This window comes from Thermobia domestica, chromosome 18, assembly GCF_964235325.1.
Source record: "Thermobia domestica chromosome 18, izTheDome1.hap1.1, whole genome shotgun sequence".
Lineage (NCBI taxonomy): Eukaryota > Metazoa > Arthropoda > Insecta > Zygentoma > Lepismatidae > Thermobia > Thermobia domestica.
This window is the reverse complement of record NC_137471.1, coordinates 144,960,897-145,032,985: the sequence shown is the minus strand read 5'-3', so window position 1 is coordinate 145,032,985 and position 72,089 is coordinate 144,960,897. Positions and strand designations below refer to the sequence as shown.

The 72,089-nt window shown below is 37.3% G+C and overlaps 1 protein-coding gene across 1 annotated transcript; it reads right to left on the bottom strand.

Moving 5' to 3' along the window:
* Window positions 1–20,160: 20,160 nt before the first annotated feature.
* Window positions 20,161–43,096, bottom strand: LOC145675979 (uncharacterized). Its single transcript, XM_081746806.1, has 2 exons — window positions 42,274–43,096; window positions 20,161–32,948 (listed from the first exon to the last, which is right to left on the bottom strand). The coding sequence occupies exons 1-2, from the start codon at window positions 42,636–42,638 to the stop codon at window positions 31,781–31,783; spliced, it is 1,533 nt and encodes a 510-aa protein (XP_081602932.1). The 5' UTR covers window positions 42,639–43,096; the 3' UTR covers window positions 20,161–31,780.
* Between the last annotated feature and the right edge of the window lie 28,993 nt (window positions 43,097–72,089).

Below are 72,089 nucleotides of genomic sequence, written 5' to 3'. Positions count from 1 at the left end.
GTACATAATTAAGGGCGCCGCCAGAACAGAAAAAAATGGGGGCTGTCTAAGTGGTAGCCCCCCACCATGTCCAATTCAATCACAAGTTGTCGCATTCGTTTGTGCATCGTTTGTACAGAAATGTGCAGGCGAAATGTTTGTTTGAACAAACTTAGGGGCGCCGCCAGAACAAAAACAAAGTGGGGAGCTGTCTGAGTGGTAGCTCCCCACACGATGTCCAATTGAATCACAAAGTTTCGCAATCGTTTGTACATTGTTTGTACAGAAATGTGCAGGCCACATTTTCGTTTGTACACTATTAGGGGCGCCGCCAGGGCGAAAACAAAGTGGGGGGCTTTCTAAGTGATAGCCCAATCACCATGTTCAATTCAATTACAAATTGTCGCAATCGTTTGTACATCGTTTGTACAGAAATATGCAGGCAAAATTTTCGTTTGTATACAATTAGGGGCGAGCTCAGAACGAAAACAAAGGGGGGGCTGTCTAAGTGGTAGCCCCCCACCATGTCCAATTCAATCACAAATTGTCACAATCGTTTCTATATCGTTTGTACAGAAATGTGCAGGCTAAATTATTGTTTGTACATAATTAAGGGCGCCGCCAGAACGAAAACAAAGTGGGGGATGTTTAAGTGATAGCCCCCCACCATGTCCAATTCAGTCACAAATTGTCGCAATCGTTTCTACATCGTTTGTACAGAAATGTGCATGCAAAATTTTCGTTTGTACATAATTAGGGGCGCCGCCAGGGCGAAAACAAAGTGGGGGGCTTTCTAAGTGATAGCCCAATCACCATGTTCAATTCAATTACAAATTGTCGCAATCGTTTGTACATCGTTTGTACAGAAATATGCAGGCAAAATTTTCGTTTGTACACAATTAGGGGCGACCTCAGAACGAAAACAAAGGGGGGGGTCTGTCTAAATGGTAGCCTTCCCACAATGTGCAATTGAATCACAAATTGTCGCAATCGTTTGAATATAGTTATAAAGAAATGTGCAGGCGAGATTTTCGTTTGTACACAATTAGGGGCGCCGCCAGAACGAAAACAAAGTGGGGGGCTGTCTAAATGTTAGCCCTCCCACCGTGTTCAATTCAACCACAAACTGTCGCACTTGTTTGTACGCCTTTGTACATAAATGTGCAGCTGAAATTTTCGTTTGCACATAAATGTGGCCCCGCCAAAACGATAACAAACTATGGGCTCTCTAATTGATAGGCCTCCCACCATGTCGAATTCAACCACAAACTGTCGCACTTGTTTGTTACGGTTTTGTACAGAAATTTGCAGGCGAAATTTTCGTTTGTACACAATTGCGGGCGCGCCAAAACGATAACAAAGTATAGGCTACCTAATTGGTAGCACCCCCTACGTCCCATTCAAAAGAAAATCATCTCAATTGTTTGCACATCGTTTGAGCAGTAATGCGCAGGCGAAATTTTTTTCTAAGCTATCAGATGCGTGGACAGAACGAAAAAAAAGGGGAGTTGTCTAAGTGCTAGCCCCACCAGTTGTGTTCGATTGAACCACAAATTGTCGCGATCGTTTATACATCGTTTGTGCAGAAATGTGCAGGTAAAATTTTCGTTTGTATTAAATAATATACGGATGTGAGTATTTTTAATATCTGCGATCAACATTAACCGGTTTGGATAACGGTTGATGAGTTTGAAAATGGTTCCTATTGCACTAGTTGAAAAAAAAATTCTTTTTCTCTGGCACACGGAAGAAAATGCCTGATTCTAATAGAACGTTTCACGTAGAATTCGAATCTGCAATCAGTTTTTCTCCATCACCCTCAGTTTTCCCGTGACAGAGGTGTTTTCGGAAAATTTCCCCTCAAATTTCTGTTCTTTTTCTTTTTTTCTTTTTTTAAAACCATTTTCATACTTGTAGCTTGGGTACCTTAGGTATATAAACGCACAAATTATATTGTATGTTAGCCTGATTTATACTTAGTAAGCCCTCTAAGTTTCATAAGAATAGCATTATTCTATCTAGAGAAATAAACATATTTATATAAAAAATATGATATGTGTACTGTTCATTTTACAATATTCATTAGTGCAGATAAAATCACATATAACTTCCACGAAAATTACAATATAAGCACGGTTTATATCTTATTGGATTTGAAATAAAACATATTTTCAATGATGTATACACCGTGTCACCATTTTATATCTACTTAATAAATAATACAAAAGAAGTGAGTGGTATCTTCTTAATAAATGGACACTTACTTACCTCAACTAATATGTTTTAGTTGTCGACTTTCTTCTGTGTTTGGTTTCTGGAACATCTCTTAAGTGTCCAACAGTAATCAGCTAGCATTTTTGAACTACACTGTCACTGGTACCTCTTCTCCATGGAGGAAATGTCCTGATGAAAATGTTCCCCATACTCATCACTAACAGCACCAAGCTTTTCAGGAAAGAAATGCAGGTGGGAGTCTAGAAAGTGAACTTTAAGGGACATGTTGCAACCCATTTCATTGAATGGTCTACAAAAATCCCTAGCGTCACTAACCCGAGGAATTTTTTCCTTGAGGTAACAAGATCCTGCATTACTTTTGTCCATTGTCCTAACAAAGTTTTTGAAGAGCCCCAACTTTATGTGGAGAGGAGGTAGAATTATCTAATCAGGGCTCACCAGTGAGGAATAAACAGCATTCTTCTGTCCAGGAGTTAATACATGCGTTGGCCATTCCTTCTTGATGTAATGTTCCGCTTTGTTCCTGCTGTCCCATTCGCAGAGGAAACAACAATATTTTGTATAACCAAGCTGCAAACCCATTAACAAAGAAATGACTTGTAAATCACAGCAAACGGTCCACTTGTATTTCTCATACTGAATTTTTTCTAACACTATTTCGATGTTTTCATAGGTTTCCTTCATATTAGTTGCATAAGCCAAAGGCACTGAAGGAAATTTGTTGCTACTGTGCAAAAGGACAGCCTTAAAACTAGTTTTCAAAGAGTCAATAAGCAATCTCCACTCTGTACTTATATGTGCATGTCCAAGTCTATCCATCACGGCACAGACATTATTACAATACACTAAATCATTTTCTTGAGAATAGTAGTTTTGAAACTCTGTATGAAGGTTTCGAAAAATATACACTTTAGTGTCACGATGGAGCAGATTCCAGCCTTAAGTTTAGAATCAAGAAGTTCTGTCTGTGTATTGGAGAGTTTTAAATCCCGTATGAGGTCATTTAGTTCACCCGGAGTTATCAGATGGGAATCCAATGTAGATGTGCTTCCTACATAAGTAGGATCATCATCTTCATTTGGAACTTCAATAGTTGCCTCAAGTACGTAATCCTCATTTACCGTAAGATGAGGAGGAGGTACCGGTACAGGTAATTCTGCACTGTGTGGAACTGGCCTAATTGCTGATGCAAATTAGGGTACTGTACTGTGTGGTTAGATTTACTGCTTATTTCTTTTATCTGTGTCATACAAAAGTAGCAGTCTGAAGAATGATCTTTTGGTTCCCTCCAGATCATCGGTACTGCGAAGTACATGTTTCGTCCACCATTTGCCCACACAGTCAGACGTTTCACGCAAGTACAACAAATGTAGTGAGGAACCCAGTTCTTATCCTGGTCTCCTACACAGCAACCAAAATATAACTGATAACACTTCCTCACAAGTGGAGTAAAACATCGACGTTGTGATTTAAATATCAGCTCCCCACATACATAACAGAAATTGTCCGGTTTATTTACACACTTCCTCGACATCTTGTATCCTGTAAGGTATCACACACATACATACATACATACATACACACACACACACACACACACACACACACACACACACACACACACACACACACAGGAATCTACACTCCATCAAATTCCCACAAAATCCCTCTAGACATTCCCTCATACAAAAATGGTGACATGGTGTACACATCATTGAAAACGTTTTATTGGAAGTCCAATGAGGTATAAACCGTGGTATATTGTAATTTTCGTGGAAATTATGTGTTGAAGACCGACCCGACCCCACCCGTGACCCAAATTGACTGACCCGACCCGAGCTGACCCGATTGGCCCGACCCAAAGTGACCCGAGTGAACCAACCCGAGGTGACTTAACCCGACAACCGACCCGAGTGACTTGAACTTACAATCTAACCAGTTTGAGAGAGCTAGAACTTTACAAAACTGCCACCAGAAAAAAAATGCTGACCAATTCTTATGCATAAACCATTGTTTAGGCTTTTTTTACTTGTAGTATAATTATCCTCCTCCTCCTCCTCAGTGTTCTCCCATTAATAAACAGGCCAGTTTCCGTGAATTAGGTAAGAAGCTTCCATTTTTGCGATTTCCCGCTAATATCTGCCTCGCAACCCAACATAAAGTACCACCCTCCTTATTACAATCTATCAATTCCAACCTTCTTACACACTCTCGCTCTCCTGATATCACCCCCTTTACTACATCCCTCAGAATGCAATCCCTTAGCAAGATCAAAACTTCTGATCCGTCCATTTTTCGCTTCCTTATATCGTCTAATATTGCTCTCGTCTCTTGCATTTTTTCAGCATTTCCTTATTCGTTTTCCTCTCTACCCTGCTAACCTTCTTTATTTTACTCCACATCCAAATTTCCAAGGTTAAAATTTAGGCAATCAAGTTCAAAAGTCAAAATAGTATTTGACTGAGTTCTGAAGACAAGTTCTGAAGGCTAAAAGAATAAAAGTTCTGAAGACAACATTATTTTCTAGTAAGGAATGTATATAGAACTTCTTTTAATATTTTTTGCTGTGTAACAAACAACAATTTCATCACGTTAACATTCCGATTTTTCTATTTAAAAACAGCGTTGCTGTCTGATAGAATCATAAGGAACTAATTGCACTGAAATATCATTCTGTAGGGAATTACCTTTTATTTTTTCTTGATTAATTTATCTAGAAGATATTTGCAACGTTATATAAAATTAGCAAGTATTTTATTGCGGAGAAAGTCAAATCACTACTCCAGCAATAATAATAATAATAATCTGAAGGTGACCAAGAAAGTTCTGTCTCTTTGTGGAGGTCTGGGTTCAATTGGCCCTCACACCGTGAGTTGAATGCGAATGGATATAAGGTGAAGGTCAGTTGTTGGACGAGACGAGACGAGACAGAATTTTCATGAAAGGGTACGAGATGAGACAGAGCTCTTTCAATAGAAACATATGCACTTTTCCAGACGAGACTACCTTCACGACACATTTTCGAAACGAGAATGCCCCAAACCAGGTCTCGTGAGCAACACTAGTGAGTATATCCAACATACTACTTGGTTGTGGCTGTTCAGATGCACCGTGAACGTGCGTAAGGACTGAGTGAACATGGGGCCTTCACAGAGCGTCATAAGGGCTTGTTTGCTGTACGAGTTCAAATTGCTGCTCCGCGGAGCGGAAGATATGACAGGCCTTTGGTGAGGGTGTCGTGACTACGCGGAGAGTGCAGTGGTATGACGGTTTAAGGACGGTGACGAAACACTCGAAGACGCACCACGTGCCGGAAGACAAACAGATGTTCAAAATAAAGATCTTCGGGCAGCAATCGAGGCGAAGACAGACATGTGAGGAACTGGTACTACCTTTCAGTGTAAGTGGAGAAACCATTCTGCACCACCACCATCCACTTGGGAAGCACTGCAAGTTGGGTTGATAGGTCCTACATGATTTGACTTGGAGCCAGAAAGCAACGCGAGCAGACACCTGTGTTTCTTTGGTGTCTCGTCTGAGGAAGGAGCAATTTCTGAACAGGGTGTTGACATGTGATGGGAAGTGGGTCCTGTACGAAGCTCCACGGCGCCGTCATTGTTGGTTAGCATCCCATGAACCGGTTCAAAAACAGCCCAAGCCAGCACCACGCCAGAATAAGGTTCTCCTGTGCATTTTGTGGACTGCTCGAGGTATCGTCCATCGGGAACTGCTACCAGCTGGTCAGATCATCAATGCAACTGTGTACTGTCACTGTGTACTGTCTGGATCCAGCAGTTCTGAATCGCAAAGGGGTCCTCTTGTTACAAGGCAACGCTAAGCCCCACGTGGCTAAAATGACCCAGTACATCATTCTACGCCTTGGATGGAAAACACTATTGGATCCGCCATACTCCACGGACATTGTACCGTCCGATTACCACCTGTTCCATTCCTTGGACAATCACCTTAGAGAACGCCAATTCAAACAGCTAGTAGAGGTTCAATATGCACTTGATATCTTCTTCACTTCACGTCGATCTTGCATCGTTTGGCCTAATCCTCGTTTCGCCTAACCAATTATCTGACATTTTTATGGCAGATGAATGATAAGATTTGTGTCCGCCATTTTAGGCGAAATAAGTATCCTCGTTTGGCCTAATCCTCGTTTTGCCAAAAATGGCGGACTATAAAAAAAATTCGCGGAAGTAAGACTGGTGGTAAATTTTGAAAGATTATTCCCTACTATATGAAGAACTGAGAAATATTTTATTTCCCCAAAACTAATTTGTAGTACGAACATTTGCTTTAGGGAAAATGCTTCGACATTTGTATTACGGTTATTTTTCCTTTCCATTTTTAGAACATTAACATTCGATATACTATTCATTTAAACTTAACGCCCTCACAGCATCTATAGTGGCTATATTTCAGATGAGAAAAAAACAAGTTACGCATACTTTAATCCCTATTATTAATTTCGTTTAAAGGTGAGTGTTTTAGTTTGCAGTTTGTTTCCAAATATCTGATATTGTCAAATGGTACTGCTAATAAGCGTCTTAAAGGAAATATAGTTTGCATGAGTATTACGAAAATATGGATTTTATATTTCTGTTTCGTACTGTGGATGCAGAAGTTATATTATTGTAGCTTTTGCTGGTGTTTCAGGGGATTTCATTCCAATGTCAATGCTTTTCTAAACTGTTAATCCATTATAAGAGATCCTATTGTGATCCTATTTTATTTTAATTAATATCAAATTTGAAAACGTTACGAGCTAGATCTGACAAGAGATATCTAAATTAGCTCATAAAAATGGACAACTGTGATTGAAATGACTGATTTGGACAAATCGCTCTACTGGCAAGTTGATCTTTGCATAATTCCACAATCTAACCTGGTTCGATCCCATGGATTTTGTGGTGGACAAACACCGTGCTCGTGGGTTTTCTCGGGGTTCTCCCATTTCCTCCTACTTTCTTCATTCCACCATTTCACTCATCTCTGATCATCACCGTCTCCTTTAGCCTAACCGGCATAATCGTGGGACGTAAATCTTAAAGATTTCAATGTGTTACTAACAAAGAAAAAACAAAAATACATTTGAATTCTAAGTAACCATTAGCAAATAGCTTTTGAAAATCTGTTAAGGAAATAAAATTGTATAAACAAAAAAATATATTCCCTTCAAATATTGTGGACAGGCATTTGCACAATCACAGAAAAGGATTTGTTTACAGTTTCGAGTTTTGGCCAATCAGAAGCAAGTATTTGTTTACATCTTCCAGGCGTGTCTATCATGTATTCAAGTAACTGTCCTTTTACTTTTCTATAAATAATCCTTATATTTACGTTTAAATCTTAATTACTGTTCTTAGGATCAATGAGAAAGATTTGTTATATATTGTTATTGTATAAATTGTTATTTAAAATAATATTAAGTTTTAAAATCAATAGTATCAATTACCGATGACACTATTATTTATTTTCTTATTTGGATACGTGTTTAAATGAATCCCAAGGTGAAGTCCAGGTAGGAAAATTTTTGTCCACGAGCTTTCACGTCGAAAATGACCTGAAACAAGGAGATGCTTTTTCGCCATTATCATTCAACCTTGTTCTGGAATACGCTATAGGGAAAATCAAAGATAGCAGCCAGGGCCTAGAGTTGAACGGTATTCACCAGGTTATGGCATATGCTAATGATTTAAATTTAATAGGGGATGACAGGAGAACAATAGAAAGAAATGCAGAGATCTTATTAAAAGCTTACTGGAACATGGATTTAGAAGTAAATACAGATAAAACTACATGCATGGAAATGCGTCGGGACCGTAATACGGCAAATTATGGATGCCTTAAAATATTAAATAATACTTTTGATAAAGTGGATAATTTCAAATATATAGGATCAATATTAACAGAGGAAAATAATATTCACGGAGAAATTAAATGACGATTAAAAGTAGGGAATTCGTGTTATTATTCAGTTCAAAATTTCTTGTCGTCGTGAATTCTGTCGAGGAATTTGAAGTTTAAAATATATAAAACGACAATCATTCCTGCTGTTTTATATGTTTGCTAAACATGTCGCTTACTCTGAGTGAAGAACATAGGCTGAAAGTATTTGAGAACAAGATCCTGAGGCGAATATTCGGACCCAAGAGGAACGGAAATGGGGAATGGCGGAAACTTCATAACGAGGAACTACTTAATATATATGGTTTACCGAACATTCTTAGGGTCATCAAGTCTAAGAGGCTTAGGTGGGCAGGTCATGTAGCTAGGACGGAAGAAAGTAGAAACACTTTCAAAGTCTTGACTGGAAGACCCATCGGAAAACGACCATTAGGAAGACCTAGGTGCAGATGGAAGGGCAATATTAAGATGGATCTCGCAGAGATAGGAATACAAGGTAAAAACTGGATCCAGTTGGCTAAGGATAGAAGTAGGTGGAGAGCTTTTGTGAACGCGGCATTGAACATCCGGGTTCCATAAGCCATAGAGTTAGTTAGTTTCTTATTTGGTTGCTATGTTGTATTGCATTCATTTAGAATGTTAGATGACTGAAATGCTAAGTTGTGTTTTACTTGTTTACTTTTAATGCAAACTTTATTTTTTAGTTACTAATTTACATAAAATGTTGGGAAATACATTCTGAAAAAAAATAATAGGTTTCTCGTTTTCCTTTCAACATTGCTGAGAATTCACTGTTGAAAATAAAATAAGCGTAATATTTTATTTTTTTCTTTTGGTTTAAATCTCATTTTTATGCTCCAAGACTAAGAGAGGCGGTGATGATGATAATGAACGAAACTGGTGGGGTGAAGAAAGTGGAAGGAAACGCATGAAGCCCAAGATAACCCTTACACCACAAAATTTGTAACGTGCACTTGAACATTGTATTTCATTCGATTCAAACATATCTGCTATTTGTGTACTTGTTCAGTCATATGATGTTCCGTTATAGATTTTCCTTTGTAGCAAGTGAATTTCACATGATACTGGAATATTTCTCAGTACAGTATTTGCTCAAATCTTAGAAATTCGAATGCAGGAAATGACTACAAAGCTCTTCCAGTACTTTCAACATTTGTATTTTTTATTGCAAAATGTTCTGAAGTACATTAAGGTCAGATGTGCAGGAATACATCTGAAAGAAGCTCAAGATAAACAAGTATTCTTTATATTCTAGCAGTTTTTTATACGTCTCTGCTTCATTTATAGTTTTGTCATCCCAATACATTACAACTTGAATTTTCTCAAAGCACTTAATCAACTAGTTTTTTTTTTATTTGCATTGATGAAATAATAACTTTTGTACTCAAATTTCACTCGTTTGACATACTACCGGAACGTCCATAGCATAAGTCTCTGATTAAGATTGATACGTCTCGGAGATGAAGTAAAAATTGAACAAATTTTAATGATATTAGTTAAGGATAATCCGGAGTTGAAGACACGCATGATACAATCAAATTTAACTGGTGTGCATAATAGTGAATGTAACATCCTTATTGAATAGTAGTGACCTTTTTGTCTCCCGGGCGGACTCACTCTCTCTCTTATACAGATACACACACACACATTATATGTACGGACATGGTAAATACATAAAGGAGTTTTGCTAATCCTAACTGCTTGAAAATATTGACCGCGGGTTAATATGATATCAATATTAATAAAGAAAAAAATGCATTTCTTTGTAGGGAATTTTATTCTTCTGTATTTCCCTCTTCTTGAATTTCCGTGATTTTTTTATTGTCCGCCATTTTAGGCGTAACGAGGATTAGGCCAAACGAGGATCCTTTTTTCGCCTAAAATGGCGGACTGAAATCTTATCATTTATCTGTCATAAAAGTGTCAGATAATTGGTTAGGCGTAACGAGGATTAGGCAAAACGTGGCGACACGCTTCACGTCCCACCAAGTTCGACTGCGATGGAATCCATGGCCTTCCAGAACGTTTTCAGAAGGTCGTCGAGGCTGATGGAGACGATTTTTGATATTCCAGGTACGTCTTAGGTTACATACCAATGTTCGAAGGTGTTGGTGAAAAGGCGGCGGAACTTTCTTGGGCACTCTTAAAGTTATAATAATAATAATAATAATAATAATAATAATAATAATAATAATAATAATAATAATAATAAAAATAATAATAATAATAATAATAATAATAATAATAATAATAATAATAATAATAATAATAATAATAATAATAATAATCATGTGTCCTGCCCAAAGGCAGATGTTTGATCCGAAGGTCCATGGGTATTGATTCCAGCTCGTACCAAGTAAGTTTTCTGGTGGACAAACCCCATGTGCATGGGTTTTCTCGGTGTTCTCCCATTTCCTCCCACTTTCTTCATTCAACCACTTCAATTATTTCTCATCATCACTGTCTCTCTTAGCGTTGGTGCATAACGTGGGACGTTAACTAGATATTTCCTTTCAATTTCACTTAATGTGACATTTAACTTGACATAGAAACGCAGAAAGGAAAAAAGTCAGTGTAGTAATATTAATTACAATTACAATACCAATTAGTTAATATAGGGTAAAATTAAAATTTTATTACTATTTCACCTTCAATTAGTCACATTTATCATTCATTCACCAACTTCGAATTGAATTCCACAACAAAGCTCTTTATAGTATTCCGTATAGAAAATAAGTGAAGAATGTGACGACCCGACCCGAGTGACCCGACACGAGCTAACCCGACTGAGCCGACCCGACAACCCGACCCGTAACCCAACCCGTTTGAGAGCACTATCAGAGGGGTACTATTTACAGTACAATTTCTTTTGTATGGTTTAGCATACTTTAAGGCTACCATACTTTTTGAAAACAGAAAAAACGGGACATCTTACAAATTAGTAATAAATATTGCATTTTGTATTAATTTTATCTTTCGAATTTTACTACAGTATCGCACTAGTTATACAACTTAAAATAATGTATTAATATAGTCCATACTCAGTGGCGTATTTAGGGGGAGGGCTTCCGGGCTCAAGCCCCCCACCGAAATCTTACTTACTATAGTAAAGTATATGAAATATCTTGCAGAATTTTCATATTTTCAGGCAAAGCACCCCCGGAAGTTAGCAAAGCCCCTCCCGAAACAAAATCGTAAATACGCCACTGTCCATACTTAATCAACAGTGCTAAAAATTATTATAGAAGCTAGAAGCTGTTATACAATATAAACGCAATCAGTGAACATACAATATTTAGGCAAAAATTATATTTTCAATATTATTACGCATACCACCTTTACATGCTCTACATGTCTATAAAGAAAAATATCCAGATTTATGAAGTTGTTTCAAAATTTCAATAGGCTAATTTATTGTTGTTAACCTAAAATGCGAACTAAAAGAAAGCAATTTGCATAATTGTTTTTCTGAAGCAGAAAAAAAATGTGTTTTCGGGGCTGGTCTGCAACGTCACAAGAATTTGTTGCCACCTCGGGGTATACATTCTTACTTTTAGTGATAAGAGTGCTACTTAGGAGAATTTAAACATTGCATGTTATATCCGGGGAAGCAGCGATTGCAATAATAATAAAGATTAGAATGAAATTGTTCCTATAGTATTGTCGGAATTGAAAGCAAAAGGAATAAGTCGATTTTATTATCTTTTCAGAAATTTTGATATGTAATTAATAATAATAATAAAGAAAAAAACAGGACAAGAAGGAAAATTTCTGCACACCGGGACAAATTTTAAGAAACCGGGGCGTATGGTAGCCTTACATACTTATTTGCATGCGGAGTGTCAGTACGGAGCCACTACGTAGCAGAGTTGAAACAAAACCTCGTAAATAGGTTGCAAACTCAGGAAAACAAAATTACCGGCACACCCTCAAAATTCTCTGTACAAATGAGAAACTCAAGACTGTATTGATCGTTATTTTATTTACCAGCAATTGCCACTTGTTTAAAATTATCGAAACAGATGAATAATACTGGATATTAATCTTTATGTAACAATAGTTGATTCATAAAATGAAATTTATTCTATAAACTTCACTTCAAACAAAGGAAATTGCTTTAAAAAGTCATTTTCTACTCTCAATAAATGAATAAAATTCTTTTACAATAAAATATAAGTGTTATCAAATTTGTTATGTTAAATAAATAAAAAAAACTGCCATACGTTAAAAAAATATCGATAATGTATAATACAACGGAAATTTGTGTTTGTAAAGGCACTGTTGAAAAATTTCGATGTTCAATGTTATATTCTGGATTGCAGATTCCAAAATACCGGTCAGAAGGGGTCTAATAAGAAGTTTGTACCGGTCACCGGCCTTAATCAAAATTACAGCAAATACCGGCCAGTTAGCAACTCTACTCGTAAATCAGAATGCTGAATGCACCAAAATACTTCACCATGCATTCTATAGTTTCTGCAAAATGAGTTTAATGAAGATGATCATATAAAACAAAATACTGTGTTATAATTTTCTATTTAACAGTCTACTTTGTGGATTTGTTATATCTTCCACTTATCAATTTCCTGTACGAGATGAGAATAACGGTTTCTGCGCAAGATAGAAAGAAAAAAATACATTTTTCTCATAAGGATTCAGTTCACGTAAGAAATAATGAATAAGTTTAATAATAAGAGCCGAGGAGTGAAAAACTAACTCAGCAATAATGATTGTAAGTATAAATATAAATATAAAAAAACAAAAAAAAACATTTAATTCCATCATCGTTAGGATAAGATCAATATAGTGAATCACACGATAGTGTGAACAAAGTCCTGTTAGAAAAATACTCCATAAATGTGACACATTTTTTTAATGCTTCTACCATTTATACAAACCCTCACATTGTTTTCGTTCTGGCGGCGCCCCTAATAGAGTACAAACGAAAATTTCGCCTGCACATTTCTGTGCAAATGATGTACAAGCGATTGATATAATTTGTGATTGAATTGGATATGGTGGGGGCTACCATTTAGACAGCCCCACTTTGTTTTCGTTCTGGCGGCGCCATTAATTGTGTACAAACGAAAATTACGCATGCATATTTCTGTACAAACGATGTACAAACGATTACGAAAATTTGTGATTCAATTGGACATGTTGGTGGGAAGCTACCACTTAGAGAGCCCCCAGTTTGTTTTCGTTCTGGCGGCGCCCCTAATTGTGTACAAACGAAAATTTTGCCTGAACATTTCAGTAAAAACGACGTACAAACGATTGCGATAATTTGCGATTGAATTGGACATGGTGGGGAGGGGCTACCACTTAGACAGCCCCCTTTTTTCTGTTCTGTCGGCGCCCCTAATTGTGTACAAACGAAACTTTTGCCTGAACATTTCTGTACACACGAAGTAGAAACGATTGCGATAAAATGTGATAGAATAGAACATGTTGGTGGGGGGCTACAAGTTAGACAGTCCCCCACTTTGTTTTCGTTCTAGCGGCGCCCCTAATTGTGTACGAACATACATTTTGTCTGCACATTTCTGTACAAACGAAGTACAAACGATTGTGACAATTTGTGATTCAATTGGACATGGTGGGGGGGCTACCACTTAGACAGCCCCCATTTTTTTCTGTTCTGGCGGCGCCCTTAATTATGTACAAACGAAAATTTCGCATGCACATTTCTGTACAAACGAAGTACAAACGATTGCGACAATTTGTGATTGAATAGGACATGGTCGGGGGCTACCACTTAGACAGCCCCCAATTTTTTTCGTTCTGGCGGCGCCCCTAATTGTGTACAAACGAAACTTTTGCCTGCACATTTCTGTACACACGAAGTAGAAACGATTGCGATAAAATGTGATAGAATAGAACATGTTGGTGGGGGGCTACCAGTTAGACAGTCCCCCACTTTGTTTTCGTTCTAGCGGCGCCCCTAATTGTGTACGAACATACATTTTGCCTGCACATTTCTGTACAAACGAAGTACAAACGATTGTGACAATTTGTGATTCAATTGGACATGATGGGGGGGGGCTACCACTTAGACAGCCCCCACTTTTTTTCGTTCTGGCGGCGCCCCTAGGTTTATTCAAACAAACATTTCGCCTGCACATTTCTGTACAAACGATGCACAAACGAATGCGACAACTTGTGATTGAATTGGACATGGTGGGGGGCTACCACTTAGACAGCCCCCATTTTTTCTGTTCTGGCGGCGCCCTTAATTATGTACAAACGAAAATTTCGCGTGCACATTTCTGTACAAACGAAGTACAAACGATTGCGACAATTTGTGATTGAATAGGACATGGTCGGGGGCTACCACTTAGACAGCCCCCCATTTTTTTTGTTCTGGCGGCGCCCCTAATTGCGTGCGAACATACATTTCGCCTGCACATTTCTGTACAAATGAAGTACAAACAATTGCGACAATTTGTGATTCAATTGGACATGGTGGGGGGCTACCACTTAGACAGCCCCCATTTTTTTCTGTTCTGGCAGCGCCCCTAATTGTGTACAAACAAAAATTTCGCCTGCACGTTTCTGTACAAACGAAGTACAAACGATTGCTATAATTTGTGATTGAATAGGACATGTTGGTGGGGGGCTACCAGCTAGAGAGCCCCCAATTTGTTTTCGTTCTGGCGTCGCCCCTAATAGTGTACAAACGAAAATTTGGCCTGCACATTTCTGTACAAACAATGTACAAACGATTGCGATACTTTGTGATTCAATTGGACATCGTGGGGGGAGCTACCACTCAGACAGCTCCCCACTTTGTTTTCGTTCTGGCGACGCCCCTAAGTTTGTTCAAACAAACATTTCGCCTGCACATTTCTGTACAAACGATGCACAAACGAATGCGACAACTTGTGATTGAATTGGTTTTGGGGGAGGCTACAACTTAGACAGCCCCCATTTTTTCTGTTCTGGCGGCGCCCTTAATTATGTACAAACGAAAATTTCGGGTGCACATTTCTGTACAAACGAAGTACAAACGATTGCGATAATTAGTGATTGAATAGAACATGTTGGTGGGGGGGGTACCAGTTAAACAGACCCAATTTGTTTTCGTTCTGGCGGCGCCCCTAATAGTGTACAAACGAAAATTTGGCCTGTACATTTCTGTACAAACAATGTACAAACGATTGCGGCAATTTGTGATTTAATTGGACATGGTAGGGGCTACCATTTAGGGGAACTCCCTCGAGAGGAATCACTCTACTTATTTATTGCAAAAAGCAGAATTTAAAAATTCGCATTCGTCCAAAGTTATCGTGTGAAGTAACAGCCGTTTGTATGTACGTACTAATATTGATAAGTTCCACTACGCGATCCCAATTAATAGTTCATATACCCGCGCCACACACACACACACACACTAGCATTTGTACACACGAAAGTATACCTGGTAGTATCCACACGCTTACGCCGGAAACTAGAAACAAACACACACACACACACAGGGACAGAGAGAGAGAAAGAGAATATCTTGTTGTACCTTTATATTGAATGCACCATTACTCACAAAATCAGTTAAAAAAGAAAAAAGAAAAAAGTTGTAAATGAAACTTTCAAAGATTGGTACCACTGCTGGGTGTCACACATGAGATTGTTCCATAATGATTGATTCGTAATATGATGTATATGGGTTTCTTAATGGTAGTATAACAAAATGCCTTCAAATTGACCACTAAATAAAAAGTGAAATTTATTTCTCAAATTTTGTAAAATCGAAGTCGGTGGGCATTATGGGAACAGTCTACAATAACAATATATGCAAATAAATATTAATATACTTCACGTTTTCCAGTGGGTGCAAGAAAGCTTCGAATAGTATTTGTTGCCAGAAGCATTAGCTGATGTAATATATATATATATATATATATATATATATATATATATATATATATATATATATATATATGAGAGAGAGAGACTTAGAAAGAAAGTATGGCTGCTATTTTATATCAAAATCACCACCAAATTTGTTTTAGTATTAACGTAAATAGCTAACCTCGAATCGAAATCTTCTTTACTACAGAAAAACTTTTAGTTAGAAGCAAAATGTATCAACAACTTAATATAGCACGCCAATGGGCGCAGGAGGTTCATTGCCGTTTTTACTAAAGCTCTCCATTGATTTATGTCCTTAGCCAACTGAACCCAGTTTCCACTTTATATTTCAATCTCTGCGAGAACCATTTTAATATTGTCCTATCATCTGCGCCTCGGTCTTCCTATTTGGATTTCCAGTTACAACTTCGAAAGCGTTTCTAATTTCTTCCATTCTGGCTACATAACCTGACCATTTGAGCCTCCCAAACTTGATGACCGTAACAATGTCTGATAAGCGGTATAAAATTATGCAGTTCCTCCTTATGAAGTTTCCGCCTTTCCCCATTCTCGTTCCTTTTGGTGTTCGAATATTGGTTTAAGAATCTTGTTTTCAAATTCTTTCAGTCTGCGATCTTCCCTCAGAATCAGTGACCATGTTTCGCAACCATATAGCACAACAGGCATGATTATCGTTTTAAATTTTGAGCTACAAACTCCTCAACAGAATTAGCGACAACAAAAGATTTTTAACTGAATAATAACACGAAATCCCCACTTTCAGTTGACATCAATTTTTTTAGTGATTATGGTTTTGGTCTGTTAATAATGATCCTAGATATTTGAAAGTATCCACTTTGTCGCAAGAAAATGTAAGTTGGTATTTTAACGCATCCATAAAGTGAAGTATTACGATCCCGACAAACTTCCGTTAATTTAGTTTTCTCTGCATTAACTTTTAAGCCTATATCCCTGAGAGTGTTAATTAAGATTTCTGCATTCCTTTCTATTCCTTTCAGGATGTTGTATTCTCTCATTTCTTTTCAAGTATCAGTCGAATTGTAAATATCTGCTCGATAGTTAATCGATTACCTATACCGTTACCTATATCCGGGCTGGTAATCTCCAATAATTTCATCTGCGTATGGGGTCAGTCTTGCTAATAGAATATTTGAAAGGATTTTATAGGATGTTGACAGAAAAGAAATGCCTCGATAATTATTACAGTCAGTTTTTTCGCCTTTCTTGTGAATTGGAACAATGATTGAATCTTTCCACTCTTGTGGCAATTCTTCCTTGTTCTAAATAAGGAGAATGAGTTTGTGTATCTTGTTCCACAATTTTTCGCTTCCAGCTAACATTAACTCAGCCGGAATTTCATCTACATCCGGAGATTTGTGTTTCTTTAATTTCTTTATAGCGGTTTCTACTTCTATTCGGTTGGGTTCTGGAATATACAGTTCTGCGGTGTGCAGTGGCGTATTTACGATTTTATTTCGGGAGGGGCTTTGCTAACTTTCGGGGGGGACTTTGCCTGAAAATGTGAAAATTCTGCAAGATATTTCATATACTTTACTATAGTAAGTAAGATTTCGGGGGGGGCTTAAGCCCGGAAGCCCCCCCTAAATACGCCACTGGCGGTGTGTATCTCCTTTTCTCTACGCAAACTAGTTTTTGGTTGCGTGTTAAGCAAATCGTCAAAGAAATCTTTCCATCGATTTAAGATGCTATCCGTGTCAGTGAGAACACCGTGTCAGTGAGTCAGTTTTCTTTAATATATAAACACGAGGTTGATAGCCTTTCTTAAATTCGTTGATTCTCTTATAAATGTCCCGGATGTTTTTTCTATTTTTACTATTATCTTCAAGTTCCTTAATTTTAGCTTTCAGAACATTGCGTTTCTTTGTTCTAAAAGTTTTGGAAGTTTCCCGCCTGATATCTGCGAAATTTTGTGTAGTCAATTCATTCGGATTTTGTAGCCAGCGTAATTTTGCATGTTTTTTCTTCTCTGCTAGTTTTATGCATTCCTAGTAGAACCATGGTTTGTTCCTACGTATTTCCTAGCGTCCCAATTTTTCTTTTGCTGAAATTATAATGCTCTCTAATTTCAATTCAGGTATCCTCAACACTAGTGCACTCCGAATCTTCTAAAGCCGAGAATCTATTCGACACTTCCATCTGGTATTTCTCTCTTACCTGGCTCTCTTCTAATTTCTTTAAATTGAATCTCTCCGTTTTCGGACAATGAATATTCCTTTATTCAACGATAACCTCTCTCGTATTATCGCTGCTACCAGGTAGTGGTCAGTGTCACAATCAGCCCCTCTAAACGACCGGACATCAATTATGTTAGATTGCCTTCTTCTATCTACTAAAACGTGATCAATTTGATTATGTGTTTTCCCGTCTAATGATGTCCAAGTGTATTTATGAACGTCGCGATGTGGGAATTTTGTACTCTTCACGCATTACTTTCCTTATGCAGACTTTCGTTCCCTATAATCGGTTTGAAAATATCCTCTCGTCCTACCTTCGCATTGAAATCCCCTAATAGAATTTTCATATGGTTTCGCGGGAGTTGGTCAAATATCCGTTCCACTTCTTCGTAAAAACTGTCTTTTATGTCGCCATCCTTATCTTCAGTTGGGGCATGCACATTTAAAACAACAATATCGCACCACCGTTCCTTAAGAGTAATAAAAGAAAATCTGTCAGTAACAAACTCAACCTGCTTAATTGCTGGTACTATACGTTTATGAACGTAAAACCCTGTTCCTAACTGGTGATTTTTATTTCCTTTCCCGCAAAAGAACGTAAAATTTCCGGAATTCACAGATCCATTTCCTTCCCACCTAACTTCTTGAACTCTTACTACGTCCATCCTGTATTTCTCTAACTCTCTCGTTACGGATTTTAACACGCCTGCCCTATAAAGACTCCTAATATTCCATGTTCCAAATCTCATGTCCATTTTCTTTTGCTGAGGTCGTGCCAAGTTATCAGTCCTTGTCCGAGGCTTTTGTTAATATTTCTGAACAAGTGCTTTTTTTTTACAGGATGAGGTTGTTAGCCCTAAACAAACCCCCAAGCTGGAGGACCACTCCTAGTCGGCTGTCCGCGACTGCTTATTCAGTATATTCGCAGCTAACCTCTATATCTAGAGGCCTTCTCCTCGATCCGCAACCTGAGAACGCGCCATGCCGTGGTGACAGGAACCCACGTAACACGGTAAAATAAAAAATAATAATGTCATATTTCGCAGGGCATCTTATGTATAGGGCGCTTGTATTCTTCACAGGTTCTGTACTACCAGTCAGTATTTGAATTTATTATACAAAGCTCGTATACAGAATAACTAAAACCATTTATCTGTAATGTGATGTTTCGTAGGGCGCCTTATGTAAAGGGCGCACTGTACCTTTCACGGGTTCTTCGCAAACAGTAACTGTGTGTATTTATTGTACAGAACTGTACTATACAGAAGAGTAAATAAAATCGTTCATCTTTGATGTGGTCTCGGAAGGGCGCCTAATGTAAAGGGCGCGCTGCACCTTTCACGGGTCCTTTACCAATAAAACTGTAAGAATTTATTACTAAAAACTTGTACCTTTATTTATACTGTGATGTTTCGGAGGGCGCACCGGGACACGTCCCGGTGGGCCAGCACGAGCCTGCCTTAACGTGATGTGTTTTGTAGAACCAGAGATTCCAGGATCGTCATCATCTTCTGATTGAGTGTTCCGTGCAATCACTTTATTAATACAAGACATGTGTTTAGTTCTCAAGTGCGATAATAAAGCACTTGTCGATCCTCCTTTGCATCTAAGTACTTTTTTACACAAGAAGCATTTATCTTCTTCTCTAGTCTCGGCACGTTCAAAGTATTTCCACACTTCACTCCGTGACATATTGTGCTTTGCTTCACCTTAATTGCTTAACACTTAATTGCTACTTTCACCCTTATCTTGCAGTTCACTGAAATGAATATTAAATGCTTGCTCAGTGCGTTTGCGCAGTTGACCTTGACAATCGTTGCACCATATGCACCTGCAAATTTTTACTATCAAAAGCTCAAAACATTATAGGCTTAAGACTTTTAGGTTCCAAAACGTTCAAATTAGAATAAAGTACATTTAAGGACGTTATACGTTATCAAAAACGTTGTTTAGGATTTTGTTTTATATATTACAGAAAATGACATTTTCGTACATTTGATTAGCAGTATATTTTAACAATGTTAGCTATTGTGCACATCGAAACATCTTTTAATACAACAATATTTTAGTTTTAAGCTAACATCTCAAAATAAAATATTAATAGAACTTTCCTTACCTGGAGTTGTTATTCAAATCTGGTACAAGTAACATTGCCAAAGGGGGCCAAGAAGGCGGGCGCTACCCGTAGGCTATACCTGCACCCCAGACTGGTAGTATATATTAATATTGCGCAAATAATGTGAAATCAACCTTTTCAGTATAACCTCTCTCAAGTAAAATGTATCCACCCTTCGATTGTGTCCCCAAGAACTTAAATCTGATACTGTAACTGGTGGTATAGCATATCATAGCCAGTTTAGAACAACAATGAACCTAATATTTTTACTTTACTTATTTATTATTTTTAATTTTCCTATTTTTAAAATCAAATGCACTTCACTTTCCTAGAATCACACTAAGGGAGAAAATAATACCTATATGAGGAAGAACATACCGCGTAGAGGGAGCCTTGTTATTCCATAGTTCAAAACTGTTTGACGATGAGAGGCTAAATCAATATTTCGTGCGTTGATATATATACTACGGCAACTTAGGGTATAGATTCTAAACGCGGGGGAACTCCGTCCCGACTTCGAAAAAATATGTAGGCGTCGCCCAGTTCCTTACAAAAAATACAATGGAGAAAGATAGGAAGGGGGAACAAGCGTGACGTCATGCTGCTACCTACCGTCCTTAGTGATGGGCAGTGGGAATATTCCCGGTGGGAAGGAATTTAAAAATGGGAATATTCCCGGGTTTTTTCCCTGGCCTATAAATTCCCGGGAAGGAATTTATTTTCATTTCTTTACTTTATCTTCCAAATTATAAGAACAATATGACTAATAACTTTATTTTAATATATTATAATTTAATTCTAGGTTTTAAAAAATTTGGAGGTTAAAAAATTTAAAATTCTTTGACTGTACTTTATATAACTAATACAGTGAAACCTGTCTATGTTGGCCACCATCGGTTCCATCGAAAAGTGGCCAACTTAGACAGGTGGCCAACTTACAGAAAATAAGTGTGATTTATGTATTTTTAAAATAGGGTTTCTAGTATTACTTGATTGTAAAATTTTAATTAACAGTGTCACGACAGCTACATATAAATAATGTATATAGAGTAATCATAAAAATATACAGTACTAGAAAATATTACTATAGTATGTTTAATGTATGTGCATACCTTTTCCTGAAAACTAGTCTGTACTTTGCGTTATTTGGATTGAAAACACAATAACACAAACAACCATGAAATAGAAGCGTATGTACGCAGTTTATTGAAATTGATATTATAGCACACTGAGTTATTCAGATTGGAATGAAGAAAAGCTAAGTTATGAATTGAGAAATCCATATGCAATTTATATTACTTCTTTTCAGTTGTTACTGAATGGCGGTTCATTCTAGACGTATTCGTTTTATTCTTTTTGACAGATATGCACTAATATTGTAGTTAACTACCTCTTGCTAATAAGCTAGAAGTGTTTCCCTCGGAGCAAAAGATGTTTTGAGAAAATCTTGAGAGAATTAATATCTCAAAAACTCCGCTATCTTTTAACAAGCCGACAGTTACCAATAGTTGACAATTGAGATGGTTAGTTTTAACCTCGAGAATTTTCCGGCATTACTAAAGCTCCCCACTGTTAAGAGGAGCTGATATAGCTAATGGTTTTATCAAAACAGACAGGGTAAACAAATACATACAACCATTTCCTGAATTCCTGTACGTGCTTTTTCTTATTCACATCTTCCTTCACCATCCCTTTATCAGGGTAGTCTTCAGGCCATTGACCTCCAAGAGCAAATCGCGGGAATCCTTGCTTCTTTTCTCCAGTCACAAATACAGAACATCTGCCTCTAATATGAGAATTCGAAAGAGTTAAGAAAAATAACAAAACCGTATTTTGCGTGGCCAAGATACGCAGGTAAATTTATCATTATCATCATAGGATAAACATTGCTTCAGTGTGGCCAACTTCCAAGATAGACAGGTGGCCAACTTATAGAGTAGTAAATAACGAATGTCTTATGAGAAATTGCAGGTTCAAGACAAACTAGGCCAAGATAAGCAGGTGGCGAACTTAGAGAGGTGGCCAAGTTGACAGGTTTCACTGTAATATATTTTTTGTTCCATTTTCATTTGCACTAAAAAGTAACGTAATTGTTTAGAATTAGGGGGCCAAAACTAGCAAAAAGTAGGATGATTTACGAAAGAAATGAGTTGATAGTGATGTTCAAGTAGTCAAGAAAGTATCGAACACCTTTTTTTTTTTTAGGGTAGTAGGGGATTTATAGAAAACGGAAAGGTAAGAGAAAGTGATTTATGTGAGAAAAGAAAGTGAATTGTTGGTAACGAAGATAGAAAACAACGTGCCATGGGGGGCTCTAACCCGCCTTCATTCGCTAACGCTCGCTCTGCAATTCTGTTTGAATTTAAAGTTGGTAACGTAATTTAACGTATGAAACCATAAAACAACCTTATCGAAATAGAATATCGCAAAAAAGCAGGTGCAAAAGCTGGCCCCCAATGCTAAAGAACAGCCAAAATTAGCAAAGTACTAATTTACAAATGATGAAAAGGAACCATTTTGTAAAGTAATTTAGAATTATATAGAAATAGAGATGAAGTACTATTAATAAACACCGAACCACCATTAGTAATAGACGTCGGGCTGTCTCCTCTCTCTGACTCGAATTTCTGAAGAGGTACTCGGACTTCTTCTACATGTGAATTAACGTATGGAATTTCGAGTAATAGGTAGAATGATAGGTCGTGTATGGCAATGCTACGTGCTAAAATATAAAGATAAGTAAGTATCTTGCAAATTTTGTGAACATAAATATGTATGCGCAAATGTTGATAAAGTGGTGAGACTGGTATCTTCTATCATTAACCCAATCTAATTGGTTTATAACATTTATAAATTTAATGTGTTTATAATATCAGTAATAGAGTCAAGTTGAGCAAATCCACTTACATATAAATTTAAACTGTTACTATATAATTTACTATATAATTTTTCACACATATTTAATTGATAGAACATGTAAATAAATATACATTTATGCATACTCTCTAAATATAATAAAGTGTTAATAAAGTAACATAGTACCGTTCAGAATATATAGATTTTAAAGAATCCTCTGTGGACAACAGTAATAATATGCTGTGATATAAACATTAAATCAACTTTGAAATCATAATATAGTAATAGAATGCAATTTTCTTTCTGATTGAACATAAATTCCCAGATAAATTCTCATTTTGGGAATCTTCCCGGGAATATTCCCAGGGAATATTCCCGAAAAATATCTTCCCGGGAATTTACCCATCACTAACCGTCCTCCTACCTTTTCAGATCCACTTTTACCCCTTTTTATGACCCCCAAATTAGAACATTTTAGATGGTTTAAAATTCTTGTATTTTTGAACATAGCAACTTGATCTGTAAAGAAGACACAAAATTTCTCCATTAGACCTAACTGTACAGGAACGAAATAGGATCATCCTTAAGAATCTGAAGCTTCGACATAACACTCCATTTGTGATGTGTGTCACTGCATGAGAGCACTGCGTGGTAGCGATTTGTGTTCATGCAAAGCAAAATGTGCGTACATCAGCACAATACAAAACTGAAAAAAGCTATTTATTAATGCTTATTTTCATTACCCGAAACTAAACGCAAATATTACGTTGTGTCGAGCTCGAAATACCGCTAGTGAATGAGGGCTCAGAGCGCTTGAAAAAAATTGATTTGCACAATAATTTTGTACTCTGAGTCCAGGAAATGAACACCAATAGGCCTACATACATTTCAATTTCTTACTGGTAAATAGTTATCCGGACTTTCGGTATCCAGTTCTCAAACAAGCCAAAAAGTTCGCTATAGTAGATAAATTCAACGACGGTACTAAGAAAGAGCTGTTTCAAACAAACAATACACAGTAATTTTTTAAAAGGCGGTAGATGAGCCTCCATTGGAATGCCTCCGTCTGTCTTTATTCGTGAAGACAATAAATCAAGCAATTTTTGTACTAGTATTACCATTTCTTCTATCTACTACATAATATTACGCAAATCTATCATACAGGGCATAGTGTTTCTTTCAGTATTCTCCCCATTAAATTGATCACTTGTGACTATAAATATCTATATATTAAAATGCTAGGTTTATATGTTTGTGTGCAAAGAAAAGTTTATATGTTTGTCTCCAATCTTTTGTCAATGAGATCTCGAAAACCACAAGTGCTAGAATCGTGCCATTTTTGCTGGTCGATTCCAAATTTTGTGTAGATTGGCCCAGTTCCAACTGAATATTTAAAAAACGTTGACATTATTTCTTTAGTACATATTTTAGGGTACACTGGAAGTGTTGACATTTTAAAAAAAATAACACATTCTATAAGTTATACACTCCAACACAACATGTTTGTATACAGTGGTTGTATATTTCTCAGGCGTTTGTTTCATGATCAATTGATAATGAAAATCGAAGAAAACTATTTCTCGAGTGATGGAGAATCTTTAATGTTTAGAATGTTTTCCTAATGAACTCCATATATCAGTGGCATTGTAATAAATTGTGTATGTAATGTATTTACTTATTACATACTGCATGCAAGAAGAAAGAAAGCACTGATCGTACAAGAATTAGAAACTCCAACGAGAAGTAGGCTCACTCTTGCAAACGGTGCGAGATGTTGAAAAAATAATCGAAAAAATCTCTCCTTTGTGGTACCCCTTGCCGATTTTTATCAAGACGTCTTTCATTTGTGTCTATAAGGGGACATGTACAGATGTTGTGAGGAATGACAAGGAGATTCATACTCATATGTGAATGATGAGCTGTGTAGAGAGTGCAGGTTAAGCTAGTCTAATTAAAATAAATCCAGGTTCTGAAAATCTATTTATAATATGGAAGGTAATTGTATTCGAAACAACTAGAGAATTACAGAAGAGTGAATACTGAATCCAAGGAAAAACATGTTTTTAAGCGTAACTAATAATAATAATAATAAAAATAATAAAGTACCGTTATAACAAAAATCCCAACTGGGTGTTGATGAAATTTCAAACTGGATTTAAGTAAAAGCTCAAAGGTAGTTTCATGAAAACGGAAGCCATTTTTGATTGAAAACTAAGCCGATTTGAAGATCTAAAACATATGTAGATTCTTAAGGAACCAATACCGGATTCGGTAAACATCGCAATGGTTTTAGTAAAAACTAAAACTCAAAACTGTTCTGGAAAACACATAAAATTATCTGTGGAAAGGAAATGCGTTCCGGAGAGCAACGAAAATTATTCTGGTCAGAAATAGAACCAGTTTTGGAAAAACTGATACAGGTTTTGATAAAAAACAGAACCGTCTTTGAAGAAAACCGAAATCGGTTTCAGTAGAAAAACCGTGGCGGTTTTTGAAGAATACAAGAACCGGTTTTGGAGAAAACAGAAACCGGTTTCGATTAAAACCTAGCCGGAAATGAAAACCGAAACCGGTTTTTGAAGAAACCGAAACCGGGTTCTGAAGAAAACCGATACCGTTTTTTTTTAGAAAACCGAAACCGGTCTTTTGGAGAAAACCGGTTTCGGTGAAAACAGTTTTTTTTAATTTTGAAAAACCGGTTTCGTTTTTTCCTAAAAACCGGAAACCGAACAACCGGTTTCTGTGCCAACCACTTGTATATACTGTATGTGTGTGTCGTCTTTTTAAGCGTATGAGTAATTGTATGTTTATCTGTTTATTTATATATTTATTTATTTATGTGTATTTATATATATATTTATAAATGTGTACATTATATATATATTTATAAATGTGTACATTATATATATATTTATACATGTGTAAGGATAAAATAGTATTGTAACGCCGCTAGTGGTGCATCGAGCCGGAAGGTTCATATCGTGTGGAATGAGTTGATAGCCGGTAAATTTGCAATTAAATTTGGGAGTGAGATGCGTTTTACTGATAAGTGATGTGTCAAATTGTTCCTCGTGTAATAGTTGTTAAAATGTGAGTTTATGAGGTAAGTACAAGAGAATGTTGAGAAATAGAAATAAAAGTCATAGTCAAATAACTAGATACATGATCACTATGAAGTTAAATAGTCGTTTCGGGTGGAGATACATGAAAGTGCACGTACGAACCACTGTAAGCGGCATGAAAATCGAGGTGAAGAATGTTGCGAGCTGCGTGCTCAACGTGTTTTAATATTAATGGTTGTGCAAAAGATGAACGTTTTGAAGAGTGTGGGCGACAAATGCTAATAGTTTATGCATATAAAGAAATTGATTAGTCTTTCAAAGTCTCACCTTTTCGATTTTGAAAATAATGGGTCAATAGTGGTACTACAAGTTTCGGCTTGAATTCTTCTGGAGCAAGCAGAGACTTGCACTTGTTGCTGTATGTCGGAGGCGGGAATTGATACCAAGTGTTGCAGATTGGAACTTGTTGCAGATTCGGACAGTTTTCATAGGAAGAGGAAAAGTGTGAACCTCTTTGTAGGATAACAGGTTCATAGGTTGCACCTGTTAGTAGGATGTAGTTTATTTTCTTGACAGCGTTTACCTGGGAGAAGAATTGGTCGTAATGAGCAAGATTGTTCAAATCGGCGTCTCTTCTTGAAAATTAAGATTTGTTTATGCAAAAGGTCGTTGATAGTATCTTGTGATGTTCTCAGAATTCGAACTATGTACGTTGGTCCCTGATTGTTCCGAATATGGATGCATTTTTAAAGGTTTATCCAACTTCAGGAAGTTAAGCCTATATATCAAGTGTTATAGATAGAGGGACCCCTCGTACTACTACTATTGACACGGTATGTGGCTGAGGTTGCTAGTGTCGGATGTTGTTGAGAGAAGTTAAAGTTGCAGTTTTCCTGAACATTTCGAAACTGGATTGTCACGAATTATTTTGCAAAGTTAGCCGACTGTGATTTAATGATGAATCCTTATTTTTTTCGTTTCAACCATTTGCGAAATACCTTTGCGTTGCCCATACTGGAGAAGTTAGAGAAGTAAAACCTTCGAACTAAAGTACTTTGGATTGTAGTTTTGCCGTAGCAAGCTGTAGACAGGCTGCAGAGGAGGATAAGCTGGTTGGAGTCAGTGTCGGAGCTCGAGATGCTATGTGCATTTGTATGCTTCTTAAATGGTGGTGAACTAGTTGATGATGCTTGGTGGTTGCCACTGATTGGAGAACGAGAACTCTGGGAACCTGGATTAGTGTATGCTCTGTCTCTTCGATTTTTCCGCATCTCGTTTACCTCCAAACGAATAAACGAAATGAAATTTTGAGTTTTACGTCCCACGAATATTCCGGGTAGGCTAAGCGAGGCCATGATGATGAGCAATGAATGAAATTGTGGAATGAAGAAAGTGGGAGGAAACTGGAGAACTCCGAGGAAACCCAAGCACACGGTGTTTGTCCACCACAAAGTTAACTTGGGGGAGCAGGATTTGGACCCGAGACCCCATGCATCAGAGGTGAACGCTTTACAGCTGAGCCACCTTGGCAATTTTATCTTCAAAGAATGTATGAAAGACTTTCCATCGTCAATTATCATATGCGGTAAAATAACCGAACTGAAACAGTATCCAAAACTATGAGATGAGAACAGAATAAGAGTGAAAATGATCATAAAGATAATCAAAAATTATACTACTTGTGTACTCCAGCCAGTACACTCGTGAAAACTCTCAATTTCTTGCAACCTGTCTCCTGTTAATGAATTAGCATCACTGTTCGCCCACATGAGTGCAATAAACAGAGTCTAGACTTGGCAGCTACGGCTCACTACATGTGCGCCAGCTGAGAAAGTATGTGAATGCACTACGTTTTACCGGCAAACCAAAGTGGCTAGCAACCTATGAGAAGGTTACGCCCTCTGTAACGTGAGTAATGGAAAAGAATTTATTTACAAAATGTAAGTTGAGACCTGTGCTCTATCGAAATTTTACAATTATACGGTATAACAACTAAAAAAAATCAAAAAGAAAAAGAAAAATGGGCGTATGGAACTTTGATCCTTAGCATTATAATGTAAGTAAACATATATAACACAACGTAATATAGACAGATTGATTCAATATAAGTACAATACAATTAAAGAAAATAAAAATAAAATGTGTAAAGGGATAACGAGGATGGAGAATGAGGGGAGGTGCGAAGCACAAGTTAACACATGTGTATTGTTAATTAGCCAAATGAATGTGTCTTTTGCGTAGGGTCATCTCTATGTGATGATGGGAATCGGAGAAGCCAAACTGAGCAGAAAGTGATTACTGTGCAGGATATGATGGATGAAAAAGTGGAAGATGCTAATAAATAACATAATCAGATATAACCTTCAGCCCCAGATTATCCCCAATTCGTGACTTTTTTAAAATTATATGTAAACAAGTGCAACAACAGTTTTCTTAATTGGTATGTTAGGAACTTTGGTTGAGACACTTGTCGGTTTCCTGGAAAGATGTAGATTACGCATTTATATGCCTAAAAGACCTCCAAAATGTGGAATTAAAATTTTTATTCTTGTTGGTGAAACATTATACTACACAACAAATATAGAAGTGTATGTGAGGACACAACCAGAAGGACCGTTCCAGATAAATAACAAACCTGAGGAAGTAGTGAAGAGATTGTGTCAACAGATTCATGGTTCATCTTGCAAAGAGACCTTTTTACAATAATCGGTTTACAAGCTGCAATTTGTTTAAATGAATGGAATGAGACAATAAGTTAACAATTATAGGGACAATTCGTAAAAACAAGAGAGTTGCCCTCGCGTTTGTGAATGTCAAACGGAGGAAAGAATACAGTAGTGTATTTGGTTTTCATTAGAACTGCACCATTGGTTCGTATGCATCTAAGAAAAATCTGTGTTTAGTGCTGATCTCAAGTATGCACAATCACGTCAAATTAGATGAGAGTACCAGAGATAACAGGAAGCCAGATATTGTCACATTTTACGATACTAAAGGTGGGGTGGACATAGTAGACCAGATACCTACTGAATATGACGAAGAAAGAAACACTACACTATGGCAAATAACGTGATTTTATCACTTCCAAAATGTAGAACCGAACAATAGTAATGTTATGCATTCAGCGAACACAGCAATGTTTTTCGGATTGACTCTAGAAGATGCTTCTGTACCTCCTCATGTAAGAAAGCGAGTACGATGTTACATGTATAAACACAGTAAGGCCAGATATTTTGCCAAAAGTACTGTAAGTGGATTTGCCTAAGTCACGCAAAAATGATGTGTGAAGACTGCTGCAGAATTGAAACCTTAATATACCGCTATTAGGAGAAATCCTGGTTTACTTCTTTCTAGCTAATACATATTTTATTTTCAGTACCGGTATTTAAGCAATGAAATAGTAACATAATTATCGAACTTAATTTTAGCAATAAAGGTATTGCCTCAATAAAAATGTACAGTTTCGCTTAAAGCGTATCCACTCTGGTGTTTGTATTTAATATTGTAAATATAATACAAATTTAAATCCTAGTTCACATCTTATCAGACAAAAATGTTCCTGGGTCCAGGAGGCAAAATGTTACTATTCATAAAAAATTTTTCACCTTACCACTATACGATTAAGAACAATGAATCTCACGAGGGTAAAGTGTACTCACAGAGCTTAAACCTTAGTCACAAGCAGTATGCTGATAGCGATTTGATGTGGAATCTAAAGTGAGGTAAAATATATTGCATGAATAAAGGGTTTTGAGTTTGGAAGCGTTTGTTGATATAGGTGAGACTTACTTTTTCGATATATTACTGTAATATGGACAAGTTATGCATTGGTATAGTTCCAGAGTGGGACTAGGTAATCGGACAATGAAAGGTATGTGGAAAACTTTTGGTTAGAGTGTCAACAGTTCTTTTATAGATTTTGAATAATGAAGCTATCCTCACTGTAAATCTGTATGTTAATTTTGGCAGTAACAAACCTTTGTATGTACTTAGGATTGTCTATGCATGAAATACAAAAAGACGGCATTAAACCACAGAAAAGTTAAAGTTCGTGCTACTGCTTCGGGAATATTTGTGCTATCTCTATGCTTTATCATTTCCATTGTGAACCCAGTAGTAAGGTTACGGCTAGAGTCTGCGTTTGACAGTTGGAGATGGAGTGAAATATTGTTATCATTTATTGGTAGAGAACACTCAATTAAAATAATTTACAATGTTCAACTCAGATGGCAAGAAAAGAGTGAGAGTGACTTGGACAACGTGATCCCACGCTACAGAAGTGTGCCAAATCAGATGTTTTTTTTATTCTGCGTTTAATGTGGTAATGTACAGTAGATTGCTGCTCAAAAGTGCAGTGAACAGAAAACCACCTTTAAACTATACTACAAAAATGTACAGTGTTACAAACAATTTTAAAGACTGTGCCGTAAATATGGCTGTTTAGTGGTGAGCAAGACATGTCTGAAAATATCGATATGGAACAGTGGAATGTCGTTTCTCAACCAATTCTCTACATAGAAATAAGACCGCAAGGTCATAGAGTTGGATTGTTTGTAGTATTAAAATTAATGGGGCAGCAGAGCACAGAATGATCTCGTACGTGAGTGTGAAACTATTTGAGCAGAGATAAGTCTGTCCAAAAACAATCTTCGTCGGGTGTTTCTGCAGACCATATAGGAACAGTGCCCAAAGTTCACTTGAAAGATGCCACGAATCATTTCCAGATGTTGTCAGAAGGTGACAAAGTTGGTCATTTTGGTGACTATAACTTGAGCTTAGATATGGATCTACAGTAAACATGGGATAACGTCAGACACAAATGACATCCCTTTGTCGACTATTCTACTCAAGCACTCAATTTGGGATAGTACAATGTTCATAGCACGCGTAAAAATAACAGCTTAGGTTATATCATTTCTATTCCTCCAACAGAATGCGACATCTCATATAAACTCTCCGCACGTGTGAGATTTTTTTCCTTTGTGGATTTTCATTTACTTTGCAATATGTGAACCTTGAGTAAATGCCTTGCTAAGCTCTTTGCATCTCTTTGGTGACTGATATGTGTTCAACTGCATTTCAAGGTTTCAGCGTAGACTATATTGTCTTCCACAACTCTCACGTGTGAGGTTTTGACCCTGTGTGGCTCAGCACGTATCACCGTTGAATAAATTCTATTCCAGGATTTTTGCAAGGTGAGATTTTACTACTGTGTGGACTAACAGGTGTGTAGCCAAATTTGAACGATGATTAAATTTTTTACCAAACTCTTGACATGTGTAATCTTTTTCCCCTGTGTAAATTAAATGTACCCAAACTTGAACGTAGTCAAAATCCTTTACCACACGCTTTGCACGTGTAAGTTTCTTCAGTCTGGACTAACATTTGTGCACCTTAACTTGAAATGTGATTAAATGCCTTACCACACTGTTAGCACATGTGAGTTTTTCTCCTGTGTGGATTAACAGGTGTGTAGCCAAATGTGAACGATGAATAAATGGCTTACAACACTCCTGGAACGTGTGAGATTTTTATCCTGTGTGGATTGACATGTGTGTAGCCAAATTTGAACATCGACTAAATGCCCTACCACACTGTTGGCATGTGTAAACTTTATCTCCTGTGTGGATTAACATGTGTGTAGCTAAATTTGAACGATGATTAAATGCCTGACCACACTCTTGGCACGTGTGAGGTTTTTCTCCTGTGTGGATTAACATGTGTACAGCCAAATTTGAACGATGATTAAATGCCTTACCACACTCTCGGCATGTGTGAGGTTTTTCTCCTGTGTGGATTAACATGTGTGTAGCCAAATTTGAACGTCGGTTAAATGCCTTACCACACTCCTGGAACGTGTGAGGTTTTTCTCCTGTGTGGATTAACATGTGAGTAGCAAAAGTTGAACGATGAGCAATTGTCTTACCACACTCTTGGCATGTGTAAACTTTTTCTCCTGTGTGGATTAACATGTGTCTAGCCAAAGTTGAACGTTGATTAAATGCCTTACCACACTCTTGGCACGCGTGAGGTTTTTCTCCTTTGTGGATTAACATGTGCGTAGCCAGATGTGAACGTTGAGTAAATGCCTTACCACACTCTTGGCACATGTGAGGTTTTTCTCCTGTGTGGATTAACAAGTGTGTAGCCAAATTTGAACTTCGATTAAATGCCTTACCACACTGTTGGCATGTGTAAACTTTTTCTCCTATGTGCATCAACATGTGTATAGCCAAAATCGAACGTTGATTAAATGCCTTACCACACTCTTGGCACGTGTGAGGTTTTTCTCCTTTGTGGATTAACATGTGCGTAGCCAGATGTGAACGTTGAGTAAATGCCTTACCACACTCTTGGCATATGTGAGGTTTTTCCCCTGTGTGTATTAACGTGTGTGTAGCCAAAGTCGAACGATGATTTAATGCCTTACCACATTCTTCGCACGTGTGAGGTTTTTCTCCTGTGTGGATTAACATGTGTGTAGCCAAATTTGAACTTCGATTAAATGGCTTACCACACTCTCGGCATGTGTAAACCTTTCCTCCTGTGTGGATTAACATGTGTGTAGCCAAATTTGAACGTCGATTAAAAGCCTTACCACACTCTTGGCAAGTGTGTAGTTTTCCTCCTGTATGAATCACCATGTGCGTAGCCAAACTTGAACATACCCTAAATTCCTTTCCACATACTCCACCGCGCCTGTGACAAATTCAACAAACAATGAAATGTAAATGGAGATAATGATTAAGTAGAAAGAAAACATCTAATCATTCGCTATATTACATGATAAAGTTACGCCATATTACATGTTTTATTACATTTAATATAGTAGAAATATGAAATGGAGTACCATATCACTATTGTCTCAAATTGCTGTAGTTTGTTTCACTATATCAAATTAAACTATCATTTATATCGTGGAGGATATAAGTCTATGACCAGGTATTGTCGGTTGCCTTGACACAAATGCACAGTATGACAGTTAAATCTGTCTTGTGTGTAGTTTCGTGTGGAGAAAAAACCAACTTGCGATCCAAAGATCTGTACCGAAGATCATTCACTTATATCATCATAAGAGGAACACGAAAGGGGTTTTGAAACGAATTAAAATATTACATACAACTTTCCAAGCTGAGGCAGAGAAAGTTAGAGTAACAAGACTAAAGACGAATCATTTACAGCGTTGTGATCATGGTTCAGTGGTCTAAGGACCTGGCCAATAATCTCGAGGTTCTTCGATCGAATACACGTCAAGCATTTTTTTTTTACTTTAGGAATTATGATGGAAATAGATCGGCGATAACACACGCTTCATTACATTCAAGTATTTGAATATATTTTTTTGTACTTTGATTTAGTTGCTCGTAATTCATATTAATATGGAGGCTAGTGTTTTGAACAATTTCAAGCCATGTTGACAGAGGAATTAGAGAAAAAATTAGAAACCATTGCTCAAAAATGGTAATGAATATTGGATGTCTAGGACAAAAAATACATGAATCACTAGGTGAACTTCAACAGCCTGTAACAGAAATGATTTGGGAGCGTAGGAAAGAGCGAATTGAATGCCGAAGCAGAAAATTTACGTAATGATATCAAAGTAGCCAATAACTCTTTAACTGAAGTACGCTCTGAATTAGTTAACTCGGCCAATCATGTTCATTCAGTAACTGCTGAGTTTAAAAATAGTGTAGCGGAATGAAAGAAAGGTCTTACTGTGTTCTATGAATACATGCGAACGGCACAGTTTGAGTGTAGGAAAACCAACAAAATAAAAAAGTGCAAGGCAGAAAAGAAAACGTAAATACTCTTAAATTCGAGCCTTCCTAAGTTGTGAAAGATATGTGCCAAATAAACCAGAAAGTCGATTACAGACAGGAAAAGGAAATATGCAGTGTAGAGATAACGAAAAAAAAGAATTGTTACGCGTACCTCTAGACAATTGTTTCTAATGTAATTGTTTTGCCGGCAAGGGATTCCGATGTCTCACACATGATAAGCGGTAGCGTTCAGGTTGCGCGTATCCGCCCTCTCGAAAAAGCCAGGGAAGGCTTGAGAGTTCAATTGATGATTTTGTGTCATAACGAAGTTACAGTGTTGTTGGATTTTTGTCGCAGGCAAATGGTTTTGCGCGACTTAACAAATTCAAATTTGTCTTTGTAACAGTGTATGTCTAACGTAAGTTGCATTTTAGTGCTGCAAATCCATTCAGACTTTATCAGCTTTGAGTATTGTAGAAGGAAACGACTTCAAATTCACAATAGACCCGCCAAGCGAAATGTGTTTTACGTAGTGAAGGTCTCGTACATAATATATCGGTCGGAAATGTTTACCGTAAACAAGCCTAAAAGTAACAATTCCAACAAAGCACACGCATTCGAAAGTATATTTCCGTTATAGAATCGAAATGTAACACCAAGGTTAAGAAGAAAAATAAGATGGCCAATGATACCCAGTTGAGATTTCCTTATACATTATTAACGTAAACTCGATTTCGAGGATCATAATCAGTAGAATTAAGATGAGCAGACGTGATCATATCAGTACATCAGATGCAACATTTATTAATTTTCAGTTGCCGAAGTGTTTGAATTTTCAAGCTAGTACTTCACTATTGCGAAATTGTAGAGAGCGAAAATTTAAGTGTAGTGTTACTCAAAATGTAGACAATTGCTCATGATGAAAACAATGTTCGTCGACTTCCACGTAACCTCAGCACGCACAACCACACATTAGGCGTGTAGTAGGAAATAACTTGAGAATAAAATGAAAGTGCCTTGGTAAGCGTAATTCGGAACGCACTAAGCTCGGTCAAAGACGAACTAGATGCAAATTAAAGTCGAGCTGTAGGCGAGGTTATTTCGAGTCAAACATGCAGAAGAAGTATACATCGACTCCGAAGAGCACTAAAAAGCTTAAGCGAAAACACGTACGAACATTGTTTGGTAAACTACATGGCAAAATATAGTAATAGTAAGCGCAAACCTAAAAAGAAGTTTATGACAGATATCCCAATGCAGCGTAAATCCAAACGTCGTAAAGGAAGGCGTGTCATTACGTGGAAGTTTAGTAAATACGCTGTAAAAAGGGGAAAACTTTCCAAATTAAACAAACTAACTGGAAAAGTACACGTAAACGTGCTAAATTACAGCTTACAAGCGTAACCGGCACAGATGGAAAATTAAAATATTAGCACAAAAAAAGCGAGAACTTCACCCGAACTCGGGCTAAACCCCGGAAGAGATGAGAAATCAGAAATACCGAATTTAAGCTTTTAAACTTTTAGATTATGAAAAAAGGATTATTGTTTATTTATTTGATTATTTCCCCGAATTTCGAAGGTTACTTTTCAGAATCAAAGTGTGTGCCCACCGCCACTGACGCACCAGTCCAAGAAACCTTCAATATCGTTCTACAATCAGATACGTTCACTTAGATGTCATGTTTTGTGGTTTCCTTACAGCTTTTGAAGATGAAAGATGAATGTGGAAAGGAGAGGAAGTACACCATTGGAAATTTTAAACATGTAATTGATTTAGAGCGCGATTTCGGACTTTGAAATTGTAATAATACCGCACCACATTTGAGAGGGATGGCTATACCATTTTGAATGCGGACATTCAGTATCGAATTCTTGTTAGGATGTCTAAGTTTTGTATTTTTTTCTTTTCAGGTCTTTCCAGTTTTGGGAACTATACTTCATAATAAAATTTTATTATCAAATCTTGTTATGTTTTTAATCATTCTTCTTTATGTTTATATTAACATTTAGCTGTCTCCATACAATCAAGCATTTAGAGACCTGTTAGGCAATGAGAGATAATAACGAACATGATTAGAGAAATACTAGTAATAAATAGAATTAACCATAAAGTTAAAATTTTGGGTAATTAAAAAAATGTGCTCTTCAGATAGTGAATTTTTTCATTTGATGTTGTGATTGTATAATGAGAAAATATGCGAAATTTGTAATGTAAGATTAAGTCGCCGTTAAAATACTGTAAGTTAAACATAATTTAGTATAATATATAAAGTAATTGACAATAACCTTGAATTTGATAAAGTTGCTCGTTGATTTGTTCGTCGTTCGATATATATATGCCGTCTACTATAAAAAGTCAATGTGCATTCAATGTGACTAATGATACCTGAAGTTAATTGACTTCAGAGAAAGCGATAAGTTAAGAAGAGTTGAAAGTTATAATATAGTTCATCCCCTAGGGACATCCCTACTTTCGTTATAAAATTAAAGTGATAAAACCAGTGCGACGCCTGGTTGGGTCCCAGCTAATGTGCAGATTCGGCAATTGACTAAAATGTCAAAATTTTGTTCTAACTTTTAATGTTTGGCGTATTTAGAGAAAAGTATAATAGCAGCAAAATTGATGTTCAGATTTTAGATTTTGATATAATAATTAGTTTTGATTTGGATTTAGAGAAAGTAAATTAAATGTTATTTTTTTTTGATGTATGAAAATAACTTGTATTCTTGTGCTAGGAATCATAAACCGGTCTCGAGAAAAAGGAAAAGGGAAGACCGTTTACGATTCCACGGTACCCTTTACTACGATAAACACCGGATACTATGATGTATCGATAGTACGGAGTGCCTACGTCAGTTAGGCAGTATATGGTAAAATTAAGGTTTATGTTATGAGAACATATTAAGATTGCTACGTACGAATAGGTCCTGAACAACAATAATGTTCAATGAACAAGTTAATATTACTGTTATCTTGTGTTGTGCCAAAAGCTCTGGGATGTGACTTTATTCTCGATAAAGATAAGTGCAATTGCTAGTAAGCCACACATAAGTATTAACTAGCGCTCTTTAAAAGGTTACATTTGTAAACCTACCAATTTTGTAGGTACTGTAGCATTTGAAATGTGGGACTGTAGCATTAAATCTCCTCCCAGGGTGTATTTCTTGTCGTCCTTTTCATTATATTTATTTTCTTAAAATGCCCACTCAAGGCCTGAATGTTGACAGCCCAATTGGTGTTCGGAAATTAACCCTGATTTGTCATGACTTGAATGCCGAAGGCATGCAACTAGGGTGGTATGTAAGGTCTTAGGGTAGAAGCGATTCATTCGAATCGTCATGGACCCTGCAAGCTTCAACTGTAAGAGATTGTCAGCACCGTTGGTTGTAGGATCCAATTCATTAATCTGTATTTTTTATGAATGACTTACAACCTGTGTTGTCAAATAATTACGCACAGAATTGCGCTCCGTAGGGCTTCACCGCCATTTAACTCATTTATTTGTATTAAAATGTTCAAACGGCTATGAGTTACGTTGTATAATGCAAGTTACATTGTATAATAAACGAAACTGACTTAACATTGACAGAATTTCTTTTCAAATTTGCGGTCTTTTCAGTGACTGCTTTCCATACCACTACAACAACAAACTCTCCCTGTAATTAGAACTGATGCTGACCCCCAACATTAACGCCAAAATAAAGTTACATGTTCTATCGTAGAGGGTAGTTGAAACTTCGTGTATACAATTCATGGTTTTACCTACAGATGACTTTGAAACTCTTTTCATATTTTGTGGGAAGAAATGCCCGATGTGCAAAGTAACCCCTTGATAAGGTAGCTAGTAACCACTGTAAACGAAATGAAGTATCAAAATTCAGTGTGGCGAATCATAACACGGAACGATGAAAATGTTTGGGAATGAAGGGATCCATATAATTAAGAAGTTACGTCCCTAATGTATTGTGTTACTTTGGAACACAAATATACAAGCAAAGAAAGCATTTCAGGATGTTACCTATAAAATACTTAGGAACGTACAAGAACACATTCAACACGTAAGACATGTAAGTCATCCTAAATACAGAATTTTGCGCTATCCTTGTTTACCCAGAATTCTGCGTAATGCTCTAATCTGCATAGCAATTTTATTTTTACCGGCCATCTAGCACATCCTGGTTAGCGTTGTTTTTACAATAATTTATATATTATGTACGTTCACCAAGCCCCTAATGTGATTCCATATTGAGAAATGCAGGTCCATACCCTAAAAAAGATTCCTGGGAATGTAAAAAAGTCGACTTCCTTGCAAAATGAGTGCAGCTATGAAATGGACTGATGTATGGACCTCTACAAATAATGAACATCCATTGTTGGTTAAAATATTCTTTATCTTGTATTTTGCTTATGTCTCTCGAAGCCCGCAGGTAAAATGAGGCTAGACCCATTTGAGATAAATCCTAAATAAAATCACAAACGTCTATAGTTTATGTTCGAATATAATACATAACAGGTTTAGTTTTGTAAAATTTTAGGATAATTACCATTCTCATTATTTGTTATTTTACATAAGTCTCTATATAAATAAAACAATATCGTCGAGCATAGTGATGGGCAGTGGGAATATTCCCGGTGGGAAGGAATTTAAAAATGGGAATATTCCCGGGTTTTTTTCCTGGCCTATAAATTCCCGGGAAGGAATTTATTTCCATTTATTTACTTTATCTTCCAAATTATAAGAACAATATGACTAATTACTTTATTTTAATATATTAAGATTTAATTCTAGGTTTTAAAGAATTTGAAGGTTAAAAAATTGAAAGTTCTTTGACTGTACTTTATATAACTAATAATATATTTTTTTGTTCCTTTTTCATTTGCACTAAAAAGGAAGGTATTTTTTAGAATTGGGGGGGGAGGCAAACCTAAGAAAAATTAGGATGATTTACGGAAGAAATGAGTTGATAGTGATGTTCAAATAGTCAAGAAAGTATTGAACACATTTTTTTAGGGCAGTAGGGGATTTATACAAACCGTAAAGGTAAATGGGTGAGATTTATGTGAGAAAAGAAAGTGAATAGTTGATAAGGAAGATAGAAAACAACGTGCCATGCGGGGCTCTAACCGACCTTCATTCGCTAACGCTCTCTCTGCGACGCTGTCTGAATTTAATGTTGGTAACGTAATTTAACATATGAAACCATAAAACAAACGCATCGGAATAGAATATCGCAAAAAAGTAGGTGGAAATCTGGCCCCCCATGCTAAAGAGCAGCCAAAATTAGCAAAGTACTAATTTACAAATGATGAAAAGGAACCATTTTGTAAAGTAATTTAGTATTATGTAGAAATAGAGATGAAGTACTATTAATAAACCTTGAACTACAATTAGTAATAGACGTCGGTCTGTGTCCTCTCTCTCCGACTCGAAATTCTTAAGTAGTACTCGGACTTCTTTTACCTGTGAATTAACGTATGGAATTTCGAGAAATGAAAGGTCGTGTATGGCAATGTTAGGAAGTATTAGGTGCTAAAATATAAAGATAAGTAAGTATCCTGCAAATTTTGTGAACATAAATATGTATGCGCAAATGTTGATAAATTGGTGAGACATGTATCTTCTAGCATTTACCCAATCTAATTAGTTTATAACATTTATTTATTTATTTCAATTTCCGCCGTAAGAACTTAGCGTTCATGGCTTCGTCAAGAGATACAGTTACTATTACAATTAATAATAATCATAATTACAAGAGAAAACGCTACAATTAATAATACAATTATTTAAAAAATATATATAATAATAATAATAGAAAATATATTCGTAACAATAAAACTAAAAGTGTATTTTTAGAGAAAATATAAATTGTATGTTGTTTTATATATTTCAAAATTCAAATAAATCTTAATATTTACATTACAAAGAAAGATCACACTGAAGATATTCATCTAAACCATAGAAAAGATGTTTAAGTAACAGTATCTTGAGGTGCCTTTTAAACTGCAGGTTTGGCATTCGTTTGACACGATCTGGTAATTTATTATAAAGTTTTATTCCTATGTGGTGTATCGAATTTTGAGTTCTTGTTAGGCGGAAATTTTGTATATGAATATGATTGGTTGTTCATGTGTTGTCTTGGTGTAGGTCCGAATTGAGTTGAAAGTTACTTTTATTCATATGTATGAATGATGTTGTTTCGAGAATGTATATACACGGCAATGGTAATATTTTAAGTTTCTGAAACAGTGGTCTACTTGGTGTATGAAACGGAGCTGATAACATTATTCGTAACATTTTCTTCTGCATTGCAAATACTTTCTTCGCATAACAGGTATTACCCCAGAAAATGATTCCATACGATAGAACTGACTGGATCATAAATTTAATGTGTTTATAATATCAGCAATAGAGTCAAGTTGAGCAAATCTACTTACATATAAATTTAATCTGTTACTATGTAATTTACTATATTTGGTCTAGGAATTAATTCGTGCGGTTGGTACGTACACATTGAAGCTGTAGTACAAACACAAAATACATAAATATCTTAAGAAAAATATTGTCCATCGCTAGCCACCACTTTCGCCCATCTGTCAGGCAATGTACGGATTCCGTGGCGAAAGAAGTCCTCATCCTTGGAAGCGATCCAGTCAGAGACCCATGTTTCGATATCTTCTGAAGAAGTAAACCGCTGTCCAATGAAATCGTTGTTCATGCAATCGAACAAGTAGTAGTCCGAAGGAGCAACGTCTGGTGAATACGGCGGGTGGGGTAAAACTTCAGATCCGACATTTTCTAAATAGGTTTTGACCGGTTTTGCGACATGTGGGTGAGCGTTATCATGTTGAACAATAAGTTTATCATGTCTGTTCTCCCATTCTGGTCGTGTTCTGGCCAGAGCTTGCTTCAAACGCATTAATTGTCGTCGATAACGTTCTCCATTCATAGTTTCACCCGGTTGCAGCAGCTCATAGTACACCACACCTTTCATATCCCACCATATGCACAGCATAACCTTTGCACAGTGAATATCTCGTTTTGGTTGTGATGGACCTGGTTCACCTGGTTTCACCCAGGCCTTTTTTCGTTTAGGGTTCTCGTAATGGATCCACTTGTCATCACCCGTAATAATTCGATGCAGAAACCCCTTTCTGCTCTGTCGTTGAAGCAGCAATTCGCAAATGGTTTTTCGTCTTTCAACGTCTCTGTCTTTCAATTCATGTGGAACCCAATGTGACATCTTTTGAATCATTCCCATGGCTTTCAAGCGTTTGGAGACTGTTGTTTGATCAACGCCTAATGCTGCTGCAAGTTGTTCCTGCGTTTGACAGGAATCCTGCTCGAGCAATGCTGTCAATTCTTCGTCTTGAATTTTTTTGGGCTGTCCAGCTCGCTCTTGGTCTGCCAAGCTGAAATCACCACTTCTAAACCGTGCAAACCACTTCTGACACGTTCGCTCAGCTAGAGCATGGTCACCATACACTTCCACCGAAATACGATGACTTTCAGTCGCACTTTTCTGCATGTTAAAGTAATGCAGCAGGACACCCCGCAAAAACACTTTATCAGGCACAAATTGCGCCATGTTCACTTAACTACAAAGTGGTGTTGTTGACGCTTTAATCCACTGCCCTATACTACGAACGATACGCGATGACAGGGGTTTGCAACACATGTGTGGATACACGGAACTGTGGGACGCTCCGTTCGTTGCGCCATCTCTTGTCCACCCGCACGAATTAATTCCTAGACCAAATATATTTTTTCACACATATTTAATTGATAGAACATATTGTAAATAAAGATACATTTATGCGTGCTGTCTAAATATACAAAGTGTTAATGAAGTAACATGGTACCGTTCAGAATATACATTTTAAAGAATTCTCTGTGGACAACAGTAATAATATGCTCATATATAAAAATTAATTCACTTTTGAAAGCATAATATAGTAATGGAAATGTGTAGTATAGAAATGTGTAACCAATAATAAATAAATAAATATTTTAGCAAGATATAAACTACATAAGAACTGTATGGATGACATCAATCTTGTTATTATTTTTATTTGGTATAGGCCTACAGCTTGCCTATGTGTGCCATGTCATTTCCAAAATGTAAGCTATTAACTTACGTTCATGATATCTCCCATACCTAAATATTTCTCGTGAAGTATTGCTTTTTACCAACAAAATTTCCGAAACCATGTAACCCTATTATCAATCTGAGCCAATTAATTAATAAAAAATTGAACATTACCTTTCTGGCCGAACTGAATTTAAACTTTTTGTTGTTAATTGTTGGGAGCCATTAGAATACGACGCGCAAGTCTCCTGAACCACAATTTTCCTTAGCATTTCTATATTACTTTCAAATGCGGGATCTTCTTCTAGTGCTAATTCTGGTTTCACCCTATCAACGTTTAGTTTCAAATCCAAAGAGCACATAGCTGTATCCTTGTCCACTGATACCTCTACTTCCGTTGTAGATAATATTAACTCTTTGTTGTCATTCATTAGTTCGTATATCCACCATTTCCCTTCGAGTGGATCTTCATGAGGTAAGTCATAAGCAATTTCTTCTTTGCACATCAATTCCGACTTAACAGACGCCTCACCAGCCATTGTGAATTGAAATTTAATAAGAATTTAACACTGTTCTTATACCCCCTTATATTTTACGTTGTCAGTGTTAATGAAATGATTTACAAGTACGTTCACAAAAGCAACTTTATATTTCCAATCTTCTTCTTCTTCCTCTTATTCCTCTTCATCAGCCACAATTGCTCTCTCTGCAATAAATTGTTTGTTTGTAGTAAGAATCACAAAAGTTTTGCATAGTATCATTATCACTGTATTGAACAAGAATATCGGCAATTTAGAAAGGTAATTAAACGTGTAAAATGTAAAGATTAGAAGAGTTGAAAAATGATAAAAAGTAACAAGATGTGTACAAAGTCATAAAACAAATAGAAAGTAGTATGATAAAGCGAAAATACGTGAAAAAAGAAGTGTCGCAATCGGGAAAAAGTCAAATTTCAGTTTCAGGTTCAGCTTCAAGGTATTTTCCTTCCTTCTATTCAGAAGTTTGGATCCTGGAAAAAAAGAAAAAAAAGAGAAAGTAAGTACTGCTCTTTTTTCATTTAAAGTTTTCCATTTTCTTTTTCCACCAAAATTCAAGAATTTCTTTGTTTTTTTTCTATTTCTTTCTCACATAGTTCCCTTCCATTTACATTAAAGCCTAGCCTCCAAGCTAATTTAACCAAATTTCCTTCCTGGGAATAATTTAGTATCCGGAGGTGAGGTATAAACAGCAACCAAACATATACAATCTATATATCATTCAATTCAGCTTGACAAAGCAAATCGATCGAAACCAAATTCAACTACTTCCGGTTTACTGAGCCTAATTTAGTTTCCGGGGGTGGGGTATAATCAGCAACCAAACATATACAATCTATATATTTTCGAAACAAGATGTATTTTTCTCTTCAAATAAATTAATACGAAACAGAAAACAAAAGATTGGCTTTACTTTTAAAGCAAAATTTGAAAGTATTGGAGAGGCCAGTGTGAATTTGCCTCGGAACTCCCTCAATTATTGGATACAAAACAAATCGATCGATACCAAATTTAACTACTTCCGGTTAACCACTTCCGGCTTACTGAGCCTAATTTAGTTTCTGGGGAGGTATAATCAGCAACGAAACATATACAATCTATATCTCAATCGATTCAGCTTGACAAATCAAATCGATCGATACCAAATTTTACTACTTCCGGTTAACCACTTCCGGTTTACTGAGCCTAACTTAGTTTCAGGGGGTGGGGCATAATCAGCAACGAAACATATACAATCTATATATTAATCGATTCAGCTTGTCAAAACAAATCGATCGATACCAAACTTAACTACTTCCGGTTAACTGAGTCTAATTTAGTTTCCGTGGGTGAGGTATAAACAGCAACCAAACATATACAATCTATATATCATTCAATTCAGCTTGACAAAGCAAATCGATCGAAACCAAATTCAATTACTTCCGGTTTACTGAGCCTAATTTAGTTTCCGGGGGTGAGGTATAATCAGTAACCAAACATATACAATCTATATATTTTCGAAACAAGATGTATTTTTTCTCTTCAAATAAATTATTACGAAACAGAAAACAAAAGATTGGCTTTACTTTTAAAGCAAAATTTGAAAGTATTGGAGAGGCCAGTGTGAATTTGCCTCGGAACTCCCTCGATTATTGGATAAATATCTCATTACGTTTTTCGAAACAAACTATTTTTACTTCAAAACAATCAATAACAAACGAAAAACAATCTCTTGACTTCGTTTTCGAATCAAAATTTGAAACTAAGAGGGGCCAGTGTGAAGTTTCTCCCCCAACTGTATTTTGTAACCCTTACGTTTTTTTAGAACATTTTTTTCTTCAAAACAATCAATATCAAACGAAACACAAATGATTGGCTTCGATTTCGAACCGATATTTGAAAGTACAGGGCCAGTGTAAAGTTATCCTTCCAAATCAACTTTAAATATCTTCTTATTTTTGCCAAACAAACGAGTTTTTCTTTAAAACAATCAATAACAAAAGATTTTGGTATTGAATTGAAATTTGAAAGCAAGGGTTAACTTCTCGTAGATGCAACTACATAACCGAAATAAAAACATCGAAATTCTTAATGTTCTCTGTTCACGTAATGCTTTTTCATGTTTTTGTTTTGTTCTTAAGCAAAATTTCCTGCTAACTAACTCTAAGGACTATAGAGGCTGAAGGTTGAATGCTGCATTCACAAAAACTCTCCATTCACTTCTCTCCTTAGGCAACAGGATCCAGTTTCTACTTTATATTCCAATTTTGCGAGATACGTTTTAATATTGTCCTATCTTCACCTAGGATCTTCCTATTGGTCTTTCTCCAATTGGATTTCCAGTTTAAACTTTCAAACCACTCTTATTTTCTTCCATTCTGGCTACATGACCTGCCCACCTGAGCTACCTAGATTTCATAGCCTTTATAATGTTTGATAAACAATATAAGTTATGCAGTTCATCGTTATGAAATTTCCGCCATTTCCCACTCCTGTCGTTCTTGTGAGCGAATATTTACCTAGGGATTTTATTCTCTAATACTCTCAGTCTGTGTTCTCTCAGAGTAAGCTACCAGTTTCAAAACCATACAGTTCAACAGGGATGATTATTGTTTTGTAGATGTTAAGCTTCAAAATCTACGTCAGAATTCTTGAAGATAAAAGATTCTGATCTGAATAATAACACAAATTCCCTTCTTTCAGTCGAGATCTTATTTCTTCGTATATATCGTTTTGGTCTGTTAATATTGATCCTAAACTAACAGCACAATTATATAGGAAGCACTGCCTATCATGTTCCCTCAGGTACATGGAAATGTGCCCAGTATGTGCCTTATGTACCTGTGAGAGGGAAACCACATGGATGGCAAGCGATAGTCACAGTCTATGTCCGCCCCTAAGCACATGCCTGGGAAACTTACCTAGCATGTTCCAAGAAGGTTCCTCATGCCCCAAGCATCAATGAACCACATAATTATTCACCCAAAACATGTTAAATCGCCTATATGCGTAATATGCTTACATTAAGGTGAGTCTAAAAAACACTTTAACCAAGTAAAAAAATGTGCCTCAGAGTGGGCGTGAACCAACAACCATTTGATTACTAGGCGCGTTCTCTTCCGACATGGCCACGAAGTCGATGGGGAAAATGTTGCTTGTAGAGGGATAAATCCTTGAGGTATTCTTAATTTGGCTACTCAGAGTGCTGTTGTAACCCTGTATATTCGACGATAACCATTTGGGATCAGATAAAATCCTCTCGCCATGTAATTTTATAACAAAATGACGCGCTTCTGTTTACTTTATTTCATGGTTCTTCCATTTTCACTTTCAAATGATCGGTGACAGTTGGCATCTAAGAAAATACAATTCGTTATCCCTAAGTACGTAAATAATTAATTGTTCACATAGGTATGAAACATTCATCTTAATTTTTATTCATCAGTTATGTCATTTCTTTCTTCTACATTTATCTCCCAAATTTCATGCATTTGTTGCTACTTTTTTTTAAGCGATTGTGTACTAGGACAGAAAGTGGAGCAAAAAGCGCGAGAAACCATTGCATGTTACTGCGCATGAGCAGGTGCAAAGAGCTGACTGTCATTCGTGTGTCGCTGCAGATATCAATTATATCATAAGTATCTAAAAACGTATGCACCTAAAGTAAGTACCTCGAGCATGAAAGATATATGTCCCAAATGACGATATAAAAACAAATGATTATCACAGTGCTAAACTGAGCCAGGTATATAAATGCTACATTTGTGGTACATAGTCGCAAATATCAGTTAGGTGTAACAAGCACCTAAAACTTTAGCTAGCTGAAGTACATACTTAACAGATGAATACCATATCTACCAATTGTCGCGTACCCAAAAAGTAGCTGAGACACCTAAATGGCACATGCCTAGCACATCTTGTAGTGTTATGGTAGATATTTGAAAGTATCCACTTTATTAAAAGATTTTAAACTAAATTAGGCCCCGGTAACTAAATTAGGCTCACTAAACCGGAACTGGTTAACCGAAAGTAGGTAAGTTTGGTATCGATCGATTTGTTTCGTCAAGCTGAATGGATTGATATATAGATTTTATATGTTTGGTTGCTGATTATACCCCATCCCCGAAACTAAATTAGGCTCAGTAAACCGGAAGTGGTTAACCGGAAGTAGTTAAATTTGGTATCAATCGATTTGCTTTGTCGAACTGAATCGATAGATATATAGATTGTATATGTTTCGTTGGGGATTATACCCCACCCCCGGAAACTAAATTAGAGTCAGTAAACCAGCAGTAGTTAAATTTGGTATCGATCGATTTGCTTCGTCAAGCTGAATGGATTTATATATAGATTGTATATGTTTGGTTGCTGATTATACCATACCCCCGGAAACTAAATTAGGCTCAGTAAACCGGAAGTAGTTAAATAAGGTATCGATCGATTTGTTTTGTCATGCTGAACTGATTGATATATAGATTGTGTATGTTTTGTTGCTGATTATACCTCACCCCCGGAAACTAAATTAGGCTCAGTAAACAGGAAGTGGTTGACCGGAAGTAGTTAAATTTGGTATCGATCGATTTGTTTCGTCAAGCTGAATGGATTGATATATAGGTTCAATATGTTTGGTTGCTGATTATACCCACCCCCGGAAACTAAATTAGGCTCAGTAAACCGGAAGTAGTTAAATAAGGTATCGATCGATTTGTTTTGTCATGCTAAACTGATTGATATATAGATTGTGTATGTTTTGTTGCTGATTATACCTCACCCCCGGAAACTAAATTAGGCTCAGTAAACCGGAAGTGGTTAACCGGAAGTAGTTAAATTTTGTATCGAGCAATTTTCTTTGTCAAGCTGAATGGATTGATATATAGATTGTATATGTTTGGTTGCTGATTATACCATACCCCCGGAAACTAAATTAGGCTCAGTAAACCGGAAGTAGTTAAATATGGTATCGATCGATTTGTTTTGTCAAGCTGAACTGATTGATATATAGATTGTGTATGTTTTGTTGCTGATTATACCTCACCCCGGGAAAGTAAATTAGGCTCAGTAAACCGGAAATGGTTAACCGGAAGTAGTAAAATTTGGTATCGAGCGATTTGTTTTGTCAAGCTGCATCGATTGATATATAGATTGTATATGTTTCGTTGCTGATTATACCCCACCCCCGAGAACTAAATTATCCTCAGTAAACCGGAAGTTGTTAACCGGAAGTAGTTAAATTTGGTATCGATCGATTTGTTTTGTCAAGCTGAATCGATTGATATATAGATTGTATATGTCTCGTTGCTGATTATACCCCCCAGAAACTAAATTAGGCTCAGTAAACCGGAAGTGGTTAACCGGAAGTAGTTAAATTTGGCATCGATCGATTTGTTTTGTCAAACTGAATCGATAGATATATAGATTGTATATGTTTGGTTGCTGTTTATACCTCACCCACGGAAACTAAATTAGACTCTTTTGATATTTTAATTGTTATATTTTTACGGCAAGTAGGTATAAAACTCCATAATACACATATTAACTATGAGCGAATGTCATCCAACAATATTGTAAGACTACGCACTATTATGAACAAGCGTAGGAAAATGAACATTGTGGTTGATGGCGCGAAAGACGGCATCAGGAAAACATCATGAACTCAACGAACGACTAGGCAAACCGAATGCAATGAAAATCTGCAAAGAAATTGTTCATCTGTTATAGTGTTATGGAATTAATATTCTAAAACGTTTGGAGAGTGAACATAGTTTCAAGATATAAGTGGTTTGTGGAAATTAGTGAACACATTCCAATTTTATGCAAATTACTTAAAATGACATGAACGCACGTCGTAAGAACCAGTTACATTCACGTTGGTTTATAAGAAAATTTAATCTTCGTAGTAGATTACGTTAATATTCGTTGCAAGATGGCATAAGTTATCTCAAAGAATAAATCCATTTGATGTACCATCAAATTATCGAATGTTTAGTGATTTTATCATAAACTTCGCAATGGGAAGATGAAAGGCGAAGTAACCAGAATGGAACCACGAAATCGTCATCAGTATAAGAAAACGGAAATAGATTCCTTTTCAATGGAATAACACAAAATCCCACCTAAAACCTCTGTAATTAAAGTGTAGTGCAGAAAAGTGTTTAGTGAACCTACGTGGGCTAAGTGGTAAAATATTACCAACCTCAAAATAAGCCGCCTACGACAATATTTCATATCATTTTGAATTAACACCTTGCTCTTTTTTTCGTAAAAAGTGAAATGAGCTAAAAATAAAAAAGAAGGTACTAAAAGAATATCAAAGTAAATGTATCAACAAAATTATATTCATAAAAGTTGCACGTAAGTAAATGTTAAGTGTACAATACCTTTTCTTCAAGTAAAATTTATTCTGTGTATTTGTTTGTTTCCAATAATCTTTGCCATGTTTCATACATCAATCACCACAGGAATTCCTGGCAATAGGTACAGGTACTTGGAAGCATAATAGACGGACACGTCAAAGATGGTGAGTACGCGCGAGCGCAACCTCAACATGAGTTTATGTAACGCTAACGGTAACGGTGGAGGGTGTTGGTGATTAAAATTTTAAACAAATTTTTAATAACCTCTCATTATCCGGAATCTCGGTAGCAAAAGCGCACGCTCCGAAAACAGTGTATCAAGAGATAGTGAACTCAAATAAGAATACCAATATTATTACTACAACAACCTTCGGTTGTAATCGACAACTTACCATTTAATCCTTCAATATAAATCCCCACACTGATGTTATTCACGAAGTTGTTAGACGTAGCGTGGACGTAGAGAGATGATACAAGACTCAGAATTTTCAGAATACACTTGCGTAAACTTGTTATTGAAAACCATGTGTATTTATTTATTATATTTGTTTCTATATTACCACATTCTATCACAAAACAGTATTCATATACACAGCGGATAATCCTCACCACAAGTGAACAATATTTTGACGTAAACAGTCGCTTCAATAATGACTTGGTAACATTCCTAATTTTAATTATTGATACCGTTCAACTTAAAACTGAGATTGACAAGTAGTCAACTAAATAAGATATATAAAACAAGGAAATATACAAAATACTATATACAAAAAAATTAATAATAGTACATGCAATAAGGTATCGCTACTATATTTCTAAAAGTCTTTTCAGAGTAAACAAAAGTCCAGACGACAGTAGCAAATTATGTTATTTCAAGTGTATAGAAAGAATTGTTTCAAAGAAGTTTGACCATTTGTCTATATTTGTATTTCTTATTTTTAATTATTTTCTTTTTACGGATGCACTGAACTACTATATTATACTTGCCACTTGGTATAATTGTTTCTATCTTCAGTTCTGTCTTTGCCCGAACAGATGATTCACAATTGTAATACCAATTTGAATTCAAACTGACTAACTAATTGACACTTGATAATCGTGACTGGCTTACTTTTATTTAGGTTTAATTCAACTTAGTACTGATACTTCAAACATTCTTCACAGATAAATAGGTTAGTTAGCACAGTTTTCAAAAATAACAGTTACATAAGGATGTTATACTACTACTGTGGTTCTTAGATATTTTTATAGCTATTAATTGAAGTTATCCTATTATATAGGCATATATCAAATATAAATTGATTTTCTTTCAAGCGCTTTTTCTGGATATATGCTCCAAATTTGAGCTTAAGACTAAAAGAATTCAATGCAAAGTAACGCGTTCGTATTGTGCGCTCATTATATACATGACGTTCTATATTTACTGATCCTCTAGAGTGTATACAAGTGATTGACTTTTACGAATACTGACTGGCGCAAGAAACTTAATTATATTTAATCCTTGTATCACTGATATGCTGTATTCAATAAAATAGATTAGGTTATGAGTGAAGTATTTGAAATGAATATTATTATATTGCCCTAGGTAAATACTGTATCAATATTTTAAATTTACTTTTTAATGCGAATATGTTTCAACGATTATATCAAAAGAATTCTATAAGGTTACGAGTACAAAGCATGCTTTAGTGTGTCGTATACGGTATACACATATCACTTGTTTAAATCCTTTTCTTAGACATTAGTACGTGAATCCGTGCTATATTCATTTGTTTAAATATATATCTTTTTTACTATGACGAATGCAAACAAACTGTATAATGCAAGTGTTTTCAGTAGGACGATGCCCAAAAGAAATGTGCGATGTTTACTTGCAGTGTCTTTCTTCTCCACAAATACGGTGCACTTGTTAGTTTCTTACCTTGACTGGCAGGTTGACACAAAACAAGTGATTAAAAGTTTCTTGTTCCATTATTAATTCAGTTACAAATAATTCTTCATAGTTGCATTTTTATTTTATTCTTTTCTTTATACCATCCCACCTGTTCTTACTTTCTACACTGCTTCTGCTGATCCTGTGTTGTCAATGTTGCCAGTGAAGTTTAGACAACATTGGTAGAGTTCAGAGGGATACTGAGCGGAGCGCTCAGTCACACCGCTCGAAGTGAGCAAAACGCTAAACTTTTATACAAATGCTGATGGGGCAGCGTGTCCTGTCACATATGGCGTCCGAATATTTTGATCCTTGCGCCGTCACTAAGCATTCAAAAATTAACTTTCACTTAGTTACACAGATACTTATAAGAACAAGATAATACACAAACAAATGAAACCTGACACATATACTTATATACATATATACACAATATTTCGAAAAATGTACAGCTCGCAATCTATTCGCAGTATTCATCAGGCAAGTCCTTTAAAAGTTGACTGGCATAATTCCCTTCTGCGTTCTTCCGCCATTTACAGTATTGTTCCTTAGTGGGCTTCCACAATTTACACTGATGTTCGCATCGGTGTCCTATCGATTTCCCATTGTTCGGATCAATCAGGTCCACAACCTTAAGACGGCTTGCGAACACATAAGTATGTTCCTGAGTACAGATCAAACATCTGTTTTATCTGCTGTGCTGCTGCATCACTGATGGGATGTGTCCTGCGGAATATAAGATCGCCTACTTTAGCATGCCGATCTGATGTCATTTTTTCGTTGGTACGTTGATTCTTCTTCGCCATCTGAGACTTCTTACGGTGTGCAATCATAAGTAGCCGGTTGTCCCACGAATTCCCGTCTTCATCAGTCTCCTTTTGGAACAGTCGTTTTATCACAAGCGTTACACCCTTCACGTTTAGATCTGCTTGGACTAGAGCAACTTTCAGATTCTCCACAATATTGTAATTGGGTAACATAACGATATTCTATAAGTGCTTACTCCAATCGACATGTTGTTCAGCACAATACAAACTCCAAAGCCTATTCATTTCTCCATGCATCCTCTCCACGGGATTTGCTTGAGGATGGTATGGTGTGGTGTGATACACTTTAACTCCTTTACTAGCCATTGACCCTAGGAACTTACTAGATACAAAACATGGACCGTTGTCACATATAATGGCGTCCGGAATACCTAAATGCATAAAATACAAATCCAGGCACATCAGAATGGCAGCAGTTGTATTTCGTCTCATTCGATACGCTACTAGATGCTTGATAAACACACCATGCACGTGGACACATATGCCATGTTTGACTTGCTGGTTGGAAGCTTCCCTACTACATCAACTGATAGTAACTCTCGGGCTCTCGAAACGGTGACTGACTGTAACTTCCTTGGGAGAGGATTAGGATCAGCTTTGTGTCTCATACATAATACACAATTGCAGATGTATTGTCGCTCATCAGTATACATGTATTCCCAAAACGAAATTTTCTAGAAGCATCGTGTGTATCTTCGCATAGCCAAAATGACTACTGTCATCATGGTAACATCTCAGTACTCTCTTTACTAAACTTTTGGGTACAACTATCCTCCATTTATCTTTCAAACGAAAATCACGTTTTAACAGCACACCTTGTTGGATCTTATAATACAGTCGTACAGATTTACCCCAACTTATTTCTGATACATAGGTCTGATCTTGCTCTAGAGCATCAATATACTTCATTAACTGTCGATCTTAACGCTGGTATTGCTTCCCATCCTCACTGGTCATATTTGCTAAATCTCCTGGAAGGACATGAAAATTCAAAATTGTAACAATTCTAGGTGTTTCGCATACGGTAATACGAGACAAAGTATCCGCTACTACATTGGTTACTCCTGGTATGTATTGGATTTCCAACTCCACATCTTGCATCTCGATACACCACCGATACAGCCTTGTATTCCAATATTTTATGTTCTTAAAGTGCACTAATGTTTGATGGTCAGTTTGTACGATCACATGATGCCCGATCAGTAGATTACGCCATTTTCTTATAGCCTTCACCACACCCAACATCTCTATTTCGGTAATGGCATAGCGAGATTCGCAAGGCTTAAGTATGTGTCCAGTGAAACCAATAACTCGTTTCCCATCTTCATACTCTTGTGTCAGAATAGCAGCAGTCCCAATAGTCGAGCCATCGACTATGATAATGAAGTCTTTTGACATATATGGATACCCCAAAAGTATATTTTTAGAGATCTCATTTTTTATTTCCTCGAAACAATTCGTATGTTCAGGCAACCAGGTCCATTTCTTCCCTTGTTTAAGCAGCTGGTATAAAGGTGCTGACTTACGAGCAAAATCATGTATAAACTTGGAGCAACACTGAAAAAATCCTAAGGTCCTTTGCAATGTTTTTATAGTTGTTGGCCTTGGCAACGACTTAACTATATACACGTACTCTGGATTTTTCGCTATCCCTACCGGTGTTACCACGAAACCTAAGAAATTTGCCTCAGGTACAATAAATGTGCATTTCTTTAAATTGACTGTCATAATTGCTTGCTCTAACTTATACAATACTTGATCTAACAACTCGATATGAGCTACTGGATCAGTCCCGGGAATTAAAATATCATCTATATACAGCAAGATCTTTTCAAGAAAAGCAACTCCCAACACTCTCTGCAACGCAGCCATTAAACAAGCTCCACCGTTCTTGTAACCAAAGGGTACTCTGCAATGCCGATACATCTGGCCTTCAAAACAGAATGCTACAAGATCCCTACATTTTTCAGTTAACTCGATCTGACAGTAGTAATGCACCAGGTCAATGGACATTGCACAGGTCATACCATTAAATCTTGCAAAGAGGTCATCGAGGCGTTCAACCTTCAGATTTGTTAAAGATACGAATTTATTAAGTTGGACCAAATCAAGACAGACTCTAACCTCATCTGAGTTCCCCTTTCTGACTATTGCCAGGGAATGGTGATGTTTTGACACTGCAGGCTCAATGATACCTTGACGCAACCATATTTGGATCTGCTCCCACGACTTATCTCGATAACACAGTGGAATTGTGTAAGGGCGTTTCACAATTGGACCTTCAGTGGTAACCTGGATTGTATACTTAAACTTGTTACATTTTCCTGGGAAATGGGCGAAAACTTTTCTTCTCTTCATCAGCACATTGAATAACATTTCCTTGTGGTCCGAAGCAATAGGAGTTTCCTGAACCACTTCTCTCACTTCTTCTAGGGTAGCGTACAGACTCTCTTCAGTCGTTTTTTCCCTGACTTCCACTCTCTTTGGATGCAAGCCGAACATTGGATCTCCTGAACAAGCGGGTCATACAAATATTCCACAAGAGCTTGATCCTTTATTTGTGCCAGCGCAATTCGTCTCAGGTTGCAATCTTCTCTTTGCCTTGACCTAGCTTCATTATACGAATCTTCTTGTTGCATCAATACGCTGTTAAACTGATTTAAAACTTCTTTCAGATCTTCATAATCACATCCACATACCTGTGAGCCGCATACTTCCTCTGGATGGCATTCGCATTCACTCCAGTCTTCTATGACGTTTCCAGGAAGATTGTAACCCACACTCAACTCATTAATCATATTATTACATGTATTTTCTTCCTCCTTCGCTTCAACCATGGGTACTAGGACTTCTTGCACCCCAGTTTGAATGGTTACCATGCCATTTCCAAAATTCATTCTGACTTAAAACTTGCTCATGTAATCACGACCCAGTAGAAGATCTTGGTTGAGCCCGTCGACCAGAAAAGCTCGAACATTCGTCTTTATCTCCTTAATTGTCACAGGAAGATATGCTTCTCCTCTCACCATTTTCTTCCTGGTTCCACTATAATCGACAAGAATTACGTTGGGTGCTGATTTCAATTTCGGATGTGATATAATCTTCGTAATCTTTCTCCATAACTCTAAACTACATAATTTCACCTCCGCTCCGCTATCGACAAGTGCTTGCACAACTTCATTTAACACACTCGTATGATACGAGACCATTCTTTTATTTGTTCAAAGTCAGTCTTCACGTCATCAATATTCTCACAATCTGTGTTATACTCCCACTCTTGTCCAGCTATACATTGAAATTTAACTCGAAAAATATTTATCTCATTCCTAGACTCATACTCACGGACATATAAAGGACTATATACATCCCTATACACTTCCTCAGGTATATCCTCACTTACACTTTTCTCCTGAGTTTTCTCACAACACAAGTCGTACCTACTTTCGACCCGCGAGGTGGATACTTCATTTAGTTTTTTTGAATCTAGTCATCCTCGAGAATTCCAGAGGTGTTGAATATTCTCTTGGGAAGATCTCGGATCATCTCCTTCATATTCTTCGTGTGTGTACCATTTCCTTCCTGGCCGTCTATTTCCCCTCCAAGAACGTCCACGACCGCCTCGTCAATAGTTCCCTCGTCCTCGTGCACCATCTCGTCCTTCATCCAGTGATTCTTGTCTTGTGTTCACAGGCTCTGTCTTGTTGTCCTCCTGGTCCTTCGATATAGCTCCTACTTTAGGTTTACGAGTGATCAACTCTTCTCCGTCCTCCCACCTTCTAGCGCCATCTCTTCCTGTCTTCCGTTTTGCTTTCCATGTGTCGTGAATCAGTTCAAGTCGTCGGACTGTTTCAAGAATGTCTGCTAACTCCTGGTCTCGTCATGAAACCAACTGTCTCTGATACTGAACTGGTAGTAAAGTTATGATGGTGTTACAAATCTGAGCTTCAATGCTCTGGAAATCCAAGTCCCTAATCTGACAAAATCAATTTGTAACAAAACGTTCAACACTCCCATCAACCTTAGGGTTGAATGGTACAGTCTCAAGGTGCGTTAGCCTAGCACACGTCACGTCTTCTGAATGCTAATGTCTTAAAAACATTTGCTTGAGTTCGAGATACGTGATGAATTTATTCACATTTGAATAATGCCATGACAGCACTGCGTCTCTTACTACGAACGGTAATATCTTAAGCGCCTGATTAGGTCGCACACCCATTAGAGCGCACTCTCGTTCAAAGTGTATTATAAATGCTTGAGCTGACAAATCACCTCTCTCTGCTGGATAATGCATGAACGATTTTATATCCGTTAATCGCAATTTCAAATCCACTTCGTCTTCTCCCTTTTCCATTTCCTCCCTATAGTCCTGAGATACTTCCGAAGAGGCTCCGCGACGGTTCGTTGGTCTTCTGGCGTTTCCATTTTCGTTCCCATTAGAAGGAAGCTGTCTTTGTCGGTTTCTTCTTCTTTCCGTCTTCGGAGGCCATCCATCTTCTTCTGAATACCCGCTCTCATCGGACGAACTGGTCTTGATCCGTCTTCTCCGATAACTTGGGTGCACTTTAGGTTCCTTGCTCCGAGAAGCCACCGTACTGTTGAGGGCACTTCTTCCATAGTAGGTACCGCTGGAATCACTTCTATTGCGCCTTCCATCTAAGCTTGGTGATTGAGCAGGATTGTATGTCCGCTTCACTTCTGTTTCCTCTTCTACGCCTGAACTATGTCTTCGCCATTCCTCCTCGATCCTTTGTTGAAGTGACGCGATTGCTACCTCCTGACAAGCCAACTTTTCTTGTACTTTCCACAGTTCCGAAGTGTTTTGTCACATGACAGCCTTCGACTGACTCACTTCCGCGTGACACTCTTGCAGTTGATTATTCATCACCGCGATGGCTCTTATCATTCTTCCAGAAACCTCTTCTCTCACCTTTCTACATTCATCAGTCTTCTGCAGGACCTTTAATTCTTCTTTGGCTAAACGATCTTCTATGTGTGCCGTAGTCATCTGTAACACCTCATGCTTCACATCTGCAATCTCATCCTGCATCCTGTCCTGCAATTGTGTCATACCTGCTACACAGCTCTTCGATACCTGATCGATTCTTCTATTTACTTCTTCAAATTGCTCACTCACCTTTTTCTCTGTAAGTATTGCCACTTCCTCAAGTTTACAGACGGTATTCTTCAAATCTTGAATCTCCTGCTGAGTTCCGTCCATCTTTCGTGACCGTTCATTTACTTGTTGAGTTAACAAGGCGTTCGTCCTGTCACATTTCCTGCTAACTTCTTCAATCTTGTTCTCCAATTGCTCTCTACTATTCCGTAAATCCTTCTGAATGACCTTCATCTCAATCTGAAAATCTTCCTTGATTTTCGATCTCAGCCCACATTGTTCCTTTTCATTATACTTCTCAAACATCCGGATAAGCATCTGCTCTATTGCATCCAAAGACAAACTTCGTTCTCCCGTCTCCATCGCCTTATGTGGGTTGCACTGTCCACACTTCCATAACGACTCAACGGATGCATCATCCTCGAGTTCATTTTCTCCATTCCATTGTTCTTCTGTCATTTGACTACACACGCGGTGAAACCAGCGATCACACAGACAACATTGTACATGATACTCATCTCTAGCTGGGTCCTCACAACACACTACTTTATCTGAGTCTGACATGGCCGCAACACCAGATTCACTTGCACTTGCACTGTCTATTTTTCGATTACGCCGATTTCCACCCATGTTCCACCCACTACACAACTAACAGTCCACGAAATTCACTCTTGATTGCAACTATTCTTCACAAGCGTCTGAGTCAGGACCATACCTGTACTCAGGACCATACTTATGTGTTCGCAAGCGAAGTCTTAAGGTTGTGGAGCTGATTGATTCGAACAGTGGGAAATTGATAGGACTCCGATCCGAACATCAATGTAAATTGTGGAAGCCCACTAAGGAACAATACTGTAAATGGCGGAAGAACGCAGAAGGGAATTATGCCAGTCAACTTTCAAAGGACTTGCCTGATGAATACTGCGAATAGATTGCGAGCTGTACATTTTTCGAAATATTATGTATATATGTATTTAAGTATATGTGTCAGGTTTCATTTGTTTGTGTATTACCTTGTTTTTATAAGTATCGGCGGAACTAAGTGAAAGTTAATCTTTGAATGCTTAGTGACGGCGCAGGAATCAAACTATTCGGACGCCATATGTGACAGGACACGCTGCCTCATCAGCATTTGTGCACCCGTTGTTTTCGCAAGTTTTGCGTTTCGCTCACTTCGAGCGGTGTGACTGAGCGCTCCGCTCAATAACCTTCTGAACTCCGCCTTAGCTATAGCTATCTAGACTTGACTGGCAACATTGACAATACATGATCAGCAGCAGCAGTGTAAAAAGTAAGAACAAGTGGGAGGTATAAAGAGAAGAATAAAATAAAAATGCAACTATGAAGAATTATTTGCAAGTGAATTAATAATAGAACAAGAAACTTTTAAGGACTAGTTTTAACCTGCCGGTCAAAGTAAGAAAAACTGAACATGTTTAAAGCTAACAAGTAAGCCGTATTTGTGAAGAAGCAAGACACTGCAAGTAAAAATAGCATATTACGTTTGGAGAGTGTCGTACTTGAAATACTTGGATTCTATACTTAGTTTGCAAGAGTCATAGTAAAATAAAAGACATATTTGAGCAATTGAATTTAATGTGAATTCACGTTTTAACGTCAACGAAAAGAATTCGTTCGTTCTCACAACACACTACGTGATATGTGTATACGGTATACGACACACTAAATCATGCTTTGCACTCGTAACCTTATAGAATTCTTTTGATATAACCGTAAAAACATATGCGCATATGAAAAGTAAATCTAAAATATTGATACATTATTTATGTAAGCCGATATAATAATATTTATTTCAAATACTTCACTCATAACCTAACCTATTTTATTGGATACTGCATATCAGTGCTACAACAAGTAAATATAAAGTTTCTTGCGCCAGTCAATATTAGTACAAGTTAATAATTTGTATACACTCTAGAGGATCAGTAAATATAGAACGTCGTGTATATATAATGTGCGCACAATATGAACGTATTACTTTGCATTGAATTCTTTTAGTCTTAAGCTCAAATTTCGAGCATATATCCAGAAAAAGTGCTTGAAAGAAAATCAATCTATATTTGATATAGGCCTATATAATAGCATAACTTCAATTTATAGCTATAAAAATATCTAACAACTACAGTAGTAATATAACATCGTTACATAAATGTATTATTTCTGAAAACTGTGCTAACTAACCTATTTATCTGTGAAGAATGTTTGAAGTATCACTACTAAATTAAATTCAATCTAAATAAAAGTTTGCCAGTCGCGACCATCAATTGTCATTTAGTTAGTCACTTTGTATGTAAACCAGTATTGCACTAGTGAATCATCTGTTCGGGTAAAGACAGAACTGAAGATAGAAACAATTATACCAAAGTGGCCATTACATTATAATAGTTCAGTGCATCAGTAAAAAGGAATTAATTAAAAATAATAAATATAAAAACAAATAAAAGATTAAGCTTCTCTAAAACAATTCTTTCTAGACATATGAAATAACACAATTTGCTACTGTCGTCTGGACTTCCATTTATTCTGAAAAGACTTTTAGAAGTATCGTAGAGGACCCTTATTGCATGTATTATTATTATTTTTGTTGTATATAGTATTTTGTATGTTTGCTTGTTTTATATAGCTTATTTCTTTTGAATACTTGTCAATCTCAGTTTTATGTTGAGCGGGATCAATAATTAAAATTAGGGATGTTACCAAGCCATTATTGAAGCGACTGCTTACGTCAAAATACTGTTCACTAGTGGTGAGGATTATCCATTGTGTATATGAATACCGTTTTGTGATAGAATGTGGTAATATAGAAATAAATATAATAAATAAATACACATGGTTTCCAATAACAAGTTTACGCAAGTGTATTCTGAAAATTCTGAGTCTTGTATCATCTCTCTAGGTCCACGCTACGTCTAACAACTTCGTGAATAACATCAGTGTGGGGATTTATATTGAAGGCTTAAATGGTAAGTTGTCGAATACGACCCAAGAGTGTTGTAGTATTAATATTGCTATTCTTATTTGAGTTCACTATTTCTTGATACACTGTTTTCGGAGCGTGCGCTCCTGCTACCGAGATTCCGGATAACGGGAGGTTATTAAAAATTTGTTTAATATTTTAAACATTACCACCCTCCACCGTTACCGTCACCGTCACTGATATTATTATATACCGTTTTAAAACTCGAAGTGGCAATACTAACAGAGAAAAAGGCGAGTGAGCAATTTGAAGAAGTAAATAAAAGAATCGATCTGGTATCGAAGAGCAGCGTAGCACGTATGGCACAATGTAAGGACAGGATGAAGGATGAGATTGCAGAAGTGAAGCATGAGGTGTTACAGATGACTACGGCACACATAGAAGATCGTTTAGCCAAAGAAGAGTTAAAGGTCCTGTTGAAGACTGATGAATGTAGAAAGTTGAGAGAAGAGGTTTCTGGAAGAATGATTAGAACCAACGCGGTGATGAATGATAAACTGCAAAAGTGTCGCGCGGAAGTGAGTCAGTCGAAGTCTGTCATGTGGCAAAACACTTCGGAACTGTGGAAAGTACAAGAAAAGTTGGCTTGTCAGGAGGTAGCAATCGCGTCACTTCAACAAAGGATCGAGGAGGAATGGCGAAGACATAGTTCAGGCGTAGAAGAGGAAACAGAAGTGAAGCGGACATACAATCCTGCTCTATCTCCAAGCCTAGATGGAAGGCGCAATATTAGTGATTCCAGTGGTACCTGCTGTGGAACAAGTGCCCTCAATAGTACGGCGGCTTCTCGGAGCAAGGAACCTGAGGTGCACCCAAATTATCGGAGAAGACGGAGGAGACGGATTAAGACCAGTTCTTCTGATGAGAGCGGGTATTCAGAACAAGATGGATGGCCCCCAAAGACGGAAAGAAGAAGAAACCGACAAAGAAGACAACTTCCCTCTAATGGCAACGAGAATGAAAACACCAGAAGTCTAACAAACCGTCGCGGAGCGTATTTGGAAGAAGCTCAGGACTATAGGGAGGAAATGGAAAAGGAAGAAGGCGAAGAGGAATTGAAATTGCGATTAACGGATATAAAATCGTTCACGCATTATCCACCAGACAGAGGTGATTTGTCAGCTCAAGCGTTTAGTGTACAGTTTGAACGAGAGTGTGCTCTAATGGGTGTGCGACCTAGTCAGGCGCTTAAGGTATTACCGTTCATACTAGGAGAGGCAGTGCTCTCATGGTATTATTCCAATGACAACAAATTCCTCACATATGCCGACTTCAAGCAAATGTTTTTAAGACATTATCATTCAGAAGACGTGACATGTGCTAGGCTAACGCGCCTTAAGACTACCATTCAACCCTAAGGTTGATGGGAGTGTTGAACATTTTGTTACAAATAGATTTTGTCAGATTAGGGACTTGGATTCACAGAGCAGTGAAGCCCAGATTTCCAACACTATCATAACTTTACTACCAGTTCAGTAACAGAGACAGTTGGTTTCGACACGATGCCAGGAGTTAGCGGAAATTCTTGAAAGAGTCCGACGACTTGAACTTATTCACTACACACGGGAAGGAAGACGGAAGACAGGAAGAGGTGGCGCTAGAAGATGGGAGGACGGTGAAGATGTGGTTACTCGTAAACCTAAAGTAGAAGCTATATCGAATGACCAGGACGATAACAAGACAAAGCCTGCGAACATAAGAGAAGAATCACCGTACGAAGGACGAGATGGTGCACGAGGACGCGGGAACTATCGACGAGGCAGACGACGTGGTCGTGCATGTTCTTGGAGGAGAAGTAGATGGCCAGGTAGGAAATCGTACACACACGAAGAATATGGAAGAGATAACCCGAGATCCTCCCAAGAGGATATTTAACACCGTTGGGATCCTCGGGGAAGTCCAGATTCAAAAAACTAAATGAAGTATCCACCTCGCGGGTCGGAGGTAGGTACGACTTGTGTTGTGAGAAGACCCATGAGAAAAGTGTATGTGAGGATATAACTGAGGAAGTGTATACTGGTGTATATAGTCCTTTATATGTACGTGAGTATGAGTATAGGAGTGAGGTAAATGTTTTTCGCGTTAAATTTCAATGTATAGCTGGACAAGAGTGGGAGTATAACACAGATTGTGAGAATATTAGCGACGTGAAGACTGACTTTGAACGAATAAAAGAATGGTCTGCTATTATACGAGTAAGTGTGTTGCATGAAGTTGTGCAAGCACTTGTCCATATCGGTGCGGAGGTGACGTTATGTAGTTTAGAGTTATGGAGAAAGATTACGAAGATTATATCACATCCGAAATTGAAATCAGCACCCGACGTATTTCTTGTCGATTATAGTGGAACCAGGAAGAAAATGGTGAAAGGAGAAGTATATCTTCCTGTGACAATTAAAGGAATACAAACGGATGTTCGAGCTTTTGTGGTCGATGGGCTCAACCAAGATCTACTGGGTCATGATTACATGAGCAAGTTTCAAGTCAGAATGAATTTTGCAAATGGCATGGTAACCATTCAAACTGGGGAGCAAGAAGTCGTAGTACCCATGGTTGAAGCGAAGGAGGAAGAAAATACATGTAATAATATGATTAATGAGTTGAGTGTGGATTACCATCTCCCTGTAACTGTCATAGAAGAAGAATGGAGTGAATGCGAATGCCATCCAGAGGAAGTATGCGGCTCACAGGTATATGGATGCGATTATGAAAATCTGAAAGAAGTTATAAATCAGTGGAACAGCGTATTGATTCAACAAGATTCGTATAATGAAGCTAGGTCAAGGCAAAGAGAAGATTGCAACCTGAGACGAATTGCGCTGGCACAAATAAAGGATCAAGCTCTTGTGGAATATTTGTATGACTCGCTTGTTCAAGAGATTCAATTTTAGCCTTGTTGTCCAAAGAGTGGAAGTCAGGGAAAAAGCGACTGAAGAGACTGTACGCTACCCTAGAAGAAGTGAGAGAAGTGGTGCAGAATACTCCTATTGCTCCGGAACACAAGTAAATGTTGTTCAATGTGCTGATGAAGAGAACAAAAGTTTTCGCTCATTTCCCAGGAAAATGTAACAAGTTTAAGTATACCATCTAGGTTACCACTGAAGATCCAATTGTGAAACGACCTTACCCAGTTCCACTGTGTTATCGAGAAAAGGCGAAGGAGCAGATCTAAAAATGGTTGCGTCAAGGCATCATTGAGCCTGCAGTGTCAAAACATCACCATCCCTTGGTAATAGTCAGAAAGAAGAACTCGGATGAAGTTAGAGTCTGTCTTGATTTGGTCCATCTTAATAAACTCGTATCTTTGACAAATCTGAAGGTCAAACGCCTTGATTACCTCTTTACAAGATTTAATGGTATGACCTGTGCAACGTCCCTTGACCTGGTGCATTCCTACTGCCAGATCGAGTTAACTGAAGATTGTAGGGATCCTGTAGCATTCTCTTTTGAAGGCCAAATGTATCATCACTGCAGAGTACGCTTTGGTTACAAGAATGGTGGAGCCTGTTTAATGGCAGCGTTGCAGAGACTTTTGGCAGTTGCTATTCTTGAAAAGATCTAGGTATATGTTCCAGATCTGGATATATGTTCCAAATTTGAGCTTAAGGTTGAAACAATTCAATACAAAGTAATGCGTTCGTATTGTGCGCTCATTATATACATGACGTTCTATATTTACTGATGCTCTAGAGTGTATACAAGTGATTGACTTCTACTAATACTGACTGGCGCAAGAAACTTAATTATATTTAATCCTTTTATCACTGATATGCTGTATTCAATAAAATAGATTATGTTATGAGTGAAGTGTTTGAAATGAATATTATTATATTGCTCTAGGTAAATACTGTATCAATATTTTAAATTTACTTTTTAATGCGCATACGTTTTAACAATTATATCAAAAGAATTCTATAAGGTTACGAGTACAAAGCATGCTTTAGTGTGTCGTATACCGTATACACATATCACTTGTTTAAATCCTTTTCTTAGACATTAGTGCCTGAACCCGTGCTAAATTCAATTGCTTAAATATATATATCTTTTGTACTATGACAAATGCAAACAAACTGTATAATGCAAGTGTTTTCAATACGACGATGCCCAATAGGAATGTGCGATGTTTTCTTGCAGTGTCTTTCTTCTTCACGAATACGGCCCACTTGTTAGTTTCTAACCTTGACTTGCAGCTTAACACGAAACAAGTCTTTAAATGTTTCTTGTTCCCTTATTATTTCAGTTACAAATAATTCTTCATAGTTGCATTTTTATTTTATTCTTTTCTTTATACCTTCCCACCTGTTCTTACTTTCTACACTGCTGCTGCTCATCCTGTGTTGTCAATGTTGCCAGTGAAGTTTAGACAACATTGGTAGAGTTCAGAAGGATACTGAGCGGAGCGCTTAGTCACACCGCTCGAAGTGAGCGAAACGCAAAACTCGCGGAAACAGCACGTATACAAATGCTGATGGGGCAGCGCGTCTTGTCACATCTATTTTGATTTGCTATTTAACTTGGAGGCTTGCATGATATTTACTCTAACCACGCCCACCTCCAGCGTGAAGTACTTATTCCCTCTAACCACTAAGTCCGCTTTAAATATAAAATTAACTGCCCGAACATGAGAATCGAACCCCGGTCGGGTTATAAAATAGAGAATATGTAAGTCATATGTAGAGATAAAAACAGCGTAAACAGCGTGAGCAATGTTGTCCGCAAATGAAGAGGGAGTATGCTCTTCAAAATGTTGTTTATCATTTTGGGAGGTGAATTCCTTAACCAACGAAGCTACAACTGTATTTCTGCGAAGCTAAAACTATATTTTTGTAAAATTTTTAATGAAAGCAAAGAAAGGTGGCCATTTAGTTTTCAGGCGTTTACGTTTTTTCTGAATATCTCAGCATATATTTGTTTTAAGGAAAAAAAAATTTGCGGAATAAATCTCTATTTCAAAATTTCCTTTAGAAATGAGAAGCTACACAAGTAACATTTCCAAGTGTAACACTCCAATTTTGATAGAAATTTGGCAGGCAGATACTACACATAAAATAAATAAATACGTGTTTTTTTTATTTTCTGCCGAAAAACGGTTTTAGGGGGCAAAAGCCCCCATCCAAAATTTTGAAAGTTGTCGCCCGAAAGGCAAGAAGAAATGGACCGAAATGAACGAAATCATGCACAAATATTGTAGACGAAAAATGATGAAATACGGGTTTCGTGTTTTTCTAGAAAGATTGGTTGGGTAGGGCTCGGATCCCTCCAAACCTTTGCTCATGAAATATCAAAAGTGCTAGTAACAATATGTCAGAAGTGCTTAAATTTACATGAAGAATTGCAACGAAACTTTGTGTATGGACAATACGCAAAAATAAATGAACACGGGTTTTTTATTTTCTGCAAAAAAGGAGTTATAGGGTGCAAAAACTCCCACCCAAACTTTTGAAAGTTGACGCCCGAAAGCCAAGAAGAAGTGGACCGTAGTGAATGAAATTGTGCACAGATATTATATTTTCCTGAAAAGAAAAAAACTGTTGAGCGGACCGAGGCGTTGAGTGGCGGAACGTGTGGACTGAAGCGAATGAAATTGTATATAGATATTGAATACGTAAAGTAAGGCCATTCGTGTTTCACAAGTGTCTCCTTCTGATTTCTTCAAATTTGGCAGATCAACAACACGCACAAACAGTATAGTGTATTTTGTAGCATTTCATGAGGCACCTTTAACCCTTACAATGTTTTTCCGCATAAACAAAAACACGTGTCGATTAATTTCCTGTTTGCTGTCGATGTGCCAAATTTGAAGCAAAGCAGATAGGGACACTTCAGAAACACGAAAGACCTTACATAGGGTCTCTAAAATGTCTACCCACAATTTCATTTGCCTTGGTCCACTACATCCTGCGCTATTACGGTAATATTTACTTTTTTCCGGAGGAGGCCTAGGCCACAAAACACGTTTCGTTTATTGTTTTACGAATTGTCCCTATACGAGGTTTCGTTGCAATTCTCCATACTCTCTAAGAACCTCTGACATATAATTATTTGCACTTTTGACATTTCGTAATCAACAGTTTAAAAGGTCCGTGATATACGCAACCGCTTTTTTTTTTCAGGAAAATACGAAACCCAATAACCTCAATTTACCTCTACAATATCTGTGCACAGTTTTATTCAATTCTGTACACTTCTTCTTGCCTTTTAGGCCTCAAATTTCAAAATTTTGAGTGGGGATTTTGTCGCTTAAAACTGTTTTTCCTCACAAAATAAACTCGTATTCGTTTTATTTTTGCGTATTGTCCCTACACAATGTGTTCATGTGTGGTTTCAATTCTTCATGTCATTTCAGCACTTCTTACATACTGTTATTCGCACTTTTGATATTTCACGATCAAAGTTTTGTAGGGGTCTGTGTCCCACCAACCCTTTTTCTTTTTTCAGGAAAATACGAAACCAGTATTCCCTCATTTTATGTCTACAATATATCTGCACAATTTCATTCACTTTGGTTCATTTCTTGTGACCTTTCGGGCCTCAAGTTTCAAACTTTTGGATGGGGGCTTTTGCCCCCCTAAAACCGATCTTTCGCAGAAAATAAAAAAAACTATTTATTTATTTTTTGCGTATTGTCCCTACTCAAAGTTTCGTTGCAATTCTTCATGTTCTTTACACACATCTTACATACTCTTATAAATACTTTTGATATTTCGTGATCTAAGGATTGGAGGGGTCTGTGCCCCACGTAACCATTTTTTTACAGGACAATACGAAACACGTATTCACTCATTTTACGTCTGCAATATCTGTGAACAATTTCTTACACTTCGGTCCACTTCTTCTTGCCTTTCGGGCGCCAACTTTCAAAATTTTGAGTAGGGGCCTTTGCCCCCCCCCCAAAACCACTTTTCCGCAGAAAAACACGTATTCGTTTATTTTATGTGTAATATCTACCTGCCTATTTTTTTCAAAATTGGAGTGTTACACTTGGGAGGTATACATTGTGAGTCATAATGTTATATGCATCACATTTACTCTTCTAATAGAAGCAAACCCTTGACCCCCAAGCGTTACCGGACCAAATGTTCTTGGACGAAATGTGCTTTGAACTAAACATCCCTGGACGAAATGTCCCTTGGACCATTGTCTTTTGGACGATATGTCCTTTGGACCAAATATCTCTTGGACCAATTGTGTTTTGGACGAAATGTCCTTCGGACCAATTGTGTTTTGGACGAAATGTCCTTTGGACCAATTGTCTTTTGGACGAAATATCCTTTGGACGAAATGTCTTTTGGGCGAAATGTTCCTTGATCCAATTGTGTTTTGGACGAAATGTCCTTTGGACCAAATGTCTTTTGGACGAAATGTTCTTTGGACAAATTGCCCTTTGGACCAAATGTGTTTGGACTAAATGTCTCTGGAAGAAAATCCTTTGGACGAAATATTGGACGAAACGAACCCCAACTACCCACCGTCCCATTCTGTTCAGCGCATTGTACACAGCATCTTCTGAACACTGGTGAGCTTGTCTACGTTTTATTTTCAAGATCTCCATTTTTCTTCTTTTTTCATTTGTTTCTAATGAAAAAAGCTCAGGCATTTTTGGATTTTAATATTTGCAATTGTAAGAGTGGCAATAGCAATAGGAGTTCAATTTTGAGATACAACTTGTGAGCTTTAAAAGAAGCTAACTGCTGAAAAAAGATTTGAATTACCTGTAATATATGAATTATTATACCTAGTATAAAAAAACTGAAAGTAACTATGTCTGCGTGATTATCACGGTCAAATCGCAAAGTCAAATGAAATGACATTTGGTATATAATAAGGCCCCAATCCCAACTGGGAAGTTATCATACGCGTATCACTTTCATTATAACACATATCCTTAGTGGGGAGTAGGTGTCCCAATTCTTGCAAAAAAACTGAGTATCTTACAAGCCGTTCAACTTAGAGAGCTGAAATTCAGTATATAGCTCTTTATTAAAAATAAAACAGTCTGGGCCTTATGCAGAGTCGTAATGACGTGTGATTACAGTCATACTAAAGAGTTCGACTAACATATGTTTCCTGCATGTAGTCAGGCTTTTAGCATGATTTTAATCATACGTCAAAACGACTCTGCATAAGGCGGAACGTATCCTGGCATTTTTAAAAATGTATTTTATGAGCGGGGGATGAGGATTTTCTATATATTGGAAATTGGTAGTGGGTTGATTTGTAAAAATTATCGAAAACGATTGATATTAGTTGAGAAACTAATTGAGGAATGGAAACTACAGTCCTTTGCATTTTATACCCACTGCTTTCTATTATAATAATTGCTGAAGCTGGTGTTTAATATATGGATCGTTCAGAGTACAAGGCAATCAAACCATAAAGTTGTGAGAAAAAAGGACATAACATTTGTATTCCAAGTTTAATTTCATGGGCATTTTAAATTAGTACGACATGCTTAATTATATGGAAAACTAGTTTTTCTTTTTTTTCTTACGTTGGTCTACTTTATCTTGATTTGATACTTTTACGTTTCATCCTGTTTTCTACTGAAATGTATATGTAAGCCAAGAAAGAAATAATTATATATGATAAATTGAAATTCATCTTAATTTGGAAGATGAGAAACATTTTACCATTGTATATCGTAAAGGTCAGATCCACAGGTATTGTAACAGAGCGGTGCTTGAGCGATTGACGGTAGGAATTCAACTCCGATAAGTGAACATTTCACAGTCTTGTTTTATTTCAAGTGTAACCTCTTTAGTCAATGGGGAGAAGGACGTGGATCATGGGTCAGAGTTGATTACGTTGGTGGGTCGGAGTTGGTCACAATGGTTCAGAGTGGTTCATAGTCGGTGGTGGGTCCATTCTGTATTCTACCATTAATTTCATAATTCGAAATCACCCTGTCCTTTAGCTTAAAGACACAATCGTGGAACGTAGAATTTAATATTAGTGATGTAATGAATTCATAATGGGTCGCTTCTTGTTTTACCTTGGTGCATTATACTTTCTCAATGGTAAGACAAGTGTTTATCTATTCTGGGTAGTTTCACAGTTTCACATTTGTAGAGGTGGTCACGGAGTTTTCAATGAAGGATTTATCACCATCTTGAACGTTCGCTATTTTGCACAAGTTAGCATAAAGACTCGAGACTTCACCACTTTTTTTTAAATTTTAGTAATACTTTTAAATGACATACTACTTGATTCCCCTTGCCATTTTCAAATTTTGAGTTGCACCTATCCTGACACCCTCCGGGGAACCTTGGGGCAAATCTTTTTTCTCGACACGGGGTACCTTTGAAATTATAAAATACATGTTTTCCGGTGTTGACATCTGTTTCATCGTTTCAGACTTTTATTAGTGTCAACAGGCTTCATGGATACCATGCTTCTTTATTCTCTTAGTTTTCAGATTCAAGCCCCCATGCCGTAAGCGTCAGTGGACCACCGATGCGCAACTGGCGACCTTTTGCCAAAAGTTGGTGATCCCGCAGGTACGATCCTTGGTGGCCCCACTTCGGTACTGAAAATTATACCACCAGCGGCAGAGACTCAACGAAACGCCAACGAACCACCAAATTCCTCCCCCAAAATATGTTAAATCGCCCATATGCTTGATTTGTTTATATTCAGGTGAGTGTAAAAAACACTAGGGGAAAAAAGTATCCCAAGGTGGGCGCGAACCTTCAACCTTAAGTTTACTTGCCGCATATTCTTCTGACTTCGCCATGGAAACGATGAAGAAAATCTCGCTTGTAGAAGGATAAATTATTGAGGTCTTAATTTAGCCAATCAAACAAATCCCTCTATCTCGAGTTCTGTGAGATGGTACTGTGAACCGTTTCGAGATTTATTGCTTTCTGGTGGGGTACTATCTATGTGCAAAATTTGAGAAATTTGCCGACGCGCACCTTCGGAAACTCTCCTCTTTAGTGCAATGTTGACCAGAGATGGTGTGGGTCAATGAAACCTTGATCCACAACATACTGACCCACCACACATCGTGACCCACAATGACTCAACACCCAACGTGACCCATTCACCCACCATGACCCACTCTGACCCACCACCAACAATAAACAACTCTGAACTATTGTGACTAACTCCGACCCACTAAAATACATCGTCATTAAGTTTGATTCATTATCCACGCCATCCTCTCTACTGACTTAAGAGATTATATTTGTAATAAACCAATTTTTTCCAGTGGTTAGCCCCTCTAAAAACTCATAGCCTGCATCTCAAAAGCCAAGTAGAAAGTCCTATTGCCATTGCTACAACTGGAAATATCAAAATCCAAAAGAGCCTGAACTTTTATCTTCATTACAACCAAATGAAAAAAAAGAAGAAAAATGGAGGTCTTGAAAGTAAAACGTAGACAAAGTTGCCAGTGTTCAGAAAATGCTATCTAGAAGGCACTGAGCAGAATGGGTTGATGGGTCAATGGGTCAGTGTGAGTCACAGTGATGGTGTTTCGCAGTGGGTCACGCTTTGTTGACCTACGATTCATTGACCCACTCACAAATCTTGACCCATTTGACCCACTGACCAAATCAATCTCTGATTTTACATTTAGTATATCATTTAAAAGACGAAACATACATCTACATATTTTTTTCTCGACTGCGAAGTCTAGCTTGATACATATAATAGTTGAGGCGGTAATTTCTTCCTAAGGTGAGAAATTGATATTATTAAAGAGCCCATCTTGAAGTGGGTACAAACTACATTTTAAAGTCATTAGAAACGCTTTAAGGACCCCAGAAAGCTATTACTTCGACAGATATTTAAGTAAGTTTCTACATTTTATTAATCGTATCTCCAAGCCCCCCATCCTGTGAAGATGGGAGTAGTAAGGGCCTGACTTGAGGCAAATTTTTCCGCCCCCTGGAGCGTTGCGCCCGTCGCCGCCGCCAAAATTTTGCGCCCCGGGCGCCCGGCGCCCATTTTTGGGGTTACATGTTATGACATCATAGGGTCACGTGATGTTAGGCCATGCCTTTTTTGGGTTGCGTGATGTTAGGCCCTGGAGCATGGAGCCCGCCGCCAAAATTTTGCGCCCCGGGCGCCCGGCGCCCATTTTTGGGGTTACATGTTATGACGTCATAGGGTCACGTGATGTTAGGCCATGCCTTTTTTGGGTTGCGTGATGTTAGGCCCTGGAGCATGGAGCCCGCCGCCAAAATTTTGCGCCCCGGGCGCCCATTTTTGGGGTTACATGTTATGACGTCATAGGGTCACGTGATGTTAGGCCATGCCTTTTTTGGGTTACGTGATGTTAGGCCACGCCTTTATGGGTTACGTGGTGTTAGGCCACGTCTTTATGGGGTAGTTTTACCGAGGGGGGTTGATTTTGTTTTCTTTTACGGCATAAAATTTTTGGAGATCGTTACTTTTTAATGGAATATAGGTGTATGTATAGTTTACTTTGCGGTATATAATTTCAATTTAGCGCCCCTAGGCCACACCCCCGTTTGCCTTTATGGGGTAGGTTGTTGATTTTGTCCCCTTTACGGTATAAAATTTGGAGATTGTTACCTTATGATGGAGTACAGGTGTATGTATAGCTTATTTTGTGTTACTTGATTTTAATTTTTTGCGCCCCTGGAGTGTGACGCCGCTGAAATTTTGCGCCCCGGCCCCTTTAGTTTACATAGTTTACGATCCGCCTTTATGGGGCAGTTTCACGTATGAGTTTATTTGTTTCTTTTTATGGTTATAAATTTGAAGAATGTTATTTCCTTTTTTACCTTATAGGATGTATATATATATATATATATATATATATATATATATATAGCTTACTTTATTTTTGTTCCCTTTGATACACCCATGCGCACACCTTAGCATTACGTCATGGGGTCACGTGGTGTTAGGCTTTATGGGTAGACCTACCGAAGGGGTGCAGGGGTACATAGGACCACCCCCCCTTAAATTTTGGAAATTGCCAGATCTAAAAATTTGGTATGGTAGCCTAGGACCACAGTATGTACCTCTACTAGTATTGGGTGTCTATGTCGTTCCCTTTCATGGGTAAAAAATTGCCAAAAATTCAAATTTCGGGTTTTTTTTGACCTAATTTATCCTCTTGGATGAGGTGTTATTATCCCCCCTTTGATGAGGTGTTATTACCCTATATGGATATATGTGCATATACAGGGTCAATTACCTTTTATAAGATATGGGTATATTTGTGCACCCCTTTAAAAATGTGGGAGGAGTACCTTGGCCCACCCCTTAAATTTTTG

Coding starts and splice junctions, on each gene's coding strand:
- LOC145675979 (XM_081746806.1), bottom strand. CDS start 42,638: ATGGCTGGTGAGGCGTCTGTTAAGTCGGAATTGATGTGCAAAGAAGAA. Junction 32,949..42,273: donor AATTCAGTTCGGCCAGAAAG/GTAATGTTCAAT, acceptor AATTTGTCACAG/GCGCGGTGGAGTATGTGGAA.